This window comes from Capra hircus, chromosome 5 (genome assembly GCF_001704415.2).
Source record: "Capra hircus breed San Clemente chromosome 5, ASM170441v1, whole genome shotgun sequence".
Lineage (NCBI taxonomy): Eukaryota > Metazoa > Chordata > Mammalia > Artiodactyla > Bovidae > Capra > Capra hircus.
This window is the reverse complement of record NC_030812.1, coordinates 21,024,577-21,096,665: the sequence shown is the minus strand read 5'-3', so window position 1 is coordinate 21,096,665 and position 72,089 is coordinate 21,024,577.

Below are 72,089 nucleotides of genomic sequence, written 5' to 3'. Positions count from 1 at the left end.
TCTTAAGTTGGATTTTGTTGTCACTGTTCTTAGTTTGTGTGTTTGTGTGCTTGCTGGCACTTTTTAACCACCATTATCACTGCAGATGGTGACTGCAGCCATGAAATTAAAAGACGCTTACTCCTTGGAAGAAAAGTTATGACCAACCTAGATAGCATATTCAAAAGCAGAGACGTTACTTTGCCGACTAAGGTCCATCTAGTCAAACCTATGGTTTTTCCAGTGGTCATGTATGGATGTGAGAGTTGGACTGTGAAGAAAGCTGAGCGCTGAAGAATTGATGCTTTTGAACTGTGGTGTTGGAGAAGACTCTTGAGAGTCCCTTGGACTGCAAGGAGATCCAACCAGTCCATTCTAAAGGAGAACAGTCCTGGGTGTTCTTTGGAAGGAATGATGCTAAAGGTGAAACTCCAATACTTTGGCCACCTCATGTGAAGAGTTGATTCATTGGAAAAGACTCTGATGCTGGGAGGGATTGGGGGCAGGAGGAGAAGGGGACGACAGAGGATGAGATGGCTGGATGGCATCACTGACTCGATGGACGTGAGTCTGAGTGTACTCGGGGAGTTGGTGATGAACAGGGAGGCCTGGCGTGCTGCGATTCATGGGGTCATAGAGTTGGACACAACTGAGTGACAGAACTGAACTGAACTGAACTGAAGCATCATTTTGTTACAATTGCTACACCAGTCAGTGGAGAACAAAGAGAATTTCTGGTCCAATTTTAGTAAAATTGAGAGGAGGACTTAGAAAGGCAGTCCCCAGAGAGAGGGATATATTTAAGTCTCATCTTTACATAGATGAATACTTCAAACATCCCTGTGTCCTGATAAAAAAACATTCCTGGAGTTATTTTATGCCAAGGGATATCCATTTTTTGTCCTCAGAGTATGACAATTTTGAATAAAAATCAAAGGTTTTTAATCAGACTACTTAGTTCCACTATACCAATCTGATATAAAATAATGTCCAGAGACCATTTAAATCCAAATAAACAAGAAGTTCAGGCCACCTGCCCAGTCTTGGAAAATTCTGTTTTGCATTGCAATGACCTCAAGGTTAATTGGTTTTAATCTCAGTTTGGATCCCATCACTCGGAATCACCAAAAACAAAATATCAAAATGAATGGATGTGAAGAAAACTTTTAGCACTGGGCATGCTGAAAGATCTTTGACTATATAAAGAAATGGAAGACCACAGATTTATGGCATTTTATTTGTTTAGCTTAAGACTGGAATGGGAGAGGGTGATAACAATGTTTGGTTCCAAATACAAATTTCAATCCCCTCCCAAGAAATAGCTGAAAAAATAAGTAATCATATACAATAAGTTAATTTATATTTGTACTTAACAAACTAAAAGTAAAATATCTACAGGAATCCCACAATGATACGGGCTTGGGAGAAAAATATTTTTTAATAAAGCCTTGTAAAATCACTAAAGGAACTCAAAGATTTATGTATAAAAAATATTTTCTTGTCTTAGAGTCCTTTGTTCCTCCACAGAATATTATCGTTATTGTTGCTGTTCCACACTATAAGTGGCTGAGAATACACAAAATCCTCCCTGCCAGCTAGTTTTTCACCTCACCTGGAGCTCTTCTGAACTCTTTTGAGGACAAAATGGGGTAGCAGGTAAATAATTGCTTTGTGAATAGTCATGGGCTAGGAGTATGTCACTTGTTTTGCTTCATGGTATGTAGGTCACTGCTAGGTATTTCCTGAAAGCCATCTTGAAGCAAGTTCTGTTTATACCATGATTTTGCCTCCAGACAGCTCTTGTGACGATTTTAAGAATTTCAGTTTTACAGTCAAGTAAATATCCCTTTAAGCACATAATTATTTTAATAGTCAGTTTGTATTTGTTTCCATTTTTTTTTTTGCCTTATTGAATTGGTCAGTTTTGCAAATGCTGTCCTAGATGTAGATACACCATAATTTTGAATATAGGTAAAAGTAAATTCTTTGGTTGGATGTCCAGAAACCTTATTGTGGATGTCTAACACTTAATTGTCAGCAGCATTGAAAACTCATTTCATGGGGGAAACTCCCATTATAGCAACCTCTCCACTCTGTTTTGTGAGGGGTTGCTTAGAAGAATCATTTCTTGGACATCCTATGGTGCATGTTTTTCCCTTTCAACAGGTTACCTTTTTCCCTGGAACTCATCCAAACTCTTTTCACCCACTCACAGTAATACTATGCATCCCCCTCCACCCCACTGTCTGGCATTTCACTACTCAGAGAAAGCTTAATGCCATCTGCAAACTGGGAAATTCAATTTAGAGAAGTTGAGAAAATGTGAAATATAATTGATCTTAGGATATTTCCAGCAGAACCAAGCTCTTAACCATTTTATATCTATTTGAATAAATGCTGTGCAAAACCAAACTAATACAGCTTTTGTGTTTGCTTTTTTTTTTTTCACATTACAGCATCAAGCTTTATGCATTTTGAATTGCTTAGTTTTTCAAAATAATTTCAGTGCATTTAATTCTTTCATTCCATATGTTAAAGACTTATTATGAGCTAGGAACAATGTTAAATGTTCTATTTTAACCCTACAACAACCACAGAGGTAGCTATTATTAACTATATTTTACTATTGAGGAAGTAGCTAAGAAATACTCCTGTTTTTTCCCCCGGTACACAAAGCTAATGAAAGAGATACAACAGCAATATAAATCAGTTGCCTGAATATTTATCAATTACAAATTGGCATGGCTGTAAGTACATTTTAAAATCAGTTCATCTAAAGTAATCTTTTCAAAGGTTTTAGCAGTGAAATATTAAAAAAATAAATCTAATGCAAAAGAGACTGCATTTTATCATGTAATATTTATTCTTCTTTTGACAGTAATAATGCATATATATTGTAAACATTCAAATAGCATGAAAACATACAACATAGAAACCAGTGGAGATTCTCTTTGACAACCATAAAACTTTTTGATAGTAATTTAGGTGATTGCTGAAGTCCGATCAGCCTTGACATTAAACTTATTTTTGAAATTTACTCAGTTGTTTAGGAATAGAACATCTTGACTCTTACAGACCAGGAGGGTATGACCTTGTATTTGTGTGTGTGTGTGTATGTATGTACATGTGTGTGTATCCAGGCATACATATATATCACTTACAAAAAAAAAAAAAAAAAAACAGCACCAGTATAACCATCTTAAGTTCAAATATAGTTCCAGAGACAATAAGCAAGAAGCATGCACGAACATGAACTCACCTGGCAGCAAAAGTCAGTATGCTGGTGGTCTGCAATGTGTTGAAATTCAGTATATGACACATTTAATGTGTGTCTTAACAATTTATTACAGTCAAAATGTTAAATTGGAATCAAATGTCAATAAACCTTTCAAGACACCTTTAAGAACTAAGGTTCGATAGAAAACAGTGTGAAAATCACCTCTCAAAACAGCACATCCACAGCTAACCCCCTTTATTTAAGAACTGTAATCCTTTTGAAACTCTGCCTAAGCTGTAGATCTTCACATCAGATAGCTGGCAAGCATCAGGGAGTTAAATACACAAAAACACACTCTCACACTCACACTTCTCTAAGCAATCTGTAGCCAATACATACCCTAAAGAATGTCTATGTGGCACACATCAAAAATATTTTGATCCTGGAGTTGTAGAGGAATAATGAAAATTCCTAAGCCAATGGCTCATAATGGTTCATACCAAAGGTAAAAATATCATTTGGAACAGACAATTTATATGAAAAAAAAAAGAATATTGTTAAAACTGGAAGTAAATAACACATAAAACTTGTGGTGAGGTTATAGTTGGTGTTCAACATTTTAATCCTTGGTTATGGTACCTAAGGATGTCAATCTTTTAACTTTTCCTTGAATATATTTTCTTAGCGGAAGAGAATGCTCAATTAGCGATATTATCTTCAAACTTCATCCATGTGCAAATTAGTCATTTTAAGGGGGGCCCAGTCATGAAAATCATAAACTTAGATTCAGTGGCAAGAAGATTTTCCTGTAAATTTGATTGTTTGTTTTATTCTTCATGTGGCTTGAATTCAAAACTATGACTAAGCCCTTGAACTAAGCCTCTAAGTCTTCTGCCATTTGATTAAGTAAGTTCTGGCTAAGAAGCTACATTTGTGCAGATGATAGAAGACGCATGCTAAAATATAAAAGAGAGACCAATTTCTTCATATTTTTTAATATTGGCCTTACAGCAGTTGAGGGATTTAATTATCTTCTCTTGAATCCTGTTGTGTGTGTGTGTGTTTTTCTTGTTAGACTTAGCTTTTATTATAAATCTCTATGACTGCACAAGATGAACTAAAAAACTAAAAAACACCAGGCACATAAGGAAATAATTTAACATGGGTCCCAGTTGAGAGTGAAGGAAGGTCTTGGTTCTGTGCCACATACAAAATTGAGGGGCAGCAACACAAAATTGCTTTTGTACTATTTAATATACCATCTAAAATAGTCCCTTCCAATGGTGGTTTTTAATGTGGGTCCTCTGACTCCATAAAAGTCCTCCATAGCAATCTGCATAACAATACCCAGTACAAGTAACAAAGGGAAAAAAATGGGTGAAAAGAGGACTCTCACTATAGAAAAAGTAACATTAAAAAAAATCAAACATTTTAAAACACTATAATGAGGTTTTCTTTTTTCTGTGTATTTCTTGTAGCATTATTAAGTTAGCTGTGTAGGAAGTCTGTAGATTCTTTACTGTTTAAAATTGTCTATAAAACAAAAGATTTGGGGTAAATGCTAGTAGTTTTATTTACACAGCTCATTTTGCATCCCAAACTGTTTAATAACATTGGAAGAGGGAAATATAGATCCATAAACACTTAGATAAAATTTTCAATTTCAGATTGTTTCAGAATTGAGAATTTTTCATATTTTGATGAGGTAATAACAACAAGACATGTGACATATATCATGTCAATCACTAGGAGTCTTATCTGGGTTAATGCCCAGTAATTAAACATGCTAGCATCTACACAGCAAAATGTATGAACTTTCCTGTTAAATAGAATGAGATCATAAATAACTTCATTTCCATCATTTCAAGGCAAGTCTTGGCAGCAAATCTGTTTTTCGGTGTTATCTGCATTTCAGAATTGTAGTTGAGGGATTATGCATCTCTATTGCCTAAATAGAGTTAGAACTGGACATGGAACAACAGACTGGTTCCAAATAGGAAAAAGAGTATGTCAAGGCTGTATATTGTTACGCTGCTTATTTCACTTATATGCAAAGTACATCATGAGAAATGCTGGACTGGATGAAACGCAAGCTGGAATCAAGATTGCAGGAGAAATATCAATAACCTCAGATAAGCAGAGGACACCACCCTTATGACAGAAAGTGGAAAGGAATTAAAGACCCTCTTGATGAAAGTGAAAGAGGAAAGCGAAAAGTTGGCTTAAAACTCAACATCCAGAAAACTAAGATCATGGCATCTGGTCCCATCACTTCATGGCAAATAGATGGGGAAATAATGGAAACAGCAAGAGACTTTATTTTGGGTGATTCCAAAATCACTGCAGATGGTGACTGCAGCAGTGAAATTAAAAGATACTTGCTCCTTGGGAGATAAGTTATGACCAACCTAGACAGCATATTAAAAAGCAAAGACATTAATTTGCCAACAAAAGTCCATCTAGTCAAAGCTATTGCTTTCCAGTAGTCATGTATGGATGTGAGAATTGGACCATAAAGACAGCTGAGCACCAAAGAATAGATGCTTTTGGACTGTGGTATTGGAGAAGATTCTTGAGAGTCCCATGGACAGCAAGGAGATCCAACCTGTCTATCCTAAAAGAAATCAGTCCTGAATATTCATTGGAAGGACTGATGCTGAAGCTGAAACTCCAATACTTTGGCCCCCTGATGGGAAGAACTGACTCTTCGGAAAAGACCCTGATGCTGGGAAAGATTGAAGGCGGGAGGAGAAGGGGATGACAGAGGATGAGATGGTTGGATGGCATCATTGCCTCGATGGACATGAGGTTGAGTAAGCTCCAGGAGTTGGTGCTGGACAGGGAGGTACACTGCAGTCCATGGGATCGCAAAGAGTTGGACATGACTGAGTGACTGAACTGAACTGAACTGAAGATGACACGGCAGTTCACTCCCCCATCAACATTTATTGATGATTTCTTGGCAGGTCTTAATCATCCTTGGATTAGTGTCCAGCATGACATCTAACTCATAGTGAGTATTAATTTTTTAATTGAATTATTTAAGCAAAATATCACCTTCAAGAAATAGAAAAAACAATCTCTGGAGAATGTTCAGTGAGCAATCATTTGGAAATAAATTGAAAAAATAAAAATATGAGGTTCCCTCACATGCTGTAATTTGGTTTTGGTTTGAGTAGAAGGCTGAACTTAAGTGAGATCTGCATTTCCCAAGGCATTGGGACCCCCAAATATTTAAATATTTAAATGACCAAGCTCTCTGCAATGAGTTATAGGTTAATCATAAAGTTAGTCCAATTTAGGAGTTTAAAGAGCTAAAAAGAAAGCATTTTTCCTACCTTTACAGTGACCATGCTGGGAGCTTAGTGACAGTTCAGGATACAGGATTCTTCTAGCAGAGAGCTTTGCAAAGTTTCACCATAAATATAAATCTCATCAGCTGAAATCTGGTTATTATTATTTTTCCTAAAGAATACCACGGTGTTTTTCCTATCCCATATCATCATTATACAACAGCACCCCTTTCTAATTAGCTTTTAAAGGTATTTATCCAAACAGTATCAAATCTGAAACATGCCAAAAGTTATCATAATATATAATACAGTTCCACCCAGAAAAAGTAATTCTTGGAACGCATCTCAGAGAGGAAGTCTTTCTTGGTCCAACACAAAACAGTTCAGACGTCTAGAATATTCACCAGTTACTTGTGAAAACGATTATGTTGCCCTGCTCTTTGACTGACTCGAAAGATGCCACTTTTGTTGGTCCTTGGCTACCAGCACTCCTCAAACCCAAAAGCTGCCAGAATTATTCCTTTAGAAAGTGATATTCCAGAAGCATTTATCAGCAGTTCTGGATCTAGAAAATGCTTCATGAATTTCCTCCAAACATCAAACCTCTTATATTTTAGAAATTATAAATATTTGGGAGAGAAAATGTCAATTCAGAGATTTGTTTTTTTTTTGTCTCCTGCTGTTTACCACTCCTCCCAGGCCACCTGTCACTCTACTGTCGTAATGTCTACGTTCTTCATCTGTTTAATCATGTTCGTCTTTTCCTTAGAAGCCACCTTTAGTTCCCTTTTACCTTTAATGTGGAGAAGGAAATGGCAATTCACTTCAGTGCTCTTGCCTGGAAAATCCCATAGACAGAGGAGAGTGGTAGGCTACAGTCCATGGGGTTGCAAAGAGTCGGACATGACTGAGTGACTTCACTTTCACTTTTCACCTTTAATGTAAAGATAGTTCTTTTGTCTGTTTTTCACTATTATTCTGAGGCTATCTTTCTGGCTTCATGTGTCTTTCTTCCCCACCTGCCCCAGTATACCATTGGTAAACTTTAGTTTCAACTTTTGTTTTACTTTAGTAAAATCCATGCTGTTTTAAAAACACCAAAACCATGATCATGTATTGTTCCATTGAATATTTCTTGTCTTTTTGTTTTCGATCCATGACATTATTCAGGTGAATTTGTATTTATCCTCCAGGAAGTAGTTTAAATGTCATTTGGGGGAAACTTCCTAAGGATCTGTTCTGTGCTCTTATAATACTCTTTACATCCTTCTATTATAGAACTTCTTTGTCAATATCATTTTAAATATTCTGTGATATTTCTGTCTCTTCTTAACCTCTCTGTGTCTTTTCCAGAACATCTCATATTGCCATGCATAGTTTTGGTGCTCTATAAATGTACCTTGATTAAATAAAAATGGGTGAATATTTCATGGATTCGTTAACAAATTTCTCTTGAGGAGGGGTCAGTTCACGACATACCTAACCTGAAAACTCCACTCCAATAATACAGAACTTGATGGAATTTTTAACTGAAAGACTAAATACTTTTTGTTTTCCACCCAACTTATGCTATGAATGATGCAAAACATCATGCAACCCCTGTGAAAATAATATCATCTGTCTTTATGAGAATATTTGCAGATCTTTGTCAGCAGTAAAGATCCTAAAAATCCTGATACATGATAAAGAATGGTGATGAAGAGTGATCAAAGTTGCAGTGAATGTCAATGATTAGGATTATGAGAATACCAAGCACGGGTGCTAAGTTGAGTTCCTCCAATATTGCACACAATTTTTAGAACACATGATGTCTTAAAAACCAGTGACAAAGAAGCCACCCAGGCCTTGTTTCCATAGAAGGGCTGAGCCTAATTTTTTTATGGTACATTGATACTGGAGCCAAGGCTCTCTCTAGGCTATTTTCTGTTCTCAAGACAGTAGAATGCAAGATTTCCCTGAACTGCCATCCCTCCCTGTCCAGTTTCACTGCTCTCTGCCAATATCACCAAGCAAAGCCCAAGGGAATCCAGCACCTAAAAACAAACCATTTATTTGTTTGCATTTCCTTACAAGGTGATAAGAAGTATTCATCTAACTTAGGCTTTACAACAGCTGAGCAAAATAGGGTGTCACAAATGAAACACATGGTGGCTAATCCAAGTAACTGGAGGAACTGATTTGTCTCTCTTCCCATGATGACATTACCAGAAGATATCCTTTCTCTAAATTTCCATGTTAATATTCTTTCTTAAAACTGGGAACATTATACTCTTCTACTGAAATTGATATCACCCAGCATGAAATCCTCTATTATATCTCCCCCTTTTTGCTTGGAGAAATGGGGTACATAGCACATCCCCGTTTCTCTATGTCATTAACCCTTTATTTTTTTCTTCTGAAACCCTGAAAGCAATGGAGTTTTTATAATTTTTGGACTTCTGTTTTTATTTTGAATAACCCTACTTCCTGATAGGATTTATAGAAAAAATATAGGAAATTTTAGAACACCAAGATTATTGACAAATAGGAATTAAGATCTGGATGTTGTGCTCAGTTATTAGGAATTGGGGTTGAAATATTCTAAAATTTTGCAATTTTTAAATAGGTGTAGATTGTGCTGAATATTCAGGGAGATTTCTCAATATAAAGACTCAAATTCCTTACTATCTCTGAAATAGTGAGATATTGACTTAATTCCTTATTATGATACCAGATCAATATTGTCTTGCTCCCTGTACCTTTATAGTAAGTCCAGAAATCCAGTGAAGTGAAGCAGTGAGGTCAGTCAGTCGTGTCTGACTCTTTGCGACCCCATGGGGTGTAGCCTATCTGGCTCCTCTGTCCATGGGATTTTCCAGGCAAGAGTGCTGGAGTGGATTGCCATTTCCTTCTCCAGGGGACCTTCCTGACCCAGGAATCAAACCCAGGTCTCCCGCATTGCAGGCAGACGCTTTACAGTCTGAGCCACCAGGGAAGCCCAGAAATCCAACTTTTTCATTTTTCAAAATTTTCTACACCATTCTAGGTTCTCTGCATTTCCATAGGAATTTTAAAGTCAGCCTGCCAATTTCTATAAAATTGCCCACTGGAATTTTGATGAGGATTGCTTTGAATCTATAGACCAGTCTGAGAATAACTGACACCTCAACAATAATGAATCTCCCAAGCCCAATCTTAGTGATATTGGGTTTTGGAAGAGAAAGAAGAGGAACTCATGTGCTTTTATCTGATCTCTTTACTGGAAGCTTTGTTTCTGATCTTTAATTTTTATTTTCCCACAATCAGTCTGATCTCCAATAGCATATTGGGCATCTCCCAACCTGGAGAGTTCATCTTTCAGTGTCCTATATTTTGCCTTTTCATACTGTTCATGGGGTTCTTAAGGCAAGAATATTGAAGTGTTTTGCCATTCCCTTCTCCTGTGGAACATGTTTTATGAGAACTCTCCACCATGACCTGTCCGTCTTGGGTGGCCCTACATGGCATGGCTCATAGTTTCATTGAGTTACACAAGGCTGTGGTCCATGTGATCAGATTGGTCAGTTTTCTGTGATTGTGGTTTTCATTCTGTTTGCCCTCTGATGGAGAAGGATAAGAGGCTTATGGAAGCTTCCTGATGGGAGAGACTGACTGAGGGGGAAACTGGGTCTTGTTCTGGTGGTCAGGACATTGCTCAGTAAATCTTTAATCCAATATTCTGTTGATGGGCAGGGTTGTGTGCCCTCTTTGTTGTTTGACCTGAGGCCAAACTATGGTGGAGGTGATGAAGATAATGGCAACCTCCTTGAAAAGGTTCCATGCAGACACTGCTGCATTCAGTGCCCCCAACCCAGCAGCAGGCCACTGCTGACCCACGCCTCTGCCAGAGACTCCTGGACACTCATGGGTAAGTCGGTGTCAGTCTCTTGTGGGGTCACTGCTCCTTTCTCCTGGGTCCTGGTGCACACAAGAGTCTGTTTCCCCAGTCCTGTGTAAGTTCTAGAGGCTTTATGGTGGGGTTAATGGCAACTTCCTCTAAGAGGGCTTATGCCATGCCCAGATCTACTGCACCCAGAGCCCCTGCCCATGCAGCAGTCCACTACTCACCCATACCACTGCAGGAGACACTCAAACACCATTCTGGCTCAGTCTTTGTGGGGTTCTGGGTCCTGGTGTGCACAAGGATTGTTTGAGTCCTTCGAGCATCCCTGACACTTTATTGACTACACCAAAACCTTTGACTAAGTGCATCACAACAAACTGTGGAAAATTCTTAAAGAGAGGAATACCAAACCACCTGACCTGCCTCCTGAGAAATCTTTACTCAGGTCAACAAACAACAGTTAGAACTGGACATGGAGCAATAGACTAGTTCCAAATCGGAAAAGGAGTATGTCAAGACTGTATATTGTCACCCTGCTTATTTAGTTTACATGTAGAGCATGTCATGAGAAATGTTGGACTGGATGAAGCGCAAGCTGGAATCAAGATTGCCAGGAGAAATATCAATAACCTCAGATATACAGATGATACTACCCTTATGGCAGAAAGCAAAGAACTAAAGAGCCTTTTGATGAAAGTGAAAGAGGAGAGTGAACAAGTTGGCTTAAAACTCGGCATCCAGAAAACTAAGATCATGGTGTCTGGTCCCATCACTTCATGGCAAATTGACAGGGAAACAGTGGAAACAGTGACAGACTTTATTTTGGGGGCTACAAAATCACTGTAGATGGTGACTGCAGCCATTAAAAGACACCTGCTCCTTGGAAGAAAAGTAATGACCAACCTAGACAGCATATTAAAAAGCAGAGGCATTAATTTGCCAACAAAAGTTCATCTAATCAAAGCTATGGCTTTTCCAGTAGTCATGTATGGATGTGAGAGTTGGACTATAAAGGAATCTGAGTGCCAAAGAATTGATGCCTTTGAATTGTGGTGTTGGAGAAGACTCTTGAGAGTTCCTTGGATTGCAAGGAAACCCAATCAGTCCATCCTAAAGGAAATCAGTCCTGAATATTCATTGGAAGGACAATGCTGAAACTGAAACTCCAATAGTTTGGCCACCTGATGAGAAGAACTGACTCATTTGAAAAGCCCCTGATGCTGGGAAAGATTGAAGGCAGGAGGAGAAGGGGATGACAGAGGATGAGATGTCCATCACTGACTTGATGGACATGAGTTTGAGTAAGTTCTGGGAGTTGGTTATGGACAGGGAAGCCTGGCATGCTGCAGTCCATGGGGTCACAAAGAGTCAGACACAACTGAATGACTGAACTGAACAATCAGCCTTCCCTTTCTAACTTCTAACATAGCAAGCTTCAACTGTTGCTAAATAAGCAATACTTAATACACTTAGCACACTTAGTTTTTCTAACTAGTTCTTTATTTTCTTTCACAACTAAATCAATGGAGTTGAATTGTTCTTAACACATTTTGTCATTTAACATTTCTGAGATCTAGTTTGGCCTGCAACTTAACACCACTAGTCACTAGTGTTCCCATCCTGATCAAAACCTAATGTTCTTTTCCTTGGTTCTTTTCTTCTTGATCTTTTGATTGTTTTTATTTTTCCATTGCTTCTCTCTCTCTAACCTCTGTTTCCTCATTGAATCCTGGGGACAAATATTTCTGGTTCTAATTCCTAAATCTTTGACTATATTTTACACCACCCATGAGATCTAACATAATATCTTCTAAAACATATTCCAGAAAGCCACAGCACCTCAGGAAAGAAAAAGAAAAAAAAAAGAAAAATATTATTAGATACAATCAGCCATCCATATACAATGGCTCCGCATCTGTGGATTCAGACAATCACAGATAGAAAATATTTTTTAAAAACTCCAGATATTTTTTAAAAAACTCCAAATATTTTTTAAGTTCCAAAAAGCAAAAATTGAACTTGTCTCTTGCATGGAACAACTTATACAGCATTTACCTTGCATTAGGTATTATAAGTAATCTAGAAATTATTTAAAGTATATGGAAGGATATGTGTAAGTTATACACAAATGCTATGTCTCATTATACAAGGGACTTGAGCATCTACCAATTTTGGTTATCGGTGGAGTGGAAGCAATCCCCCAGGGATACCAAGGAAAAGTTGTAAATTTAGGCAACACACGCTCAGAGTTCTTCACTTTGAAGTCTTTAATATGCTAATATGCATCATATATAACAGGGAAGAGATTACAACATATGGCATTTACCAGACCTGCAAGTCTCATGGTATAAGCGCTGAGCAGGTAATAAGGCATTAAAAATTGGCGTGCCTAGCATGGGGACTCCAGTAATTCAGATATCTTCCCCTTACTTAGTTTCCTCATCTGTTTTATTTCTGTATAGTTTTCCACTCTCATCTTTGAAATTTAGCACAGATTTTGCTACTCTATAAAATATCAATTCATTTCATATCCATCATTATAACAGTTACACAAGTGCGGGCTCAGTCGCTCAGTGGTGTCCGACTCTCTGCAGCCCCATAAACTGCAGTCAATCAGGTTACTGTGTCCTTGGAATTTCCCGGGCGAGGATTTTGAGGTGTATAGCCACGTCAATATCCTACTCCAGGGGATCTTCCCTACCCAGGGACTGAACCCGCAACTCTGGCTTCTCCTGCACTAGCAGGTATATTCATTACCACTCAGTTCAGTTCAGCACCACCAAAATTTCAACACGATATGCCTTAACTTGAGAGACAGCTTTCTCCTAGAAGCAAGAGGAATTACTTTTAGTGTAACATGTATTTTAACAATAATTTTGAGAGAGAACAGGGGTGAAAATAGTGTTAAAAAAACAAAACAAAACAAAATCATCTTGGAGGGGAGCATAGCTCTGAGTTATAGAAATATTCCAATCTTCCATTCTGTGGTCAGAGGGGAAAACTGGATCTCAAAGTACCAATTATGGGTTATAGCTAGTATGTTCAAGATGACTAGAAGTACTCTGCATTAGATACAGAACACTGTGGTCAGACTAGGAGGAAGGTAGGCACTTTAAAAAGTTTCAACAGTTAGATTAAACCAAGCTCCCTTCCTACCCAAAGGAAGAATGTCTTCAAACTCTAGTGAAAGCATAAATTTCCAGTCAATGTGACAGAATGGCATAATCAATAACAAATTGCAATGAGTCTAGGAGCTATTTTATTAATTCTTTCTTTAGTTAATTTGGTTATCTATCATCTTTCTGGAGCTATGCCAAAAGTGATGTTCCCTGATTTCCAGGGGAGAAGTTGGCAAGAAGCACCAAGGTCTGTCCACATTTATGAAACCAAGAACTTAAGACTATACTGTTTGCAATTCAAGAACCAAGAAAGGAAAAAAGGTAAACAAGCATCCATTACTTTAAAATTACTTTTTCATGTAAAGAAAAGAAAACACACACACAAGAGCATTCATGCCTGATAAATGAAGAGGTATAAGGGTATACATATTTCTAGTTCATTTTACATGTGATTTATTTTAACAAACTTTCTATACCGATTTTTAACTTGGATTTTCCAACTCATATGTTGTATAATATCAACTTGCAAAATAAATGTGCTTTCAATTTTGTTTTAATATGAAAGTCATGGGTATTTGATCAATACTAAATGAATATTAAAAACATATTTCTCTAGAATCAAAAATATGAAGTACCATAAGGAAGGAAGCATAGCTTTTTTGCCATTAATCATTTAAAGATATTTGATAGTTGTACTGCCTGCTGGATCTTTTGGAGCAGTGAGATCTTTCTACTATTTTTTTCGTATTTAAAAATAATGAGCAAATTGGAATTCAACCTGTTCAGCTGTCATGGTATAGAATCTTACAACAGGGAAGATGTTGTTTCAGTTCATTAAATGAAACATATGTCTTTTCAAAATCCTTATTTATGGTGATTTGATACGAGAGATGGTTGAAAAGCCTTGGGAGAATGATTTTCATTGGAAAGGTGACTATACATCCAGGTCCTCCAAAGTATACTTTAAGTCATTTGTGGCAAAAAAAAAAAAAAAATTAGAATCTTAGATCATGTGATGAATTAATTTCATAAAAGCTTAGATAACCTAGAGTACCCAGCTATTCCAATAAACAAACATTAATTTTGGTGATGGTGTGAAGATTTTTTGGTAAGTGTGATTAACTCTACAATCAACTGATTTTAAGTAAAGGATGTTATCTTTGATAATTTAGATGGGTCTGATCCAATCAGTTGAAAATCTCAGAAAAAAAAAAATAACTAAAATTTCATTGAAAAAGAAGAAATTCCACCTGTGACTGCAGGATCAGCTTCTGCTCTAGAGTTTCCAGCCTGAAATAATGGGTTTTGGATTTGCCATGCTAGCCAATCTCATAAGCTAGATCCTTGCAATAAATCATCTAGACTACATATGAATATACATATATTCATATAAGCATACTTTCATACACTTACACAGTATATATGTATGTTTTCAGTTAGAGTATTTTGTGTCTAATTATAAATAATGTATATTTCTTTTTTGGTGAGTCTAATTGCACAATATAATTGTGTGCATGTATGTGTCTTCCACTGGTTAACCCTGATTGATTCAGAGCACATACTATGCACTGTTCAGTTGTTCCCCCAAAGACATGTTTTCTGGTCACCTTAAATATCATATGTCATTTCCCATCATCATCTAGCACAATACCATGTCTATTTTCTTCATAAAATTTATAACAATCTATAAAATTTTAATTGTTTAATTTTTTATTGCCTTTCTGCACTAATGTAAAATTTTCTGAGGTTAGGCACCCTCTCTCTTCCAATGTGGTATCCTTTAGACTAAACACAGTGTTTGACTCATACATAGCAAGTGCTCATTTTGTTGGATGAATGAAAATAAATGAATTAGCTCATTTAATCCTATAAAGCCTCTATAATGTGTAGTCTATTATGCTCATCTTACAAATCTCAGAGAAACTAAGTGATTTACCTCAAGTCATACAACTACTAAGTGAGGGAACTAAGATATAAATCCAAATTGTTCATTTCCAAATCCATGCTGTTTCTTTTACACAAGTTTTTATCGTGAATGGGTGCTGGATTTTGTCAAATGCTTTTTCTATGTCTATTAATATAACCATGAGATTTTTCTTTTTTTAGCCCTTTGATGTGATAGACTATATGAAGTGATTCTCTTCTTTTAAGTCCAGTGCTTTTTGAGCTCATATGCTTTAACTTGTAAATTCCTACACTAACAATCACTTTTTGCTCTATTTTTTGCCCCATGATTTCATACAGATACTGTTTTCAGGGTTAATGTTATAGCCATAGGGAAAAAGAAGATAACTGGGAAGACCTTAAGGTCAATTACATGAGTTTAAAAATATAAATTTGAGGAACAAACAAACAGAAACTTGTCAAAGTTTTGTTCTCAAAACATTTTGGTCTCAAAAAGCCAAGGGTCTCTAGCTTTCATATTTTGCAATGTATCTCTAAAAAATAAGATCTCATTAAAGAATATAACCATTATATCATTATCACTCTCAAAAATAAATATAGTAGTTCTGATTAGTGTTAGTTGCTAATCCTATGCAACTTGTTGCGACCCCACAGGCTATATCCTGCCTGGCTTCTCTGTCCATGGAATTTTCCAGGTAAGGATACTGGAGTGGGTTGCCATTCCCTTCTCCAGGGGATCTTTCTGACCCAGGGATCGAACCCAGGTCTCCTGCATTGCAGGCAGATTCTCTACTGTCTGAGCCAGCAGGGAAGCCCTTAATATCATCGAATATCCGGTCTGCATTCACATGTCTTTGATATTATCATATTATTAAATACATTATTTACTGAATCTTTCTCCAACATTTTATTATAAACATTTTCATACAGCAAAGTCAGAATTATTTTATAGTGAACACTTATTTACAGATGCTCTGTCTGAAATTAATATAGTAACTCCTGTTTTCTTTTGATTAGTGCTGGCCTGGCATGTTTTCTTCCATCCATTTACTTTTAATCTATACTTGTGTATCTATTGGAAGTGGGGTTTCTTGTACACAGTATATAGTTGGGTATTTTTATTTTTTAAATTTATTCATTTTTTTACTGAAGGATAACTGCTTTACAGATTTTTTTGGTTTTCTGTCAAACCACAGCATGAATCAGTCATAGGTTTTGAACCAACAATTTCTGTCATTTAATTGGAACTTTTACACCATTGACATTCAACATGATTTTTGACATAGATTCAGTTCAGTTCAGTTCAGTCGCTTAGTCGTGTCCGACTCTTTGCAACCCCATGAATCACAGCACGCCAGGCCTCCTTGTCCATCACCATCTCCTGGAGTTCACTGAAACTCACGTCCATCGAGTCGGTGATGCCATCCAGCCATCTCATCCTCTGCCATCCCCTTTTCCTCCTGCCCCAAATCCCTCGTCACCATATTTGTTGCCCTCATTTTTTGTTTTTATTTCTACTTTCTCTACTTTTGTGGTTTTATATATTTTCTTTTCTTTTCTTTTTTTTGGCGGGGGGGCGGTGCAGGGAAGAGTGGATGGGAAAGGAGGCCAGGAAATTGTTGCCAGCTATAAAAGTCTTAGCAATTGTTTTTAGATGTTTGTTTATAGACTGACATTATTCTTACTCTGTCTTTAAATAAGTTTGGGTGTGAGTTCTTGCTTTCTCAGAACAAAACCATAAAAAGATGTGGAGGAAAGTAAAAAGAAGCCCCGTCTGCCCCTCAAGCATGCTAACTTCTTTTGTGACTTCAATTGAGAATTTTATGATTCCATTTTGTTCTTTCTTAGCATATTAATTGTACTTGTTATTATTTGAGGTTACACTGGCAACTCAGCTGGTAAACAGTCCATCTGCAATGCAGGAAACCCTGGTTCAATTCCTGGGCCTGGAAGATCCACTGGAGAAGGGATAGGCCACCTACTCCAGTATTGGTTCCTGGAGAATCCCCATGAACAGAGAAGCCTGCCAGGCTACAGTTCATGGGGTTGCAAAGAGTTCAAAAAGACTGAGCGACTAAGCTTAGCACATTATTATTTTACTGTTTTTAGAGGCTAGTCTAAAGTGTGCACTAGACATTTGCCAACCAGTTAATCCTAAAGGAAGTCAACACTGAATATTCAGTGGAAGGACTGATGCTGAAGCTGAAGCTCCAATACTTTGGCAAACTGAAGCAAAGAGATAACTCATTGGAAAAGACCCTGATTCTGGAAAAGATTGAAGGTGAAAGAGACGGGGACAGCAGAGGATGACATGGTTAGATAGCATTAACAACTCAATGTACATGAATCTGAGCAAATTCCAGGAGACAGTGAAGGATAGGGAAGCCAGGTGTGCTGCAGTCCATGGGTCACAAAGAACTGAACGTGACTTAGTGACTGAACACACAGATATTTACATCTAATCTAATTTCACTTTAAAATAACACTATACCACTTAGCACGGGCAGCTGCAACAGAGCACTTAGCACGGCCGAGAGGAGCTACCCCAGTCCGAGGTCAGGGGCAGCTGCCAGGAGGAGCTACCCCACGAAGCGGTGGCTGCGTGGGTGCAGGAGGGCCTAGAGGAGCCATCCCACATTCAAAGTCAGGAGGGGCGATGGTGATGAGATACCCCTCCAAGGTAAGGAGAAGCGGCTGTGCTTTGCTGGAACAGCCGTGAAGAGATACCCCACGTCCAAGGAAAGAGAAACCTAAGTAAGACTGTAGGTGTTGCAAGAGGGCATCAGAGGGCAGACACACTGAAACAATATTCACAGAAAACTAGTCAATCTAATCACACTGGGACCACAGCCTTGTCTAACTGAATGAAACTAAGCCATGCCCGCGGGGCAACCCAAAACAGGCGGGTCATGGTGGAAAGGTCTGACAGAATGTGGTCCACTGGAGAAGGGAACGGCAAATCACTTCAGTATTCTTTCCTTGAGAACCCCATGAACAGTATGAAAAGGCAAAATGATAGGATACTGAAAGAGGAACTCCCCAGGTCAGTAGGTGCCCTATATGCTACTGGAAATCAGTGGAGAAATAACTCCAGAAAGAATGAAGGGATGGAACCAAAGCAAAAACAATACCCAGCTGTGGATGTGACTGGTGATAGAAGCAAGGTCTGATGCTGTAAAGAGCAATATTGCATAGGAACCTGGATGTCAGGTTCATGAATCAAGGCAAATTGGAAGTGGTCAAACAAGAGATGGCAAGAGTGAATGTCAACATTGTAGGAATCAGTGAACTAAAATGGACTGAAATAGGTGAATTTAACTTAGATGACCATTATATCTACTGCTGCAGGCAGTAATCCCTCAGAAGAAATGGAGTAGCCATCATGGTCAACAAAACAGTCTGAAATGCAACCTCAAAAATGACAGAATGATCTCTGTTCATTTCCAAGGAAAACCATTCAGTATCACAGTCATCCAAGTATATGCCCCAACCAGTAACACGGAAGAAGCTGAAGTTGAACGGTTCTATGAAGACCTCCAAGACCTTTTAGAACTAACACCCCAAAAGATGTCCTTTTCATTCTAGGGGACTGGAATACAAAAGTAGGAAGTCAAGAAACACCTGGAGTAACAGGCAAATTTGGCTTTGGAATACAGAAGGAAGCAGGGCAAAAACTAATAGAGTTTTGCCAAGAAAATGCACTGGTCATAGCAAACACCCTCTTCCAACAACACAAGAAAAGACTCTACACATGGACATCACCAGATGGTCAACATCGAAATCAGATTGATTATATTCTTTGCAGCCAAAGATGGAAAAGCTCTATACAGTCAACAACAACAACAAAAAAAGACCAGGAGCTGACTGTGGCTCAGATCATGAACTCCTTGTTGCCAAATTCAGACTTAAATTGAAGAAAGTAGGGAAAACCACTAGACCATTCAGGTATGACCTAAATTAAATCCCTTATGATTATACAGTAGAAGTGAGAAATAGATTTAAGGGACTGGATCTGATAGATAGAGTGCCTGATGGACTATAGAGTGGCTGATGAACTATAGAGTGCCTGATGAACTATGGACGGAGGTTCGTGACATTGTACAGGAGACAGGGATCAAGACCATCCCCTTGGAAAAGAAATGCAAAAAAGCAAAATGGCTGTCTGGGGAGGCCTTACAAATAGCTGTGAAAAGAGAAGCGAAAAGCAAAGGAGCAAAGGAAAAATATAAGGATCTGAATGCAGAGTTCCAAAGAACAGCAAGAAGAGATAAGAAAGCCTTCTTCAACAATCAATGCAAAGAAATAGAGGAAAACAACAGAATGGGAAAGACTAGAGATCTCTTCAAGAAAATTAGAGATACCAAGGGAATATTTCATGCAAAGATGGGCTCGATAAAGGACAGAAATGGTATAGACCTAACAGAAGCAGAAGATATTAAGAAGAGGTGGCAAGAATACATGGAAGAACTGTACAAAAAAGATCTTCATGACCCAGATAATCACGATGGTGTGATCACTCACCTAGAGCCAAACAGCCTGGAATGTGAAGTGAAGTGGGCCTTAGAAAGCACCACTACGAACAAAGTTAGTGCAGGTGATGGAATTCCAGTTGAGTGATTTCAAATACTGAAAGATGATGCTGTGAAAGTGTTGCACTCAATATGCCAGGAAATTTGGAAGACTCAGCAGTGGCCACAGGACTGGAAAAGGTCAGTTTTCATTCCAATCCCAAAGAAAGGCAATGCCAAAGAATGCTCAAACTACCACACAATTACACTCATCTCACAAATTAGTAAAGTAATGCTCAAAATTCTCCAAGCCAGGCTTCGGCAGTACGTGAACCGTGAACTCCCTGATGTTCAAGCTGGTTTTAGAAAAGGCAGAGGAACCAGAGATCAAGTTGCCAACATCCACTGGATCACCGAAAAAGCAAGAGAGTTCCAGAAAAACATCTATTTCTGCTTTATTGATTATGCCAAAGCCTTTGACTGTATGGATCACAATAAACTGTGGAAAATTCTGAAAGAGATGGGAATACCAGAGCACCTGACCTGCCTCTTGAGAAATTTGTATGCAGGTCAGGAAGCAACAGTTAGAACTGGACATGGAACAACAGGCTGGTTCCAAATAGGAAAAGGAGTACGTCAAGGCTGTACCCTGCTTAATTTATATGCAGGGTACATCATGAGAAACGCTGAGGTGGAAGCCCAAGCTGGAATTGAGATTGCTGGGAGAAATATAAAGAACCTCAGATATGCAGATGAAACCACCCTTATGGCAGAAAGTGAAGAGGAGCTAAAAAGCCTCTTGATGAAAGTGAAAGAGGAGAGTGAAAAGGTTGGCTTAAAGCTCAACATTCAGAAAACGAATATCATGGCTTCTGGTCCCATCACTTCATGGGAAATAAATGGGGAAACAGTGGAAAGAGTGTCAGACTTTATTTTCTTGGGTTCCAAAATCACTGCAGATGGTGACTGCAGCCATAAAATTAAAGGACGCTTACTCCTTGGAAGAAAAGTTATGACCAACCTAGACAGCATATTGAAAAGTAGAGACATTACTTTGCCAACTAAGGTCCATCTAGTCAAGGCTATGGTTTTTCCAGTGGTCATGTATGGATGTGAGAGTTGGGCGGTGAAGAAAGCTGAGCCCCGAAGAATTGATGCTTTTGAACTGTGGTGTTGGAGAAGACTCTTGAGAGTCCCTTGGACTGCAAGGAGATCCAACCAGTCCATTCTAAAGGAGATCAGCCCTGGGATTTCTTTGGAAGGAATGATGCTAAAGCTGAAACTCCAGTACTTTGGACACCTCATGCGAAGAGTTGACTCATTGGAAAAGACTCTGATGCTGGGAGGGATTGGGGGCAGGAGGAGAAGGGGACGACAGAGGATGAGATGGCTGGATGGCATCACTGACTCAATGGACGTGAGTCTGAGTGAACTCCGGGAGTTGGTGATGGACAGGGAGGCCTGGTGTGCTGTGATTCATGGGGTCGCAAAGAGTCAGACACGACTGAGCGACTGAACTGACTGACTGATACCTCTTTATGGGTAATGTGAATACCTTATAATTACAAAATTATTTTATTTCCTCCTCCTGTACCTTTTATCATTGCTGTTATTCATTTCACTTGTGTATAAGCATATATGTGTATGTGCATGCTCAGTCACTTAGTCGCGTCTGATTCTTTGCCTTCCTGTGGTCTGTAGCCCCTAGGCTCCTCTTATCCATGCGATCTTCCAGGCAAGAATACTGAAGCGCGTTGCCATTTCTTGCTGCAGGAGGTCTTCCCAACCCAGGGATCAAACCCTTGTCTGTTACATCTCTCACATTCGAGGTGGATTCTTTACCACTGTGCCACCTGTGAAACTATAAGCATGCATAAGCATGTGTTTATATATAAAATGTATGCACAAGCATTCATAATCAAAGGTATTGTTGGTATTTTACTTTTAACAAACAAGTACCTTCATGCACTCTCAGTCACATAACACGTCTTAATCTTTGTGACCCTATGGACAGTAGCCCACTTGGTTTCTTTCTCCATAGGATTCTGCAGGCAATACTGGAGTGGCTTGCTGTGCCCGCCTCCAGGGGATATTCCCGATCTAGGAATGGCACCCCACTCCAGTACTCTTGCCTGGAAAATCCCATGGGCGGAGGAGCCTGGTGGGCTGCAGTCCATGGGGTCAGGAAGAGCCGGATACGACTGAGCGACTTCACTTTCACTTTTCACTCTCATGGATTGGAGAAGGAAATGGCAACCCACTCCAGTGTTCTTGCCTGGAGAATCCCAGGGAAGGGGCAGCCTGGTGGGCTGCCGTCTATGGGGTCGCACAGAGTCGGACACGACTGAAGCGACTTAGCAGTAGCAACAGCTCCTGTGTCTCCTGCATTGCAGGTGGATTCTTTACTCACTTAGCCACCTGGGAAACCTCGACAAACTAGTTCAGTTCAGTTCAGTCATTCAGTTGAGTCTGACTCTGCAACCCCATAGACTGCAGTACCCCTGGTTTTCCTGTGCATCACCAACTCTGGGAGTTTAATCAAACCCATGTCAATCAAGTCTGTGATGCCATCTAACCATCGCATCCTCTGTCGACCCCTTCTCTTCCTGCCTTCAGTCTTTCCCAGCATCAAGGTCTTTTCCAGTGGGTCATTTCTTCTCAATCGGTGGCCAAAGTATTGGAGTTTCAGCTTCTGCATCAGTCCTTCCAATGAATATTCAGGACTGATTTCCTTAGGATGAATGGGTTGGATCTCCTTGCAGTCCAGGGGACTCTGAAGAGTCTTCTCCAACACCGCAGTTCAAACAAATCAATTCTTTGGTACTCAGCTTTCTTCATAGTCCAACTTTCACATCCATACACGACCACTGGAAAAACCATAGGTTTGACTAGACGGGCCTTTGTTGGCAAAGTAATGTCTCTGCCTTTTAATATGCTGTCTAGGTTAGTCATAACTTTTCTTCCAAGGAGCAAGTGTCTTTTAATTTCATGGCTTCAGTCACCATCTGCAGTGATTTTGGAGCCCAAGAAAATAAAGTCTGTCACTCTTTCCATTATTTTCCCATCTATTTGCCATGAAGTGATGGGACCGGATACCATGATCTTAGTTTTCTGAATGTTGAGCTTTAAGCCAGCTTTTTCACTCTCCTCTTTCACTTGCATCAAGAGGCTCTTTAGTTCCTCTTCACTTTCTGCCATAAGGGTGGTGTCATCTGAGAAGTTACTGATATTTCTGAGATTATTCAATATTTGGGGTTATTGATATTTCTCCTGGCAATCTTGATTCCAGCTTGTGCTTCATCCAGTCCAGCATTTTTATGATGTACTCTGCATAGAAATTAAATAAGCAGAATGACAATATACAGCCTTGACGTACTCCTTTTCCTATTTAGAACCAGTCTGTTGTTCCATGTCCTGTTCTAACTGTTGCTTCTTCATCTGAGCAAAGATTTCTCAGGAGGCAGGTCAGGTGATCTGGTATTCTCATCTCTTTCAGAATTTTCCACAGTTTATTGTGATCCACACAGTCAAAGGCTTTGGCATAGTCAATAAAGCAGAAATAGATGTTTTTCTGGAACTCTCTTGCTTTTTCCATGATCCAGTGGATGTTGGCAATTTGATCTCTGGTTCCTCTGCCTTTTCTGAAACCAGCTTGAACATCTGTAAGTTCACAGTTCACGTATTGCTGAAGCCTGGCTTTGAGAATTTTGAGCATTACTTTACTAGAGCATGATTTGAGTGCAATTGTGAGTTAGTTTGAGCATTCTTTGGCATTGCCTTTCTTTGGGATTGGAATGAAAACTGACCTTTCCAGTCCTGTGGCCACTGCTGAGTTTTCCAAATTTGCTGGCATATTGAGTGCAGCACTTTCACAGCATCATCTAGGATTTGAAATAGCTCCACTGGAATTCCATCACCTCCACTAGCTTTGTTTGTAGTGATGCTTTCTAAGGCCCACTTGACTTCACATTCCAGGCTGTTTGGCTCTAGGTGAGTGATCACACCATCATGATTATCTGGGTCGTGAAGATCTTTTTTGTGCAGTTCTTCCGTGTATTCTTGCCACCTCTTAGTATCTTCTGCTTCTGTTAGGTCCATACCATCTGTCCTTTATCGAGCCCATCTTCACATGAAATGTTCCCTTGGTATCTCTAATTCTCTTGAAGAGATTTCTAACCTTTCCCATTCTATTGTTTCCCTCTATTTCTTTGCATTGATCACTGAGGAAGGCTTTCTTATCTCTCCTTGCTATTCTTTGGAACTCTGCATTCAGATGCTTATATCCTTCTTTTCTCCTTTGTCTTTCACTTCTCTTCTTTTCACAGCTATTTGTAAGGGCTCCCCAGACACCCATTTTGTCTTTTTGCATTTCTTTTTCTTGGGGATGGTCTTGATCCCTGTCTCCTGTACAATGTCAAGAATCTCCGTCCATAGTTCTTCAGGCACTCTATCAGATCTAATCCCTTGAATCCATTCATCACTTCCACTGTATAATTGAAAGGGATTTGATTTAGGTCATACCTGAATGGTCTAATGATTTCCCCTACTTTCTTCAATTTAAGTCTGAACTTGGCAATAAAGAGTTCATGATCTGAGCCACAGTCAGCTCCTGGTCTTATTTTTGCTGACTATATAGAGCTTCTCCATCTTTGGCTGCAAAGACTATAATCAACCTGATTTTGGTGTTGACCATCTGGTGATGTCCATGTGTAGAGTCTTCTCTTGTGTTATTGGACAAAGGTGTTTGCTATGACCAGTGCATTCTCTTGATAAAACTCTATTTGCGTTTGCCCTGCTTCATTCTGTACTCCAAGGCCAAATTTGCCTGTTACTCCAGGTATTTCTTGACTTCCTACTTTTGCATTCCATTCCCCTATAATGAAAAAGACATATTTTTGGGGTGTTAGTTCTAGAAGGTCTTATAGGTTTTCATAGAACCATTCAACTTCAACTTCTTCAGCATTACTGGTTGGGGCATAGACTTGGATTACCGTGATATCAAATGGTTTGCCTTGGAAAAGAACAGAGATCATTCTGTCATTTTTGAGATTGCATCCAACAAACTAGTACGTGGTATCAATTAAGAAAAAGAAAAATTTCACCTCATTTTTCACTTATTCTTTCTCTAATGCTCTTTCTTACTTTTTTAGACTTGAGTTCTGACTGATATTATTTTCCACCTTGCCAGAAAAACCTCTTTCATCATGTCTTCCAGTTCAGATCAACTGACAAAAAAAATTCTCTCAGTTTTTGTTTGCTTGAAAAAGTCTTTATCTCTCCTTCACTTAGAAGGATAAATTTGCAAGGTACAGAATTCTACATTGATATCTTTTTCTCCTGAACACTTTAAATATTTCACTTGATTCTCTTCTTGCTTGAATCATTTCTCAAGATAAGTCAGATGTAATCTTATCTTTGTTTCTCTATAGATAAGGTGTCCCCTGCCTGACCCCAGCTTCTTTCAGAATTGTTTCTGTATTTTTTATGTAATTTGAAAATGAATGCCTACATGCAGTTCTTTTTCTCCTATATTTATAATGCTTGGTGTTCTCTGAACTCTCTGGATCTGCTTTTTGGTAACAGCCATTAATTTGAAGAAAATTTCAGTGATTTTTTTTTTTCCAAATATTTCTTCTGTTCCTTTCTGTCTTTCTTTGCTTTCTGGTGTCAGCCTTATACACGTTATACCTTTTGTAGTTGTCCCAGTTCTTAAATATTGTGTTCTTCCTTCTTTTTTTTTTTTTCATTTTGTGTGTTTTCTTTTTTTCCAGTTTTTGCGATTTCTATTGGTGTGTCCCCAGAGATTCTCTCCTCAGGTGGGTTCAACACACAAATAAGCCCATCAAAGGAATTCTCCACTTCTCTTGCCGTGTTTATCTCTAGCATTTCTTTTTGCTTCCTTCTTAGGATTTCCATCTCTGATTACATTCCTCATCCATTTGTGCATGTTGTTTATACATTAAATCCCTTAGAAGAATTGTTTTACATTCCTAGTCTGATACTTCCAGCATCCCTGCTATGTCTGACATTATGCTTGCTTTGTGTCTTCAGACTGGTTACTGGACATGATGCACTGCTGTGAATGCATCATACATGCATCACACAATGCATGATGGACTGCTCTAAATAAGTCTTTAGTGATATACTAGTGATACGTGGCATGGGAGAAAAATTCTGTAGTCCTATGATGAAATTTCAGTCTTATAGTCAGTCTTCGCTACTGATCTATGAACTTCACAAGAGTTTCTCAGGTATTTTTCCTCTCTTTGCTAAGTGAGCAGGGTGGTGAGAGTGAGCACCTGTCTTTCCATTTGCCACTTATTCACTGGACAGGTTCTTACTACTAATTTCCTATGTAGCAGGTATTATGCTGGTGGCTGGGAATACTGCAGTAAGTAGGCCAGATATAGCCCCTACCTTCACAGACTCTGCTTCTAAGTTGTACTTGCAAATGTTGTAGTAGCCTGTATGCATGTTCAGAGAATCCTAACAAGATCCCCAGTTACTGAACAGGGTCTCCCATCTCTCCTGACTGTTACATGGCTGTGGTAAAGAAACTGCCTGCCAATGCAGAACACACAAGAGACACAGGTCCAATCCCTGGGTCAGGAAGATGCCCTGGAAGAGAGCATAGCAACCCACTCCAGTATTCTTGACTGGAGAGTCCCATGGACAGAGGAGCCTGGTGGGCTGCAGTCTACAGGGTTGCAAAGAGTTGGACACAAGTGAAGCGACTTAGCATTAAAAATTATCCCCCACCTATCAGAATTCTTTCTCACTGCATCTGGCCTTAGAAATAGTACATAACTGCCCATTAATTCCAAATTCCATAGCATGACATAGTAAGTAAATACATGAAAGTCACTTAGTCATGTCCAACTCTTTGCCACCCCGTGGACTATACAGTCCATGGAATTCTCCAGGCCACAATACTGGAGTGGGTAGCCTTTCCCTTCTCCAGGGGATCTTCCCAAGCCAGGGATTGAACCCAGGTCTCTCGCATTGAGGGAGGATTCTTTACCAGCCGAGCCACCAGGGAAGCCCAAGAATACTGGAGTGGGTAGCCTATCCCTTCTCCAGCAGATCTTCCTGACCCAAGAATCGAACTGAGGTCTCCTGTATTGAAGGCAGATTCTTTACCAGCTGAGCTACTAGGGAAGCCATAGCCTGACATACATAGTCTTTTTCTATGTGGTTTAGCCGTGACATTCCAGCTTTATCTCCGACCATTCCCCACCCACCTGTGCAGGTATCTTGTTTTATAGCACTTGGCACAGATACCATGTTGTTTTCTTTTGTTTTACAAATTGGACATTTGTGGCCGTCCTAGCAAATCTGTTTACACAATTTTCCCCATGACATTTGCTCATTTTGTGTCTCTGTGTCACATTTTGATAATTCTTGCAGTGTTTCAAACTTTTTCATCATTATATTTCTTATGGTGACCTGTGATTAGTGATCTTTGATATTGCCATTGCAAAAAGATAACAATTTGCTGAAGACCCAGATGATGTTAGCATTTGTAGCAGTAAGGTATTTTTAATTAAGGTATGTACATTGTTTTTCTAGACACAGTGCTATCACACACTTGCTAGACTACAGAATAGTGTTAGCATAATTTTTATATACCCTGGGAAACCCAAACAATTTGTGTGACTCACTTTCTTATGATACACACTTTACTGTGGTGATCAGGAACCAAATCCACAATATCTCTGTTATGCCTGTATTCCAACCACACAGAGTTGCTCCAGGTTCTCCCAAAGTATCTTACTTTCTGTATGTTCTGCTTCCTGTACACGGAATGTTTTACTTCCTTTTTTTCCATCAGGCAAACTCTTATTGACCTGTCATTGCCCATTTAAATGTCCCTTCATGTTAGATGTCTTTACCTTTTTTCTCTCCAGTAAACTGGTCAACTCTCCTCTGGAGTCATAATAATTTATATTTACATGTGTAACAAAGAATATCACATTGTCTTGTAATAATTTGCCTGACTACATTTCACCTTTTGTTTCTCTGATATACTATGTCTTCCTGTTTTGGAACCTTCAGTGCATAGCAAAGGTCCTGCAACATAGAAAGGAATAAACTGATGGTTATTTGAATTGATTTCATTGGAACTAAAACTGTGGTTGAGAAAACTCAGTTTTGGTTGTTTGTGATGCGCACTAATTCCTATCCAGAAATGTCATTTAATTAAGAGTACCAGGTTCTCATTTTTTGATGACTAAATATCTAGGCATATAGATTTAATCAGAGTAAGTGACCTTATGAGAATCAAGTGTAGGTCTTTCTCAACATTTTATTAATTCTGATTTAGAGCAAAGGCTGGACATTTGAAAATAAAATATGATGAGTCACAAGTGCTTAACATTTTAGCTTTTCAAATACTATAATGTGATTTACCTCAAATCCAGGATTTGGGCAGAGGTTACTCTAGAGATATATGAAAATCCCCATACTCTTCTGAAATAACTGAATGTGGGCCACTCCTGAGGCTGTTTATTTTTACATGATATACAATGAAAACACTATAATTCAGAATGGGTAAACCCAGCTGTGCTTTGGGTTTATCAAATTTCTCGATGTTGTTTTTGAATATTTGGAGTCTGTGAAGACTAAAGCCTACTTTTTCCAAGAATTTTTCCTCAATTTTTAAATCAGTGTTTATTTTTAAAGAAGTACAATCCATATGGTTTTGATTCCTTTACACTTAACTCATCCAAATGTAGTTTTGCAAGAACTATTTGAAGCGAAAAGCCTTTTGAAATTTTTATGAGCCTTTTTGTCCTTTTTCTCCCCTCAGAAAAGGAAGCAATACTTTGCCAAGTGTAAACAAAGCTAATCACCATACACTTTTATATTCTAAAATAATGGAACCAGATTGGGTGCTGAATTTCACAAAATGGTTCGTTTATCCCTAGTGAAGTTGTCTAAGCTCCCACAGAGACTGCTTTCTCTAAAGCCTAGCCTGGGTGACGCCAGTGTCGTACTATTCAGCCTTTCAGATCTCACATAAAACGGCAGCCAACTGCGTTGTTTCTCAGCCAGGGTTTACTTATGATATCTTTATTTTGTCACAGAAGCCATCAAAGTATAATATGAAATGTCATGACAACCCAGAAAAGTTAGTGATAAAGTATGTGAACAGAGAACTAATGCTGTATCCCTGAATGCGTGCTTTCCAGGGTTGCCAGACAGGAGGGGGAAATCAAGGAAACCAAATAGCACAGGGCTTCACTTGTTTGTTTGCAGAGTTGCTTCAGTTGTGTCTGACTCTGTGATCCATGGACTGTAGCCTGCCAGGCTCCTCCATCCCTGGGATTCTCCAGGCAAGAATAATGGATTGAGTTGCCATGCCCTCCTCCAGGGGATCTTCCCTACCCAAGGATGGAACCTGCGTCTCTAACATCTCCCGCACTGGCAGGCGAGTTCTTTACCACGAGTGCCGCCTGGGAAGCCCCATGCTTTCAAAGTCCCACCAGAAGAGTGGTAGACAAGCATGGTCCACAGACTAAAAAGAGCCCGCTGTTTTCTTAAATAAAGTTTTATTAGAACACACCCACACCCATTCCTCCATATAAAACTAAGGCTTGCTTTTGTGCTACTGTGGCAACTTTGAGTAATTGTGACAGAGACCAGAGGGAGGGCAATTTACTACCTGGATTTTTACAGAAAAAAACATTGCTGACTCCTGATCTAGATGGTATGTAGCTAATAACCATTAGTTTCTCAGCTCTGGCCATAAAACAAAAGCTTGCTGAGTGTCACCTTTTCTCTCTAGATCAAGGATTAGGAGAATATTTTTTTAAAAAAGAAGATATTATTAGCAAACAAACATATATTATGAATATGTGTTATTTTTCCTATGACAGTCAAAAATGAACACTTGATGAAAAATTCCCAGCTTCTAGCTTCACTGTGACCAAACATTTGGGGTATTTGAAAAATGTATACAATTCTCCCAACACTAAAGTATTCATGGTAGAGATCTCTTGGCTGACTTGCTTATTTTTTTCTTTTATATTATTAATATAACAGAAAAATAATATTTATATTTCATAAACCTTACTTTGTGCTAGTACTTATGCTGTACATTTTTCTGCATTTTTATATTTAATCCTCAAAAGGTACTTACCTAAGTTGTTTAAACTGTAGAGATCTGTTTCTTAATTTGAAAAATGTGGATAAAAATCCTATTATTACCTTTCTCATAGGGCTATTTTGAAGATTAAAGAATTTAATACATATATGGTATTTAGGAGAAGGCCTAAGCTATCTGTCAGCCCCAATAAGGAGCCCCCAAAAGCCAGCTGAGCCAGCAGAACTCAATTTATTAAACCTACTGTAGTGAAGCTATGACAAACCTAGACAGAGTATTAAAAAGCAGAGACATCACTTTGCTGACAAAGGCATGCATAGTCAAAGCTATGATTTTTCCAGTAGTCATGTATGGACGTGAGAACTGGACCATAAAGAAACCTGAGTGCTGAGGAACTGATGCTTTAAAATTGTGGTGCAGAAGACTTTTGAGAGTCCCTTGGACTGCCAGGAGATCAAACTAGTCAATCCTAAAAGAAAGCAACCGTGAATATTCTTTGGAAGGACTGATGTTAAAGCTGAAGCTCTGATATTTTGGTCACCTGATGGGAAGAACCGACTGTTTGGAAAAGACCCTGGTGCTGGAAAAGATTGAAGGCAAAAGGAGAAGGGGGTGGCAGAGGATGAGATGGTTGGATAGCATCACCAACTCAATGGACATGAATCTGAGCAAACTGTGGGAGGCAATAAAGGACAGGGAAGCCTGGCTTGCAGTCCATGGGGTCACAAAGAGTCAGACACTACTTAGCAACTGAACAACTGCAGTAAAAGGGAGTGCCATAGTCTTAGGAGAGTCTCAGAGGAAGTCAAGAGGAAGAAAAAATATACATATAGCATATAAATATATATATATATATATTACCATATGTGTGTATTTTATGTGTATAGATATATGTTTATGTGTGTATCATATTAGAATTTGGACTGGTGATTTTGGGAGGAGTCTTTAGGAGCAGGTGACTGATAGGGATTAGGCCATATTTGTTGTGAGAGTTATGGACTGGTGGGCACAGTGAGGCAAGGGGCTTGGTATGAGTATCGATCCAGAAGCAGTTAGTCTTGCTAAATGAGTTGCTTTAGTTGTTGTGTCTTCCAGGAACAATTGTAGTTGTTCAACAACATGTAGTTGTTAATTGTTTACCCAGCCCAAGAATTATTTAGCACAACAGGAAAGTGTGTTGAGTTCATTTTCATATCAGACATCGTAAGGGCTAAATCAGTTCAGTTCAGTTCACTTGCTCAGTCGTGTCCGACTCTTTGCGACTCCATGAACCGCAGCACGCCAGGCCTCCCTGTCCATCGCCAGCTCCTGGAGTCCACCCAAACCCATGTCTATTGAGTTGGTGATGCCATCCAACCATCTCATCCTCTGTCATCCCCTTCTCCTCCTGCCCTCAATCTTTCCCAGCATCAGGGTCTTTTCCAATGAAAAGATGTTCTTTGCATCAGGTAACCAAAGTATATATGTATTAGCAATTTCCACTATTATTTTGAAATTATCATTATTTTACAGATGATACTTAGGTCAGATAACTTTTCCAAGGTCACATAGTCCAGTCATCATTATTGCCCACATTTTGTTCATATCCAAACACGTTCATATTTGTTCATATCCAAACACATTCTAACTGTAGAATTAGCAAGATATGTATACTTTAAGCATCTCCTTGCCTAAATCAGCCTCATTCTCTTATAGAATAATTTTCCTTTGCTTAATTTTCATGTGTGTGCTTCTGTATTTTGTATGTTTTGTATTAGTTCAACTGAAATCAGTTAATTTTGATTGAGTTGATGGTGGTACATGAATGGTGTTGGTAGCAGTGGAGGAAAGGGAAGGGGTGATAGGTTAATTTCATCAACTCCCCCTCAAAACTCACAAAAAACATGTCAGTTAGACAGAGGTGCATATCAGACCTATTGCAGTAAGAAGGAACACTACCTGGACAGTTTTAGTTAGGTCTCTGAAAGGCAAAGTCAGAGAGGGATAGCTATCAGGTTTGAGATCCGGTCACAGTTGGCTTAAAGTGGCTCTTTCAAGATGGAAAACTGATTGAGATTGGACACAGTCGGTGGCATAAAACTGGTGGATGCAGTTTTATACAAGAGCTTTGAAGCAGCTCTAGTAAGTAAAATATTGTTTGATAAGTGATTAGCTGGCCAGCTGAGCAATCTATTGTCCTGATAGGAGAGCTGTTTACCTACTTGAGCAAACTATTTGCCCAAATTGGTTTGCACAAATTTCCCAAAGCCAAGAGTGAAGTTATTTATTGTTGTATTCTTATCTTCCTAGGTGAGAACTTTTCTGGAACAAACACTTAAGTCATGTTGACATAGGTGGGCTCAGTTCTCATTCCTAATAATTAAGCTACAAGGATATAGGTGGGTTCAATTCTCACATCAGACACTGATGGATTATACTTGTGCTTATTCTCATTCCCAAGACTATTTCTTTTCTCTTTTTTTTTTTAAAAAGCTTCTTTTGTATGTTAATTTTCTAATCAAGTGAGTTGTCTGCAGATTGAAAATATTTTTTTAAATTATTAAACAATGTTACTTGAGCCAACAAATTGACTTATCATTGATTAACTTTATGTGCAGTATTTGTATAGGATAGTTAATTTGTGACAAATTTATTAACACCTCTATCTCATAAAGTGCAAGTGTTTATGCACCTATTCACCAAGATTTTACTGTCATATAACATTGTGTCAACTGGGCTACAACACTTTCCAAAGCTAAATGTCCCCTAGTCTTCTTCAGTTTGGATATATCTGTGCCTTTTATTTACTAATTATTTTTTTCAGTTTTCTACCTCTTCATGCTAAATTAGTGCGAGATAATCCTGTTTCTCTTATGCTCCTGATGCTCTACTTCTTAGGGTTTCACTTTTATTTACTAAATAAAGAAAATGAGAAGAAAACACTTAATTATATCATTGTATCTGAGCAAGGAGATAAAGCTCTGAGATGAATGGCTGTAAGGCTCCACTGAGCTACATGTCAAAGAAAAAAGAACAGAAGCATTCTAGGCAGAAGCTCAATAAATATTGATGGGAGGGAGGAAGGGAAGGAAGGCAGGAGATAAGTAAATTTTAAAAACTATTAAAAAAGAAACTCATTCTTTAAGCAGATGTGTTGAAACATGATCAAAAAATACTTTAAATAAAAGTGGGATATCCCACTTTGGGGATATTTAGGATATCCCAAATTTTAAAGATAGATATCGAGGTTCATAAACTGTGTGTCACAGGTCAGATTTGCTAAGATACCATAGTCATTTTAAAATAAGAAACAACTGGGAAATGGTCAATAGTCAACATTGAATAGAAGTCTAATATAACCAGTATGCAAAGGGACAGAGTATATATCAGGTCTATGAGGAGTCTAAGCAAAATGCAGAAATATTTCTCTCCAAATTATTATTTTTGTTAATTTCATCTCCTTTGATTAATCAATGAAGTTCTACAGGTGAAAGTTACAACTAAATGTGCATTTTTTGTCCATTACAGAGTGTACGAAAAGAACTATAAAATGAAATGCAAATGAATTATTCTTTCTTGGGGTGGGGGGAAACATTAACAAGGAAGCTGCATGCTAACATGAATCATAGACGTCTGACAAGCCACTACCAATTATGTTTTGCTAAGTTTGCTAAGTCGCTTCAGTCGTGTCCAACTCTGTGCAACCCCATAGATGGCAGCCCACCAGGCTCCCCCGTCCCTGGGATTCTCCAGGCAAGAACGCTGGAGTGGGTTGCCATTTCCTTCTCCAATGCATGGAAGTGAAAAGTGAAAGTGAAGTCACTCAGTCGTGTCCGACCCTTTGCGACCCTAGGGACTGCAGCCTACCAGGCTCCTCCGTCCATGGGGTTTTCCAGGCAAGAGTACTGGAGTGGGGTGCCATCGCCTTCTCCAACCAATTATGTTAAGCCACTACTAATTCATGTTGATGATAGATTAGCCTGTTTTTCCAAATTTACATGTATTCACTGCACTTTATATCAAGTAGAGAGAAAACAAAGCCAGTGACCAGCAGCTAAGGCAGGTACTACCCACATGGCAGCCAGTGACGGTTAATTGCACCCTTGTGACAAGTGCTTCCTTGAAGGCAAGTCTGACCGGAGCTCTTCCATAGCTATCACAGCCTCACCCTGTGCCACTTCTCCCCATATCTGGGGGAGGAGCTCCTTGATGGTCTTTGTGGGCCTCTCTTCCTGAGAGAAAAATTAAAACAAAGCTAATGGAAGGATGCAAGTCCATCGCCACCGTTGTTCTCAGCCAGTGGATACTCATCCAGTCTCTCCTTCACCATCCATTCCAGATTCTAGCCGTTCTAGGTATCTTACCTGACGGCTTGAGCTAAACCCTCATTCCTGCTGGATCGGAGCCCTAGGCTACCATTCTTAGCAGGATTTGTTGCTCCTATCCAACCATAACTAGAGGGGAACAAGGGAGTGTAAGAAAGCGCCCAAGTTCCACACATGCTCCTCTTCCTACCATTGAGGGTCAGTTTCTACTGTATGACGGCAACTGTTTTTCTTGACACAAGGAATCCTAAGTGCCCTGGTAACACAGCAGTGTGTAGTTCATTACTGCGCTTGCTGTTTCCCTAATAAATGTACATCCTTAAGGCAGGCTTTCTCAGCTTCAGCACTTTTACCATTTGGGGCTGGATAAAACTTTGTAGTAGGAGGATTGTCCTTCACCTTGAAGGATGTTTAGCAGCGTCACTGGCTTCTACACAGTAGATGCCAGGCTTCCCCTTCCCAAATGTGATGGTAAGTGGGACCAGCCCTTGTTTCCATCCCTTGGATTTCGTATCCCATACAGTCTTCCTCTTTGGGACACAAAGCAGTATACAGACCTCTGATTTAAGGTCTATACCACATTACGAAGAGTGGCACACTTTTCTTTCAGATTGCTTATGCTGAGCCGGTACTTCAACTGGTCTTTAGAAGCATTTTCCAGCTCTCTGTTCCTAGTTACTTTTAGATCTTGTGATATAGGATGCCGTCCATTGCTACACCTTCTTTGTGGTAAAGTGGGCTCATTGGTTGGGTGTTTATTGTTTGGGATTTAGTATTTGTGGGTCAGGCATTCCTGGCAGTCGAACTGACAGCTGGACAGTTGAGCTGACTGAAGCACAAAAGGTAATCAATACATGTAATAGGTATCTATCCCTATCAAGATCAGCCATAAAAAAAGGTGTGATGTAGTCAACTTGCAACTAGCAGATAGGTTAGAAGATTGAAGAGCCGGATCCTGCGCTCAGAGTTGGTCTCTGCTGGCCACAGAAAGGCGGTAGTCGGTAGAATGGGCTTCGTAGGTTGAAGTCCACGCCTTTGGTACCATGTATAGTCTCCATCTCTCCCACCATGTTTGTTGCATTCTTTTGTCCATCATGCCAGTTCCAGGGAAGCCAACGATGAAGACCATCTAATGCCAACTGTCTGAATCACTATGGTTACGTGATATTCAGGGCCTTTTCCATGTTGGATGTTTTCTAGTAGCCATTACCGTCTGATACAAAATTCTTCACATTTAGTTTCCACTCCAGTATGTCCAGCCACTTGCTTCTGTGCCAGACGTCCTTGATTTCAATCGTCTAACCCCTTTCCTTCCAGGACCTTGACCAGATGGCTAGGTAACTGGCCGCTGCACAAATCTCTCTCTCTCTATCTCTCTCTTCCTAAATATAGTGTTGTCACCAAAACCCTAATAGGTCTCTCAGACACGGTGCTATGTTCTTTGCTGTAGGAGATGCAAAATTCAACAATATTTCTTTCAATTTTGAGGTACTATCCCAGCACACCCATGACCAATTAACCCCTAAATCAATACTTAAGTAGCAGATTCAAGATTCTTCTTAGGTTTTATCTCCTATTCTATGACATGCACATTGTTTTGCCAAGATTTCCAGTATGGTAGCCACATCTCTCTTCCTGTCCAAATGTCCCTGTGGTTCAGAGCTCTTCACTCTATATTATGTCAGGGTAGGGAGTGTGGTTCATATAGCCCTGATGCAAAACTGTGAATGAATACTGTTGCATGTGAAAGCAAACTGTTCGTGATCCTCGTTTCCAATGCGAATATAAGAGAACACACTTGACAAATCAGTGACTTTATGCCATAAACCTGAGGCCTTATTAATTTGCTCTAGCAATGATCCCACGTTACACACCCCAACTGTGATCAGTACGAGTAATTGGTTGAGCTTGGGTATCTCTAGCATCCATCTTCTTTCTGCTGGGACCAGCAGCAGAAAAGGAAATATGATAGTGATCATTGTTCTAGCTATCTGTGTTTTGTTATGACCTGTTTCTTTAACAAAAATGCCAATTTCTGTTCGATAAAGCTTAGACAATTATAATGCCTTTTATAAGACTTCCATAAAATAATAACAAATAAAAAACAGTTTGGGTATTGAAGACATATCATCATACTCTGTCTGAGAAATAAAAGATTACATGATATTTATGTATTCATCTATGCTTTCCCCTGAGAGAAAAATCATATAAGCTTGGGGAAAATCTGTCTTGAAAGCCATGTACTTTATGGCTTCAGTGTCTTTTTAGTGACTTTATGGCTTCAGTGTCTTTTTAGTGACTTTATGACTTCAGTGTCTTCAGATTCACTGGCAAGTGGTAATCTCCAGCAAATGCTTCCTTTAGGTCATTAGTTAACTAGGATAGTTCTTGGAAGTTGCTCAGCCGTGAATCCTTGGCAATTGTTAGGAATTTAAACTGGTCACCATGGTTAAAGAAAGACTCTGACACACTGAGTCGAGTTCCCATAATAGCAAGTTACTGTCCCAAATGCCAGGGACACAAAGACTGATAAAACAAGGTCAGTCTCCAGGATTTCCCCTTTGACCCAAAAAAGCATGTCAGCAAATACGTGTCATTCAAAGCTATAACTTTTTACCGGTGGCACTAATCTTCACTACCTTATCCTTATTCCACAATGTGATTTGGTTTTTAATTTCCTATCTGGACCAGTGGAGTCAGTTTCAGAAGTTTCCAATTGGCTTTTACCATAATAATAGCTTTACCCTATCAGTCAAGAACCCAGTATGGTGTTTACTCTAATACCCACTGGCTCAGTTCCAATTCTATCCTCAGAATCTGAGGAAATGATGATGATGTTGATCCACAGGCCCAGCGGTCCACTGTGAGCTGAGCTTTAGTCAGGACTTCTCATCTGGCTTCCGCAAGATCCTGCTCTAACAGAAGGGCCATGGGAATGATTAGAACCTCTGGCTATCCGCGTCAGCTCAGACCCTGTGTCCAGTACTCCTTGATTATCTTCCCCACTTGAGTAGGTGGTCATGAGTCCTTTTAGGAGAGGACTGAGGGGACCATTACATTATTTAGTTGTTTTCATGTCACCGAGTCCTTCATGCTAGAGACCTAGTTATGTTTTCAGTCAGAAGATTCTAGATCTGAAAATCAGTTTAGCATCTAAACAAGGAATTGTTACTTTTTATTTGGAAGACTATTGTCAACTTCCTAGTTCTCCATTCTTGACTATTTCTGGTTGTAGATATTAATCAGCCATCTTTTGGCTGCCTGTGTATTCTGCTTTTAGGGATACCATGCTCAGTTAACCATACCCATTACCCACTAGAGATCCCATCCCCTTCACTGCCCTTCTGACCTTGCTGGTATTAAGGATGATTGTGGTCCCCAGGCTTCTAGTGGTTAAGAACTGTTGTTTGACCTCCATTTCTTTGCAGTCCCATTGGTCCCAATGACATTACATGCTCAGAGCTGGTCTGCAGAGAAGAACCTATACTGACCTTATAAGTCTCGCTGGAGCCAAAATCACTGACAATCATGGCACATGGTATTCTCTGGGACCTTCCATAAAATATAATCTTCTGGCTAGCCTTCTGACCTCACAGCAGGCCCACTTTCCTCAGTCTCTTTATCCCTTCCTCTACTCTCTGTGAAGGCATCAAGAAATCCACTTGGCTCAGTGTTGGCCATCATTTTCCATGTTTCTTACCTCAGGGTTCATTGGCAAGGTTTCCCACTCCTTGTCCTAAAGAGAGAGTCTCTACATCAATGAATTCTTGCCCTGCTTGGTCAAACACCCTCAAAATGCAAAGTTAAGTCCAAGCCCAGATGGATTCACTATGATATCTACCAAACACTTAGGGGAAAAAAAAAAAAGATAAATCTTAATTCTACATAAAATCTTCAGGACAATTAAAGATTAAAGAATACTTAATAACACATTACTGTGATGAAGTAATTCTAAAATCCATAGAGAAATGAAAAAAAAATTAAATAGTTTAAAAGAACCTTATAAAATAGTAATAGGATAGAAAAATGTATACTGTATGACTTTAAGACTTACCATAGATCTGTAGTTATTGAAACAGTGTGAGATTTACAAAAAGGTAGACACATAGATCAATATAATAATAGAAAATAATCTAGAAATGGCTCTACACACATATTCTCAATTTATCTTTAGCCAAAGTTCAAAAGCAATTCAGTGAAGAAAAGATAATCTTTTCAACAAATGGTGCTAGGGCAACAGATATCCATAAGCATAGTAAAATTGTCTATACCTTGCAACTTACACAAAAATTAACACAAAATAAACCATAGATCTAAGTATAAAATCTAGAACCATAAAAGTTCTATTAGGTAAAGGATACAATGTGTGATTAATTTAAACAGACCATATTTTGGACTTTATACCAAAATTTGAAAAAAAAAAAAAAAAAGTAAACACGTTTTGCTCTATGAAAGTCACAGAAGTAACTTTTTTTTTCCGTGCAGATGACACCCAAGGAATTGAGGTCCAGTCTCTTAAGAAAATGAAAAGACAAACTGTGCACTGGAAGAAAGTACTTGTGAATCACATACTTAATAAAGTACTTGTATCCATAATATATAAAGAGCTTTCAAAATTCAATGATTAGAGAACAATTTGGTTTTTTTTAAAGCAAAAGGTTTGAACAGACTCTTCTCTGAAAATAGATGTTAGACAAATAAGCAGCAGAAGAAAATTATAATTATGATAAAGATAAAATAATGAACTTAGAAAACAAAGCCTGTAAGGCAATTCTTACTGAGTAAGGATTAGTTAACTTGGCAATTTGAACTGGCTCTTCTAAGCTGGAACAGAACTAAACTGTGGGCCTCTGTCAAATTAATATAGATGAGCCCTTTCTGCTACCATCTTTGGTTGTCTTTATTCATGGTTTTGTGTTGGTAGTAGCAAAATGAAAAGTCAGGAAGTATTTGGTTTAGCTAAGCATTAAGACTGATTTAATATTTGCTCTGAGAAGTTATAAATTTTCTCTGCTGCTGTTGTAGGGTTTGTTTATAATGCTTCTAAGTTGTAAAACTTCAAAGGCCATTCCCATGGTAGAGATGGAGGCAATGGGATGGAGAGGAGTGTTTCTTGAATAACAGATTAGAGGGAAGGTCGAGAAATAAGTTGAGCTGTTAAACTCAAATGGAAACTGTCTGATTATACATTGAGACCATTTACCTTGGAAGTGTCAAGCAGCCCAGGGCTTAAAAGGAACTGACCAAGGATTAGATCCAGAGAGAAACCTGTGAATTGGTTTCCACAATATTCTGAAAGCCCCATCAGTAAAAGCAAAGGGCCCAACTGGCATCCAGCTGAGTTGAAAACTTAATACCTTGATTAGGCATAAAATCCAACCAGAAAAGGGCCAAGGTCCATTTATTCATTCAAAGCCTCCTCTGTCCTTGGCATCAGCAGACAGGGAAGTACAGTCCTCTACAGAACAGACATGGTCTGTGAACTCTGAATTTATATTCTGTAGTCAGCATTTGGACTGACTGATAGAAGGCTAAGGCTTGTATCCTTAGACACTTTCTTACTCTAAATCAGGTCAGCTTGCAGGATCTTAAGTTCACATAAACCACTATTAACATTAGGCCATGTCATAAAAATTGAAACCGATCCTGCAAGTGATTCAGATACACTGAGGGATCATCCTGATCTTCAGGGACAAAAACTTTGTAAGCAGATAATAAGGCCTAGTTCTTTCCCAGAGTTCTTCTCTAGGCCCCAAACAAGACCCCTTGGTATCAAGTAAATAAGCATGTTTTTTTGTTGTTGTCTAGTTGCTAAGTTGTGGCCGTCTCTTCGGACCCCATGGACTGTAGATCGCCAGGCTCCTCTGTCCATGGGATTTCCCAGGCAAGAATACTGGAGTCGGTTGCCATTTCCTTCTCCAGAGGATCTTCCTGACCCAGGGATCAAACTGTGTCTCCCATTTTGGAAGGGAATTCTTTACCACTGAGTCATCTGGGAAGCCAAGTAACTGTGTTACCAAGCAAGAATTGACTGTTTAGAGTGAGCAGACTAACTCACCCACACACCCTATATTTATCTTTTAACTGGCCTCTACTCCAAAACATTTTAAACAAAGTATGTGTGCCATGATTTTCAAACTTGTACAGTTTCTCATGTACATGTTCACATAGAAAAATTAAGAGATAAAAAGATATTCAAGTGGTTCCAGGACTTTGGGGAGTTGTCTTCTCATTTCCTTTCACTCCATGCAATAATGTAGAAACACCTTTATTCCATTTGGCTGACCTTAATGTTGTTTAATTATTATTTTATTTGTTACCAAATGGGTCCTAAGAATCTAACATAAATTTATTTGAGCAAATTTACAGTAAGTGATGTATTTTTAATAACTTGCCTATAACAGAATTTGATATATTTTGGTAGAATATTAAAAGCGAGAGTTCACTTGTTGCCAAATTATTTTGTGTTAATAAGTGTAATATTCTGGAGATGTATGTTATACTGATAATGGTTAATAACAATTTACTAAGCATTTATTGTATGCAGAGCAATTTGTCAGTGCTGACATAACTTAATTTGATCTTTAAAACAACTCCATAACAGAGGTATTATTGATACTTTGAACAGATTAGGAAGTTGAAGTTCAGAAGAGTTAAATAAACTCTACAAAGCCCCACTGTCAATATGACCCCAAAAGTCCTACATCTTAAACTCTGCTCTGTATCACCTCACCATATTTAAAATTCCTTTGTTCTCAAGAAGCCAACATTCCAAACAAATGTTATTACTTTTTCTTGCTATTTCCACTCATTGTTTGGCTTAATTTGGGGGTCATCTCTAGCTTCAGTTGTATACAAAATTGGCCAAAGAATAACACAAATAAATGGAAGAAATTCTGATGAAATTTCCACTGGCCTTATTGATCATCTCAGGGCTTTAATAGAAGTTTATTCCACATTTCAAAGGGAAGGCAAGTTCACTGTGAATAGATTTTATTAAGCAGTGTTCTAGACAGCAGTCAAACTGGAGGACCAACATAATTGCACATGTTCCCAACTAAAGCACATTAGTCACACTCTATTTTAGAAAAGAGCCAGGTTTGGGGTAGGCGAGAAAAACAAGAGGAGTAGTTAAACCACTAACTTGTTCTATGTGATATACCTAAAGCAATGGTGCAAAATGCAACCTATTAAAAAAAATGAAGTGAATGAATGTGTTTTCAAAGGAACATGTCTTCGGTTTTTGCATTTTTCATGACCAGCCATATATATGATAGCCACTGACTTAGTTCAAAATTGATTGTTCATTTGCATTCTGGAACATCAGCAATTTGAGTTGTGTTGTTATCTTCTTCTTAGAAAGGATGAATGAGTGGTATCTGCTGCATATTTTGGGAACATAGACCCAGCTTATTTTTTAATGTATAAGTTTCAGAGTATTTAGCTCACTGTTTGGCATAAATAACTAAACAAATATATAAGTACAAAAACGAATGCATTTCATGATTTAGAGTCATTGCAGGTTTGAATAAGAGCATTATTTTGTTAGGAAGCAAGTTGGGGGTCCCTAAAATAGCATCATCCACCCAGAGGTATTTTTTGGGTATTCATTTAAAAATTTTAAAAGCGTACACACTTGGAATCACTTTCTCAAAAGTGTTTAATAACTTCTGATTAAATGTGTCTCAGAATGTTATGATGTGGTCATTGAATTTTGTACTTTGAGATGAGCTATAGAGTTAAGGCTGTAGAAAAGATAAATTTCACCCAGAAAAAAAAATATTTATCACTAAAGAGAAGCAGGAAGCCAGTTAGTAATATGGATAAGAAAACTTTTCCTAATTAGGCAAGAGACTAGCTTTCATGAAGATCAACATCCTCATGTCCTAGCAAATTAATCTCTCTTAGCAGGAAGTGGAAAAAGGATACTGTCTTTATCTTCCACAAAGGGCAATGTTATTTTTATGATATGAGAGATGGAGGGGAGCAAAGATAGCATAACTCTACCCTTTGATTAGCTAACTGTGGGCTTTTGGAGTAAGACACCAAATAAGAAATTTCTTTGATTTCCTATAACTCAATGTTCTGTAGAAGTTAGAGGTGTATGTGTGTGTGTGTATGTGTGTGTGTGCATGCTAAACCTTCTTTTCATATTGGCTGTTAGGTTTTGCACCTCAAAAAGCACAGATTTTACATAAAAACATTATCACAGCTATGAGAAGAAAAGGAATATAATGACAGGTTTTACTTCAAGGAAATATAAAGATGGAAGGCACATTTTTGTCACAACAGGGGGTAAAACGAGGAGGATATTAAGAGACAATGAGTAGAGGAAGAGTGAAAAAAGTAGCAAATAGTGTGAAGGAGTTTATTGCAAAACAGGTATTCATGGTTTTCTTTAATCTCGTACTTTTTGGAGCTATTTTGTGTTGTGATGAAAGTTTTAGCTCTTTGAATAAATTGTTGAAATGACTCTGTGTTAGTCAGAAGTCTTCAGGGAAGCCATGGAGATATGATGCACAGACTTCCTTCCAAAAAGACCAAAAAGAACTGACAGACAGAAGTACAGTCAATACACAGCTTCCTGGTCCAGGTGCCTTCAGGCTATCCCAGTCCCAACAGGAGCCAGGGCTTCATGTTTCCAACACAATGTTCTGCCCTGGAAAATGGCAGTGGAAGAGAACCTTAACTTGGAGGCAGAACAGGACTCCCGCAAAAGCAGCCTTTCCAAAGAAGCTTCCCCAGAGATCAGTAGAGATGTTCTGAGCTGCGCTGCTGTGTGAGGCTCACCCTACCCAATCCTCTGGCTTTCCTTTCTCTCTGTGACCACAGCCAGAAATTCATCACAGTTGGAAGGCTTTCATTGGATGTTCTTGCCCCCTTTGCCTTTTTATGCTTTGTGGATTTTTTTTCCCAATACATTTTTTGGGTGTTTGGTTTTGTTATGCAATTTTAATGGCTTCTGCTTTCCAAAAGAACTAAACTGGCATGGCTCACACTGGAAGCATTTTATGGTTTCAGTGAATAAGGTGGAGTTTGGCAACTGGATCATTTGCCACCTATCAGAAAATGAGGATCCCTCCCCAAGAGGTATATGGATCATGAATAGTTTCTGGCTCAGAGCAGCAGTTCAGTTGATAAACATTTCGTCAGTGGTGACTTTGCAGATTGTCTCATTGAATGTGAATTGCCTAGCTGGGACAATATTCAGGGATTTGAAAAAACGTGGTGCAAAGAACCGGTATAAAGACAGTGGAATGGCTGATTATTAGTAAGTTATATTGTAGATCTATAGAGAGTTAGTAAGAAACTGAACATGGTTAAGAAGTAGCTCAAATGTCAGTGTGAAAGCATGAAGGCTTCTTGGGTAGCTTATAAACAGTTTCTTATCTTTTGCAAAAGGAGAGTACACATAGCTGAAGAGAAAATTCAGAATCTGATATTTAGGGTCACTGAACTGAAAAGATGATTCAATGTGTTCTGTTGAGGAACATTCTGATGATACGGCCAGAGGTCTGCTTAGGAAAAGTTGGAGCATGGGTACATATGATGAGTGCCTCTAGGTGAATTCCCCCAAAAGGCTACAGTCCAACTACCTGCAGAGTTGGTCCAGACACCTCTGTGAAGAGCTAGACAGTTTCCCTTGCAGGAGGATAGTTCAGAGGTTGCTCCTACAAAGGTGCGTCCCTCGGGATTTGCCTACCTTCTCTCCTGGCTTCTAGGCTGAAAAGTATGGTTAAATTCCAGTATTACCAAGCAGTGAGATGGAAATGTACTGGAACGACTACACAAGAAAAGAAATAATTACCCTGTGAATCCTCAAGAATTAGCCTGTCAGGAAAGGATCCTTGGGATTGGATTTTCAGAGTATGTGGTCAACAGCTCAGGAAGTTCACGACTGAAAAAGAAAGAATTTATTGACGTGGAGCCATTCCCTTGAAAAATGGGATTTAATGTTCTGGTAAAAATCTCAGAAAGTCTTGATAATATTAGAATTCCTGAATTGCCAAGCAAGATGGCAGAGGCGTGAAAAGGAGTGAAAGACTCTGGGAATGATCTGCTGAAGGCTGAAGCTGAAGCACCAACTTGGAGACAATGCTCTGCAAAGAATGTGTGCAGGCTGAATGGACCACCAGTGCCGCAGAGAAAGTCCAGAGACAGAAAGGCTGAGGGCCATATGTCTAGTGCGTCAGAAGTGGGCTTTGAGAAACAGAAATATATATATATATATTAGTCTCTGCCCTCAGTTCCTGGCACAATTCTTTTAATTTCCTAAGTAATAAAAATGCACCCAGGAACATCTTTTGTTTTAATATTTCACCTTTGACCATAGTTCCTAATACAGAGTTCCTATGGGGTCACAAAGAGTTGGACATGACTGAGCGACTGAACTGAACTGAACTGAAATCCCTTGAAATTTGCCAGGTGATATTTGCATCTTTTGTTCTAAACTGAAAGTGCTAGTTGCTAAGTCGTGTCCAACTCTTTGCAACCCTGTGAACTGTAGCCTGAAGGGCTCCTCTGTCCATGGCATTCTCCAGGAAAGAATACTGGAGTGGGTTGCCATTCTTCTCCAGGGCATCTTCCCAACCCAGGGATTGCCCGCATTGTGGGCAGATTCTTTACTCTCTGAGCCACCAGGGAAGCCCATGTTTTAACAGAAGACTCTTAGGAGGCTCCTGAATGGGAGCTGGTCCCCAGAAAGGCCAAATCATGATTAGAAGCTTGAAATCTTCAGACTCATTCCTCATTCTCTACAGGAGAGAGAGGGGTTAGAAATGAAGTTAATGATCAACCATGCCTATGTGATCAAGCTGCCATAAAAATCCCCAAAGTACTGTGCAGGGTCTAGAGAGCTTCAGGGAGGTTCAGGGAGCTCACTGCCTCTCCACACCTTGTCTTATGTATCTTTTCCATCTGGGTGATCGTCTGCATGTTTTGCCAAGTCCTTACATAATAAACGCAAACAGTAACTGTTTTCCTGAATTCTGCGAGCAGCTCTAGCAAAGTAACTGAATGTGAGGAGGGAGTGGTGGGAGCCTGATTTAGTGCCTATCAGTTAGAAGCGCAGGTGACAACCTGGACTTGCAATCCTCTGAAGGGGTGGGGGCAGTCTTGTGAGACGGAGCCCTTAAGCCGTGGACTCTATTCTAAAGGTAGATGCTGTCAGAACTGAGCCAAATTGTAGAACACCTAACTCAGAATCGCTTGGTGGGTGGAAACTCCCCACCCATCTGTTGTCAAAAATGTGTGAGTGTGGTAATAATGTGAGAATAAAGAATAAACTCAGGAGTTGTGTGGGTTTGTTTTTGTTTTTTTTTTTTTTTTTTACATAGGTTAGGGAGATATAATATGTGACCCCAGGTGTTTGCATCAAACTCAGTTCACACTTGGGTTCCTCCCCTCTGCCATGAAAATAGCAAGTCCCAGAGAGCAGCTGCTTTTTCAGTCTTGAATGATAAGATGTGCAGTAACAAGACCCAGTTGAGCCCTAGTACTCCCTGGTGGCTCAGAGGTTAAAGCGTCTGCCTCCAATGCAGGAGACCTAGGTTCAATCCCTGGGTGGGGGAGATCCCCTGGAAGAGGAAATGGTAACCCACTCCAGTATTCTTGCCTGGAGAATCCCATGGATGGAGAAGCCTAGTGGGCTACAGTCCACAGGGTCGCAAAGAGTTGGACACGACTGAGCAACTTCACTTCACTTCACTTCACTCATGTAACATAAACAGAAACTAAATGTTTATGTCATGTCACTAATATTTTTAAATTGTTATTTCACCCAAAATTGACTGATATATTAACCAAGGTTTGAATTGAGGGTGTTGCAAAGATTTTTTTAAATCTTATTCATTTTTTTCTTTTTAGTGACAAAAGGGAGAAAATAATAGAAGGTTCACCTTTGTTATTCAAAATGTTATAGAATTTTCATTATAAAAATCTTGAGTAATGAGCATTTTACATTTCTGTTTAACTAGACGGACGGCATTACTCTGCCATGATATTTCCAACCTAAAAAGTATTTCATGAAGAGTAGTCTAGGCAGTTTATCTATCTGAAACATGCAATCTCAAAAAAATTAAAATATATAATATGGGCCTTTGAACAATCAATAAAGCATTTCAAAGTTTATTATTTTTACAGACTTGGGAATTTCACTGTAAACCTCTTCAAAATTCATTTTCATGAAAGATAGCCCTCATTTAGGTCAAAAATGGTAAGCAATTTTCATTCATTTAATAATATTTTAAAATACTAAAAAATAAACTCTCAACCAATTATATTTTTAGGAAGATAAGAACAGTAATTCAAGTGATAGCTAATAAAGGTGTACTTTAAGGCAAACCAGAACATAGTAGATAGCATAGAATTTTACAGTTTCTTAACACGATATAACTTAATAATCATCACAGAAACTATTTATGTATGAAATTTAAGTGAATAGCAATGTTACTTATTCCTTCGATCACTAAATAAGAAAAACAACAAAAGAATGCCATTGAGTAATCTGAATATTTCTTTCCTGTAGGGACAAGGAAACTTTTAACAGAGTTGTTTTCCCAGTTGCTTTCATCAGATTAAAGTTGGTTCCCACTCTGCCCTATACTCTTTCAAAACCTTGTGACCTAAGTTGAAGCCAAATTTAACATGTCTAAATACTACTTAAGAACTTTTGCTTAATGTTCCAAATGCACTTTGAGTTTAAAACTTGAAACTCAACTGCTTGAAGTTCAGCTCATAGCAATTTCCCATGGTCACTCCTGAGGAATTCTTTTTGGTCCTTATTTTGTTCCTCCTTGTTTCTCTATAGAGTCTTCTTCCTGTCATACACACACTGTCACCAGCCTAGTCCTAGTTTGCCAGGGAATTTCCTGGTTTCAGACTAAAAATCTGGTGTCTTCAGAAACTGCTGAGGCATGGGCACACCAAAACAGGGGGTCAGCCTTATCCATCCAAATCCAATTCTGCCTTTAATAATAGATAGAATCTGCAGTAGTGTAAGAATGAAAGGAGGGAGACAATAAGCAAGGATCAGTTCAGTTCAGTCGCTCAGTCATGTCTGACTCTTTGCAACCCCATGGGTTGCAGCATGCCAGGCCTCCCTGTCCATCACCAACTCCCAGAGTTTACTCAGACTCATGTTCCCTGAGTCAGTGATGCCATCCAACCATCTCATCCTCTGTCATCCCCTTCTCCTCCTGCCTTCAGTCTTTCCCAACATCAGGGTATTTTCAAGAGTCAGTTCTTTGCATCAGTATGAAAATAATAGTAAAAATTAAAAAAGAATTAGGAATAGGAAGAATGAGGAATAGAAGAAGAATAGAAAAATTAAAAAGGAGTTAGGGATAGGAAAAAAGAATGAAGGAAAACTTCTACCCTGTTAAAAAATGAGTACCCTTCCCTAGGCAGCCAGCTGCTCTCAACTCATTGTCCCCACTGTCTTCTCCTCTCACTTACACATTTGGTCTAGCAGCTTCTTCTGCCCACCCTACCCATCTTCCAACCCTTTCTGGAAGAACTGGTTGAGAATATTAGCCCTGAAGCCAGAATACTTGGGTCTAAATCCTGCCTCTATCAACTGAGTCTATGTGTAGGTGACTTGATCTCTTTGTTCTCATAAACTCGGCATGAAAGTAAAACCTATCTATGAGTTGTTGCTAAAGGAGGTAATACATGTAGAGTTGAATAATCCACTACATTATTACTCTTCTCCAACTCAGAGATCAAGGCAGAAGGTAATCAGAAGCTTTTGCACTCACTCCATGCCAGGCTCTGATGCTAGGTGCCTCACCACCCTGTGGCACTGTTTCAATGAGGACCTGATTCTGAGTTCTAAGCAACTTACACATGAACTCTTGGGAAAGAACCTGCTCATAAGCATGAGATTGCCTATGGATCAGGAGCAATTTATACTGCACTTGTCATTCTCATGCTTTGTTGCTGAAGCTGATTATATCTGAGAGTAAAAATCTGGCATAAGCCATTTGCTCATGCATTTTTAATTTATGGACTCAAGAGTTTGGAATAACATTCAAAGTCACAGATGCTTATCTGAACCAAACCCAAAATATTTTGAGGTTTTCATATCAGTCATAACCATCAGAGCACTATAAAAAAGAAAAAAAACAACAACCTTCTACAAAAAAAAAAGACTATAATTTACTTTTAATATTTATGTTGAGAAAAACTACCTTTAAATCTACAATCTATACTATATCACATGTATAGATAGGTTTATAAATTACTGTGCGTCGATGAAACTTGGGCAGAATAATGAATAGTCCCCTTAAAGGGGTTCACTCAGTTATTTTGGGATATTTATAATCTACAAAATTTTTTACATTTCTTAAGAAGACATAATCTTTAGGTAACAAAGACAAAACCCCAGGATACTTGGGATGGAACTGAGGATGTTGGAAATAAACAGAGGTTTTCCAGGTGCTCTAAAAGATAATTTTGAGTAATTCTGGTGGTAGACCAGAGCAATGGGTAGCATAGAACCCAAAGCTAGCTGTATAGGAATGATAGATACACATTGTGACAAATATGTGTTAAAATTAGTGACAATCCAGTCCACAAAGCTAAATAAATTTTACTGGATAAAGCAAGCACAACTAGAGAGTCCAAAGAATGGAGCTTGATTAAGTATTCTGAAGATTGGTCTGGAAGGCCTGTGGGCTTACGGACAGGTTGTTGTTATTTAGTCACTAAGTCAAGTCCTACGACCCCCACTGACTGTAGCCTGCCAGGTTACATCTCCAATAATATTTGGAGGTTAGTTTTGGATACAGGTATTACTTTCCCTTAGAAGGGAACCTGAGGCTCTGAGTCTGTACAGACAGGATAGGTATGCATAAGACAATTGCTGTCTCCATCGTATCAAATACTCAGGGAGTCGGCTTTCTTCACTGATTTGATTTTACACAACCTGAAGATTACACGATCAGTCAGAAGTAGGATTTAGATGCTTTGATATTTGCCCAATAGAGGGACCATATAATTTGTAGTTCATACTGGAACACTTTTGAGGATGAATGGAATGACATTAATAAGTACACTGCAACAAGACATATAAACCAGAACCATTCTGCGAAATCTGGGATGTATAGTTACCCTACCCTTTAGAACCATGATTCTCATTCTCCAATAGGATATACTGACCTATTTGCTTTATATAGACCTAAAATTGTACTTTACAATGGATTACCTGTGGTTTCATGGGGCACTGTTGAGAAGCTTCTCAGGCTGCTTCTGGGCTTCACAGAAAAGGATGCTCAGATCCACTGGTAACCAAGATGCGTCCTGCTAACCATGTAGCCTCCCCTGTGATTCTCTGGACTTCAGATTCGTTACCTACTGCTTCCAGTTCTTAGAGGAGGAAATGGCAACCCATTCCAGTATTCTTGCCTGGAAAATCCAATGGACAGAGGACACTGGCGGGCTACTTACAGTCCATGGGGTTGCACAGAGTTGGACATGACCAAGTGACTGAGGACACACACACACACACACACACACACACACACACACACACACACACTTCCCGTTCTAGCTGTGCTTCTTAGTATCTAGATTCTTTGTCTACCCATAATGTCATAATTGTGGACTTCTCTGTTGAGTTGCTCACATGATTTTGTAGCAGCAATTCTACTAATTGCAGAGAAGGAACTTGGTTAACTGTAGAATGGCTAGGGCTTTGGTCTTGGCGACCAGGCAGTGCACAGCCACGGTTTCTTGTCTTTTACATCCTTTGACCTTCACCTCCTGATGTCCCAACCATGACCAGTTTCTCCCTGACAGCTATAACTGACTAAATCCTAAGAACTTATGTAACAATTAATCTCAAAATCTAACTTCCAAGTCAGTGCTCCCTCTAGAGCCTGTGGTTCTGTTTCCAAAAATGAACAATAAAACATAAGTGCTGTAGGTAATTCTGAAAAGAGGAGAACTTGAAAATAAAAACTACCCAGAAGAATACCTCAAATATCAATTTTGTTCTGGCATAGAAGAGAGAGCCTGAATGATCACCAAATCCCTCAACTTAGTGTTTGTAAACCTGTTAAAATGTTTATTAAATGGAGATTAAGACAATGAAAAATCCTTGTGAATGTTTTGAAGAATAGCACAAAAATGAAAATGACTTGCTTTATTAATGCTAAATGATAAACACCTAACTCCTTTATAGGACTGCACTGAAGATCAGATGAAGTAACCAGTAATATCGTTAAAAAATGTGAAGTATGGTTTCTGTATGATTTAAATCTCAGGTATGCAAGAAATGACTTTTGTGTTATTTTTCTTGAATTAACCCACTTTTAGCTCCAAGACCCAATCCAACATAATGTCAAGGATTTTTGTAGCCTTCTCAAAGTAGTATCAGAGACTGGGGAAGTTTAAATTTCCCTGAACACAGGGAAGAGACTGTCACATCCCAGCTAACATGGTCCATTTTGATTTTTCTTACTACCCAAGAGATCCCCTTGAGGTCTGGTGTCTCTCACACACTGTCTAATGTTTTCCGGTGGGACTCTCTAAAGAGGTGGGACCCAGGGTGTAGTCATAGTTCCCTGTATCCACCTTACTCTTGGGGGCTTCCAGTATCTAGTGTTGAACTCTGGAGCCATCCTGCCTCTCCAACATTCCTCCAGGGACCAGGGCTCTGGTTTCACTGCCCTGAGGCCCATCGTCAATAAGAGTCTCTTCTTAATTATTGGAATAGGCCTGGGAACCAAAGCCAGAGAGGCTTTCCATCTTCTGCTTCTTGCCTTACCACCCTCCTCTCTGAAGAGACAAACCTGAGCCACAGAATCTGTTACTCCTTAGAATGGAAGGCAGAGGTGCAAAACAGAAGGGAAACAAGGGAGGGAAATAACATTTTTAAAGCACGTTTTATGCAGACTTTCATATAAGGCTTCATATTGATAATACGTTGAGGAAAGAAAGCAGCTTTACTTTCTGTGCGGGATACTTTCGGCCTGTAAGAAGAGGAGGGAAAAGGCATTTACTCTGTGCATTTGACCCCAGCGTCAGAGTTGCAGTGGCAGACAGGAGAGGATTTTTTGCTTTCCTTCTTTTCTCTTCTCCTCTTACAGAGCACCCTGACACTGGGACAGCTGTCAGGGCTGGGGCTTGAGCAACTCAGCAGCTGATAGGCACAGGGGGACGAGGCACAGACTGCTCGCCAGCCTCTTCCACTGCAACCACCCATTCAAAACTATGTGATGGACACTCCCTCTTGGGTAGTGTAACTACACAGTTGGGGCTGAACTTCTTTAACAGGCTCTGAGCCTGTTAAAACCAAGACTATAAACCTCACAAAAGTACTGCAAGGGAACAGTACTTTCTCGACACGGAATGCTAAAAACTACATATACACAGCTCTCTGGGGATTTCGTTGTTCAGGAGCATAATTTCTAGGTTGATCTTGACCCATAGGAAACTATTTTAAAGTGACTGCAAAAATGGTATATTACCTCTCTAGTTTTTGCTTTATTTGTTAGGAGAAGAAGATATGCCTCTCTGTAAACCTCCTTTCTCCCATCCAGGTTTTCTGGCAAAAGATTTATTTAGGCTCCTAAACGCAGTTGGAACCAACAATTAGCAAATGCAATATTTTAAAACTGTGCATTTCCTTAAACAGGTAACTTTTAAAGAAATATTGCTCTCTGATTACACCTGATCACATAATAAAAGTGTAATTCCATTTCACTGTGATGTTTGATTTATTTAGGTCTTTTGTGTCACACCAAGAATAAAGGTTAAGGCTTCATTCGATAATCATTTATCAGAAAAGCTATACTGAAGACAAAAATGCACTGAACCTGTGGTTTCTTGGAAAGAGGACAAATGCACAAATAATGTGTTTGCAATCTGTGTTTCCTTGTCAACAATGTTCTGGGCTTAGTAAACTGTACAGGTTTTCTATTCAAGAAGTTAAAGCGTGCATCCTTGTGTATTTCCTACAGCTTGGAGCCTATGGAGCATCACGCTATCTTTGCATTATCTGCTCAATAAAGCCAGTTTAGAACCTTGAAATGGCTTATGGGTTTCTATATGTTATGTAACATTTCCAGTGGTTACTGTAGCAACACTTTGTCCTGTACATTTCAGTTCCATGTGAAGTAATCTGTATTGCTACAGGATACATGTCCCATGCTGATGATCATAAACCATCCTTAAGGGTTTCAAACACTAACTCCCCACTCCCTTTTGTCCGACCTGAAAGGCACTTACAAAGCCTATTTTTTCCTTTCATTTAAGATTAAACAGAGGAGACACGAAAGAGGTTCGTCAGCTGTGCAACAGCGACCCCTAGAGGCGAAATGCCTTGCCAGTGGCCAAAACCTCTCAAAGATCAGCGCTTCTGCCTCAAATCGAGTCTTGCTTTATTGGGTTTATCCCAAGAGCTATCACAGTATTAATCCAGAACTGCCTTTATTTTGAGAACAAAAGGTATTTTTGCTGCCTAGAAACCCAAGTCCAAAGTTTCGAGAGCGTTACTACCTACTGTCCATGGCATATAAATTTTTAATCTTCTCTTTGTGCGATCTAAAGGTATCACGAATGAATTACTTTCTATTTATCAGAAAATCAGCGTAATGACACGTTTGTGCATAGTCAGAACACAACGCCTTTGATTCGCTTTTTCCTTGGGCAGAAAAAAAGCTTGGAAAATAATGTAAAATATCAGAAAGAAAGAAAGGGGGGAAAAAAAAAAGAATCCTAGTACTCTTGCTTTTCTGGGTTTGCAAATGTGTGTAGCTCATGCTCCGGGATGATTCATCTCCTGAAAGCCTGAGCGCTCCATTTGTTTTGTAGATTTCACTACCCTCTTTGTTCTGCTTCAAACCTTTCAGAGTGCTGCAATGCATTATTACCTTGTTAAATCTCAACCAAAATCATTTCTGCAGGCTGAAGCTGTTTTGACGTGGGTTGAGCATCTCAAACACAAAAGAATTGCTTTTGTTCCCAGAAGCTCTCATTGGCTGAGTGGCCTTTTCACCGAGCCAATCAGAAGCTAGTTGTTAGGCTTGACTGGCTATTTTTAGCCTCACTCTCGAAAATACTTGGTCTCGGAGAGGGTAGGCTGAAGAATGAAAGTAGCATAGTTAAAGCTAACAGCTAAGTACATTTTGCCTGTCGCAACGTGTTTGGCATTTTTCCTTTAATTACTCATACGCTGTTACATTAGCATGTGTTTTGGTAAACAATAAATTTAGGAATAGAACTGCATTTTCTAATTCCAAATTATCCTTTTAGTAAAGAGGCAGGAAGTCAACGAAATAGTCACTATTCCTTTTTTTTAATCCAAAAGCATCTAACTATTTCACAAATACACAAAAATGCCAGTTATCATACACAGAACACTAACGCTTTTTTTTCCTTTGAAGAATTTCTATAAATTATCATTTCGAGTTAATAGAAAATTTAAAGGGCTTGCTCATCATGAGTTTAAAAAGGCATAAAGTCATCCTTTTCCTTTGACCTTTAGAGATGTATATAATTTTCCGAACGAGTATGCACATGGTGTGTAGCAATTAAAATCATAAATATTCAGTGTGTTTTATGCGTGGCAATTAAGCATTCTTTTGATCGTGTTCTTTCATTTGAGCCATTATTCAGTAGGCACAAGAGTATTTTTTTCCCAAATGCACTTGAAGTGATGAAGCATTAGAACACAGATCTTCCCGACCCAGAAATTGAACTGGGGTCGCCTGCATTGCAGGCAGATTCTTTACCAACTGACCTATCAGGGAAGCCCACATATGTTGTTAATTATGTAATATTATCAGGAAATGAAAATTGTCAAATGAGAAAATTCAGGTCTGAAACCGGTTTTCCATCAGCCATCTATCTAACTAGGCAAGAAGGAAGCAGAGCTAGACTGAACCAAAATTTCATAGCATAAAGTAATTTTATTAACAGGAAAGGAGACTTCCTGAGGGGAGAGGGAGAGCAAATCTATGTCTAATTCTTAAAAATATGCTGAGGTTGTAGATTTCCCAATATTTATTACTCAGGCTTGGACTGTGAACTCATTTGCTGTTGCTTGCTTGTTTTAAGAAAATCCCCTTTTACTTCTGGTTGCTAGAAATCAGAATGCCATTAAGACATAATAACAGGGAATCTGTAATATGAGTATATTTATCTGGAAAACTGGAAGACTTCAAGAAGGAGAAAAGATTTAAGATCCAACCCTGGGATTGCATAAGTGGTTTGTGATGGTCTTCTATGAGCAAGGATGGCCAAGTACACAGCAGGTATAGGCCAAGAGATGCAAAAAAAAAACAAAAAAAAATCTACCATAATGAATGGAACACAAGGAAGTTTCAAAAGTAAACTTTCCTTACTTTAAGTGGTACAGAATATGGTATTGAGGGGATATGTCTCCTGGGTTTATGAAGATGAAACTCAACTAAGGCACTTTGGGAAGGGTTATATTCTTTTTTTCAACATCAATTTGGTGCACACTGGGACAGATTTTAAGAAAGCAGATATACAATGGCTCCCAGGAGTTTAGCTAGGTTTTTGTAGACAACCAGCTGCTAATAGTTTAATATGCAGTCTTAGTAAATTAAAGCAATCTGATGAATTGAGACCCAGTGAGATCCTTATTTGTGTGTCATGGCGTAGCATGTTGAAGCCTAGCAGAAATTAAACCACTGTATTGAGAGTTGGACCATAAAGAAAGCCGAGTGCTGAAGAACTGATGCTTTTGAATTGTGTTGGAAAGGACTCTTGGGAGTTCCTTGGACAGCAAGGAGATCAAACCAGTCAATCCAAAAGGAAATCAGTCCTGAATATTCATTGGAAGGACTGATTGGTAAAGCTGAAGCTCCAATACCTTGGCCACCTGATGTGAGGAACTGACTCGTCAGAAAAGACCCTGATGCTGGGAATGATTGAAGGCAAGAGGAGAAAGGTACGACAGAGGACGAGATGGTTGGGTGGCATCACTGACTGGACAGACATGAGTTTGAGCAAACCCTGGGAGCTGTTAATGGACAGGGAAACCTGGCGTGCTGGGTCGCAAAGAGTCAGACACAACTGAGCGACTGAACTGAACTGATTTTTCCATTTAAGGCCTACATTTTATTTTCTCACTTTCTTGTGCCAGGTGTTTTGGCTCCTGACTTGGTCATCTGAGCAATTCCTTAGTTTTATACTTGTCTGCTTAAAAAATAAATACATAAATAAATGTGATAATAATGTTATAATTCTGTTTATCTCTAATTTTCTCTATGCATTTGTATTTAAACTCCTTTAAAGCAAATTAAATAAAACAAGAATTTGTTACTCCTTTTGCACCCTAACCTTCCTACCTAGCATTTGGTTAGTTGGATGGTATGCATTTTGCTTTCTGTGGGGACTGAGGCACTTGTGGGACTTCCCTCATAGCTCAGTTTGTAAAGAAGTGAAGTGAAGTCACTCAGTCGTGTCCGACTCTTTGCAACCCTGTGGACTGTAGCCCACTCAGGCTCCTCTGTCCATGGGACTCTCCAGGCAAGAATGCTAGAGTGGGTTGCCATTTCCTTCTCCAGGGGATCTTCCCAACCCAGGGATCGAACCTGGGTCTCCTGCATTGCAGGCAGACGCTTTATCCTCTGAGCCACCAAGAATCTGCCTGCAATTCAGAAGACCCGGGTTCGATTCCTGCTTCAGGAAGATCCCTTGGAGAAGGAAACGACAACCCAGTCTAGTATTTTTGCCTGGAGAATCCCAGGGACAGAAGAGTCTGGCAGGCTACAGTCCATGGGGTCTCAAGAGACAGACATAACTTAGCAGCTAAACCACCATTGTTCCTTGTGGGAGGAGAAACATGCAAGTTTGCATTTAACCGCTTCTCCATAGGAGTTGTGAGCAGAAAAGGGAAAGGGTCTTGATAGATACCTAAAGAACAGAGGAACTATGGGCTGACTGAAGGTGAAGTCCCTCAGTCGTGTCCGACTCTTTGCGACCCCATGGACTGTAGCCTACTAGGTTCCTCTGTCCATGGGATTTTTCAGGGAAGAATACTGGAGTCGGTTACCAACATGTAAAATAGTGCTGGTTTTACTTTTCTGTACCTACATGTGATCCTGTTACCTGGGACCGTAGTTGTAAGAAGTGAATGGTTACTCTGTGTGTGTGTGTGTGTGTGTGTGTGTGTGTGTGTGTGTGTGTATGCGCGCGCACACACGCACGCACGCGCTCAGTTGTGTTTGACTCTTTGTGACCCCATAGACTATAGACCACCAGGCTCCGCTGTCCATGAAATTTTCCAGGCAAGAATACTGGAGTAGGTTGCTATTTCCTACTCTAGGGCATCTTCCAGACCCAGGGATCGAAACTGTATCTAGCAATGCAACAATGCGTTCTGCATTGGCAGGAGGATTCTTTACCCCTGAGCTGCTGGGCTGCTAATTGATAGATAATTGTTGCAATGTTAATTGTGAAAAGCTGAAATAACTGGATTTTACAACTTATGGCTACAAATGTACAGATCCCATAATCCAGGCACACACAACTGTAACAGGTCAAACTCTAGGTTCACCTACAATGAAGTAGATATTTTCTTAGAGTACAGAGTTTCCTGTGTTTTGGTGAAACTGTGAAGTAAGCCAAGTTCCTCACGGGTAGTTCTGGCATCTTCTTTCTTCTCACCTCATGAATGCAGTGCTTTCAAGTCTTGTTTTAATTCCCCCTTCTGTGTAGCCTTACCACAGGCCAAGCCACCCCATGGCCCCAAACACTCCTTCCCCATCTTCCAAGTTTGCAGGTAGAAGTGAATAGAAAAGCCTTCTTTTTCTCTCGTTTAGATTCAATTGAAAATGTGGTAGCTGTTTCTAAAGTTGTTCTTTTTCAGTTGCATATGTGGGTCTGTGTATGTTACTGTGCCATTGAACACAAGTTTGTGGAACACAAATGTGTGTGTGTGTGTGTGTGTGTGCGCATGCGTGCATGCATGCCACAGAAAACATTCCTTGTGTTCCTGGGTTGTCATCCTTTCAATCTGATTAATTTGTGGTCTCACAGAAAATCTGTGTGAATTATGTTGGCTGTGTCGAGTCCATTGTGCAGGAAGCCAGTCTATATAAATATACTTTCAGGCTTAACAGTTTCACCCTAATAGGCTTAATAGTTGCCTGTCACTTGTCTCTTGATCTTGAAAAAAATCTGGTTCACTATTGGGCAGACAATTTGTGTAATATTAATATGAAATATTAATATGAAAACCATAAAACATGAGAAGAAAATTAGAATCATACGTGCGATTTAGTAGATTAATTGTGAGTGAGGTAACTTTCCACAAAATTTTGAGTATGTTATAGGAAACAGGAATCTTCAATGACATGAGGGTATCCTAGGTTGGCATCAGGGGAAGTTCGGGGAAACGGTTTAAATTAAAGTGCAAGGCTGTGCAAGGATGACTCACATTTGAAAATTTTAGAAACTGACAGTGCAACAAAGACTACAAATTGGAACAACAACAATTTTAAAACAAACTGTCTAAATCAACCTTTTAACTTGAATGAGGTAAATTCTATGGGGAAAATGAAGATTTTATTGTGACAAGTGATTTAGGAGCAAATAGATGTCACTAAAATTTTTGCAACTCTGAACTGAAGACAAAGAAAAAACGCACTAATCATGGAAACAAGCAAAATATCAAGTTTAAAGTAAAAATAGGACATGTAATTGGAATTTGCTCTGCCTTAACCTTCTGGATTTTTTAAAAAGATGCATTGTATATTGCTAACATTTACTCAAAATTATATTTCCCAAATGAAAAAATAATTGTATTTACATTACATTGCATATTAGATTTCAAAGGTGGATGTTGAAGAGGGGAAAACCAGACCTCAGAGCAACAGAAAAAAAAATCCCAATATTGCTTATGTTTTTAAAAAAACAGAGCTTATCTTTATGGCTTTTACACTAAGGAAAAATACTGGAAGAACGTAAATACAGAAGGTGAGGAAAAACTTAGGTGGGGCAAAATCATATCAACAATTTTGTTTTTGTATATGAATTTCTTTTTCTTTTTTTTGCTCTTTTTATTTTTTAATATAAATTTATTTATTTTAATTGGAGGTTAATTACTTTACAATATTATATTGGTTTTGCCGTACATCAACATGAATCTGCCACAGGTATACACGTGTTCCCCATCCAATTTTGAAGTAACAATAATTTGAAAGAATCTGTAAATAGTAGTTAAACATTCTTTTTCAACAGCATCTAGGATCCTTAATCATGTGAAGATTCATCATAGAATTAGATGTGATCAATTCAGAAGGTATGTGACTGGGTGTTGGTCACCCATAAGTATGAATTTGATGAGCCTCAAAGATTATAGAGCTCCTAGGTGAGGTCTTCCTGCCCCTTTAGACATTGTTTAGAAAGCAGCAGCATGAATTGGCACATAAATAGTCTTCCTGGTAGCTGTGAGCCTAAGAGTCTTATTTACAGCTGACCCTTCCAAGGGTAGTTCTTTCCTTTCTTACATTTTGAAAGACTGTAATTTCTAAGTGAGGTTTGTTGGTAACTACTGACAGAGCTAGCTAACAAAAGAATGCTTTTAAAAGCCTGTGCCAAACACAGACTGTTGGGAAAATGCTGTGAAAATCACTTAAACTTTTTTTCTTTTGTTTTTTTGTTTTGACTGGAACACCTCTGTCCTTCTGTGGAGTCCCTAAAAATAGAGCGACAACTGTAGCTTGTCTTGACACATAATGACTTAGGTTTGTTTAGAAAAGGGCTTCTGTTAATCTGTTTTCCATTTGGGTATGAGTACTAACGTCCATGTCAAGGTCCTGCTTTGTTCCTGTGTTTACTTACTGCAATGTCAATGGTCTGCTTCCTTTGATTAAAATAATAAAATGCATGATTGAATATTTTATAAGACCCATCACACTAGGACTGGTGCCTGTGGCGCCAGAATGCAGGCTTCAGATGAGCGCATGAGCTATTCAGCAAATTATTCCTGGAAGGAGATGTATGCATAGGCTTCTCGAAAACGTCACAGCTGTAGTGCCCAGATGTTGGCTGACATATGCCCCTGGGGTCAGCTTGGGAAAAGGAGTCATGATGCTTTGTGACGGACTCTATATTACACTTTACATCAGTAGCAAAACACAATTTAAATTGATGATGGATGAGGTGGCTTGAAAGCTGCTGAAAATCACTTTTGTCACCATTGAAAGGAGTTACTCTTTACACAATGGAGAACCCCCATTAACCTTTGGGACTAAATCTCCTTCATTAAAATCATCCCAGGCTTTGCGTAAATTTTGCTTTAACTGTACCCATTGGTATTAAAAGGCAATGAGACAGCATGGGAAACTGGACATTGAAGTGTTTAATGTTGCCTGGCAGAAAATATACAAGGTGTGGTCACTCCACATGCTAAAGGCTGAGAAGTGCAAGAAATTAATCTCTGACCTCTCACCTTATGCTGGAATTTGCTGAGCACACTTAGAACTAAGGAAGCTGAAAGAAAAATCATAAGCTTCTAATCCAACCCACTTTAGAATTCCCCTCTTGCCAGTTTATCTTTCTTCATCTAATGTAATTGCTCAGGACTCTCGGGAGTCAGGTAGTATATTCACAATTTGGATTTCGTATATTATATTCTCACCAAACAGTATAGTCATAACCCAAGGCTAACACAGTCCATACAACTTGAAGAACAAGCGAGGAAGGCTGCTCAGAGAGTTATCCCTAATACTTAGAATGAGTTTGTTTGGCAGCGGTGGGGTGGTGGTTTCTAGGAGGAAGTAAAAGGTAGGTCCATCAGACCACTGGTATGGCTCCTGATAAGGTTAAGTTAGCTAACTTGGGCAGTAAGAAAGATGGCGAATTACCAAGACCATGTAAGGAAATGATCACAGAGCTTTCCTTGCTTAGGAAGGATATCCAATTTCATGCAAGAGATGGACATATGAAGATGTTTCTAAACAGAGCCCATGGCGCATGTGTTGCTCCAGATTGGTTTAAGCACTTGAACTAAAAGGGGGACTTGGAGAACACTCAGAACTAAATATTCCTTCCAGACTATTTCTGACTTCCCTTAGCTTATTTTTGGAACATTCTTTACATTCATTCATTCATTCAACAATGAGGTATCATGTAAAGATGAAAAGGCATAACTGCTATCCTTGAGAATTACCTATGATTGGGATATAGATTATTGTGGAAATAGTTACAAAATAAAGTATCCAGTACTTTAATAAACATATGTTTGCTATACACTATGGGCATTAAACAGGAATACTTACATGAGAGAAGATCTCGCGAAGGCTTTAAACTAAGACCAGGAAGACAAGTGGGTATTTCACAGAGGATAGTTTGGTTGAATGAGGACAGAAAGGACATCCTGGCAAAGGGAACTCCTTGGGCAAAGGCATTGATGAAATATATTCAGAGAAAATGATGTATAGGAATAGCTGGTGACCTAGGCTTAGAAGTGGCTCCACATCCTAAAAAGTCCGCTGTATCGTGCTATATTTAGGGTAACCAGGTAACTTACAGTCTAAACCAGGATGCTTTTGAGACATAGAGAGGTGCCATTAGTGTTTCCCCTGATGAGAATGTAAACCAGGAATGTCTTTGTGGAACTGAGACCCATGGTTACCCTAGCTTTAGGCAAACGGTACCACTGAAGGATTCTGAAGAGGAAAACGTTGATGTGAGTTGTAATTTTTAGATTGACAACACTCTGATACCAGTGTGAAGGCTGAATTAAATATCTTGACATTGAGAACTAGCATTTAGAAGGAACTTTTTGCTAGTGACGTGAACCCAAGGGCCCACCTTTTCCTGGATGGCTAAAGAAAAACTCAGTTGGGTTAGTGAATCCATGAGGCCAGACTTTTCACCCCTTCAGATGCTCAAGAAGTGATATGACTTTGCTCTTTTACGTCCCTCAAAATATAATTTGCTGGTGAGCTAGCTAGTCAGCAAAACAAGGCTTCTTGTCATGATATTCTACTCAAAGGAAAATATTGGGGAAAGGGCTGAGGAGCTGGCAAATCACTGCTCCTTTTTCTCACTGGTCTCAGACCACTAATACTTGCACAGTTCAGCTGATTCAGCGATGTGAGGCCTGCTGAAGCCCTGCACGATGCTCTCTGCCTTACTGGGCTGGTGGGGCCACGAAAGGAGATTGAAAGGGAGGAAGGGGGGCTGCAGGGCACATTAAAATGTCCAGAAAATCACTCTTGTAAAAGTGACTAGGCCTCAAGCGAGTGCAGCTGTTTCTGCTTTGGCATACAATGTTTTCACAGTCAAACTTTCTGCTTTATTTCCTTTATCTTCTGGACTCTGATTTGAAATTTTACCAGTGGAGGAATCCTGGGTCATGGAGGCTCGTCCATTTTGTATTAGCTTATGAGCTCCATTCCATGTTCCTTAGATAATGACCTGTTTTCCTAATGACTCATTTTCACATCATCTTTCACATTTCTTTTTTTGAGCTATACATTTTACATTTCCCTGAGGCAAAATAACCCTAGTCAAAGTTCTTATAAAACAGTTTTGTGTACATACCAGACCAGTATAAATAACATTAAGCTTTTAGACCCTTAGTCCTTTCTAAATGAGTACTGATTTTCTTATTTGTGTATTTTAAATTAGCCTTGGTACAACAAGAATTTTTGAGCACACTGTTACTCTAAAACATGTGAAGAATTCTCATTTCCATTCATTTATGTATTAAAAGTTATTTGTTGAATATTTATCATGCCCTTGGCACTGTGCAAAATCCTGGGCTCACAGCTATTTGAAAGACAAAATCCTTACTCTTAAAGGGTGCACAATTTATCATAGGTAAATAGGGGAGGTTAATGGAAGGAATCATAAACACAGGCTATTTGTCTGTAACAGTCATTCTCCGAGGGTGGTCTCAGTTCCAGCAGCATCTGTATCACCAGGGAACTTGCTAAAAAATGCAGATTATTGAGCCTGTCCCAAATCTGTAAAGCCAGAAGCTCTGGGTTGGGGCCCAATGGTCCTCGCTTTAACAAGCCTATGCTTGACTCTGAGGCCCGCTCATCTGAGAATCACCAAAGTACAATATAAAAAGATACAAGTGTTGGGCAGTATGGGAGAACATGTGCAAAGGGGCTAACTCAATTGTGGAGTCATGGGAAGTTTCCCATAGAAGTCATTTCTAAATGAAGAATTGATGGATTAGTAGAAAGTGGGCAAGCAAGGGGAAGGTAGGAGAGGGCCGGAATCAAGTCCAAGGAGATATATCCTGAAATAGGCTAGAAGTGAAAAATAGCAGAGCTTATTCAGAATTCAGGAGGAATTCAGAGAGGCGGGCACTTCAAATAGTAATGGGTTAGGACTGTTTATATCTCTTATCCAAAGGCAGGCAATGCCTACAATCACATCCACAAAAAACAGTATAATGAAAACCACAGCTGCTATCAGAGGTAACGGGTTGGTTTTACACATCAGGAAAGTAAGTCAAAATAAAACCAGTGAGGAAGGAGGCACAGCTGGGAGCATCGAGTTAGGGAGCCTTTGGGATCTCTCTAGTCAGACAGGAGGAAGGTCAGAAGGACGGATGATCCAGAAAATATTCGTGAGCTCCAATTAGGACTCCTCCAATGGATGGCATCTTAGTCCCCAGCAGCTCAGTGGTGAAGAATCTGGCTGCACTGCAAGAGCCACAGGAGACATGGGTTCAGTCCCTGGGCCGGGAAGACTCCCTGGAGGAGAAAATGGCAACGCACTCCAGTACTCTTGCCTGGAGACTCCCATGGACAGAGGAGCCTGGTGCAGTATAGTCCATAGCGTCGCAGAGTCCGACAGAACTGAAGCAAGTACATGCACACACGCCGTGGCAAAACGCCGCAAGCTGGCTTAAACAACAGAAAATAATGTTCCGCAATTCCATGGGCTAGACGTCCAAGATCATGGCAGTGGCAGGGCTGATTTCTTTGAGGTCTCCCTCCTTCGCTTGCAGAAGGTCGCCTTCTTTCTATGTCCTCACAAGATCCTGCCTTGGCACAGACATCCAAGTGTCCTTTTATGCATCTTAATCACCTCTTCTTATAAGGACACCAGTCATGTTGAAAGCCCTAATGGCCTCATTTTAACTGCATTATGTCTTTAAAGACCAATATCTAAATATAGCCACATTCTGACTTACTAGAGATCCGGGCTGCAACATAAGCATCGTGGAAGAACACAGTTCAGCCTATAAGAGCCATCAATAACAAGCAAGACTCAACGTTCAGAAGAAATAGAGTCCTTTGGAAGTTAATTAAGACATGGATCCAAGAAGGCAGTATTTGCCAAGAAAATTCAGGAGCCTTGTGCCTAGAGTAACGGATCCATGTAAGAAAACATCCTGGTTTGTCACAACACACTCGAAGTTCCCGCGACTGAAAGGGATTTATTCTGTACCTGGGGCAACATAAACTCACAGGTGTGGAAAATGAAACTGTGATAATATGACATAATAAGTGTGCAGAGAGATGCAAACTGGTTGCCACAGAGGGAAATCGTATAGTAAAATGTCACCAGATTTGGAAATCAGAATAGCTGAATTTGAATATGAGATTTGCTGCTTTTCTCTTGTGTGATCTTGTTTGAGAAGATCACGTAACCACTCAATCTTAATTTTCTCAGTAGTGAAGGAGGTCTGCTAATACCTACTTCATGGAAGTCAATGAGATAATATGTATTAAAACAACAAAAAAAACAACAGTTTTACAAATGTAAGCTACTGTGATCAACTCCAAATATAACCATAGTTACTTTTTTATTGAGAGTTTTCCATAAATCATATATTTAAATGAATGTCTTCATATACATGATTTCATTTGGGAAGATCCCCTGCAGCAGGAAATGGCAACCCACTCCAGTATTCTTGCCTGGGAAACCCCATGGGCAGAGGAGCCTGGTGGGCTACAGTCCATGAGATCGCAAGAGTCAGACATGACTTAGCAACTAAACTATCAACATTTAACTGTTATCTGTAGATAAAATCATTCAAACAAACCTAAATTTGTAACTTCAAGAGAATTCACAAAAACAAGTATATTTATCCAAAATAATCCTTTCTAAGACATGGTTTATCAGTATTAGTTAGCAGGGTGTTTCCTAAGTTCAACATAAGTGATCAGAATTATCCACAGGAACCATGACTGAAGACACAGTATTTAAATGGAAAGGAGGCAATATTCCCTTTACAGAAAATTGTCTTATTTCAAATAATGCAGTGACATAGAGATTAAGTTCCAATGATGATTAGAACAAAGATGGTGGGCCAGAGGTGAAGAAGGGGTTGTAATCATTTGATACGGTTATTCAACTTTCTCTGGCTAACCCACCTACACAGTGGAGGTGACTGGATCAGGATGTCAGAGCTGGGAGCATTGGCCGGGAAGGTTGTTCTACAAGGTCCATAGTTTTCTGCACTCCCAAACCATAGTATGTGACTTCTCAGGTGGACATTTCGACAAAGAGAGAGAGAACAAACCAGCAATAAATGCTGTCTTTTTGTCAATGAAAACCAAATGCCAGTCTAATCTATCAGACCCCTCCCCTCAGTTAATTCAACCAAAAACCTGAAGGACACATTGACATAGGTGATTCAAAATATGAGAGATTCAAAAATAATTTAAGTATGGGCCTAAAATGTGATGTGAAAAGAGCAACCGTAAAACTTGGTTCTTAGACTTGCTACTGCATGTGTAGGCTAGAGGCAAAGACATTACAGAACAGAAGACATCTGAGTTGGGTTATGCAGCTAAATAGGAAGCATTTGTATGAATGAAATAAGAAACGTTTAAAGAAGAAGATTCAGATCAGATTATGCAAGTTTGAAACCACTGGGAAAGAGGGAGGTCTTCAGGCAGGTTAATCACATGCTTGTCCTGCAGCATCCCTATATATCTTGCTTTGTGTTCCCCACCAGGAGACTGGCACAAAGTAGGCATTGCCTCATCCTAGCCTTCTGTCTCCTGTTTGGCATCAGTCTACAGGGAACAGTAGACATCAAGAGCACACTGGGAGAAGGGAGGCAATTAAGCCAGGACTGCAGTCCCCTGAGCTTCCCCCTGCTACTTTTACTACAGGTTGGCTTTATCCCTCTACTAAAGGCCACACTTCTTACCAGACAACCTCAAATCTCTAGATGCTGGTAATGGTCCCTTCTCCATGCTTTACAGAGCCATTGATTTGGGGGTTCCCTTCCCGTTGCCCACATTTGAGTAGAGAGTCCTTTTGTAAAACTTCCCTCAATTATCCCACTTAAACACCACTATATTCTGATGATATCCTGATTGGTACACTTATATAACAACGTAACTGAGGAAAAATTAGAAGTTTATTGTGTCCAGAGTTGCCAGGCTTAATTGATTTTATTTTCCCTTTGTTTTCTTGTCTCTCAATTCTCATTGAGATGAGTGGCTATTTAATATTACCAAGGATATGCAGAATGATTCTGAAGTTGCCATTTGAAGAATTGGCAACCTTGAAGTGAGGAAATTATTTTACATCAGAATTTTCTTTTATCATAGAATATATTTAATATTCATAAGTCTATGAAAATCCTCATAGCTTATCTAATATTGTCCAGTGGTGCCTGAAACTAGTTCATGATCAAAGTCATCAAGGCAGCTCTCTATATTTTTATTTCTCTTTATATATATTTACTTCTATTTATTTTCCAAGCTGACCAGGGTCTCCTACATCAGAATCTCTAGGGGCAGCATCTGGATTTCTACTTTATTTTTATCTTTTTTACTATGAGCTTTCTGGGCCTATGATTTCCATGTAAGGGGTGGTAAAATTAAGGACTATTGGCATCTTATAACTTTCTCAAGCTCAGATAACGAGACAGAGGCACAACCAGAATGAGACCCACTTTTCTTCATCCTTAGTTATTAAGAGCAAGGGAATTAAGAAATGGGGAAAATCAACAGGAACTTCAGAGAGAGAATTAATGCCCTAATTTGGACAAAAGTGTAACACAGCATAAATTAAAGGAAAAAAGCTTGTTCCCCAATCTCCAAAATTTTATGTTTACTAATTATTCAGGTGAACCTCATGTGGCTTTTAGGATTCCCACCATTTTGGTATGGACCTTTCAGAAGTGGTGTATCTGATAATGACTGTGATAACCAGAAGTTCCCCCATTCTATTTACATGCTAGGATTGTAGTTCCACAGGAAGGACTCAGTGTGCTGATAAGTGATGGAAATAGTCATTTCATAAATCAGAAGATAACCCTGAGCTTTCCTTTGAAGTCTCACTGTTGTTTCCTGACTCATTTCCTAAGGATAGAAAACCTGCCAAAGTCTTTCAAAAAGATAAACAATATTTAGCCAGCAGAAATACGGAGGCTGACGACAACTGATCAGATATTTTCTACCAGAAAATCATACAAAAATCCTTCAGTTTATAAAAGAGTTTCTCCTCCCACAACTCTTTTCAGCAATAATCCAGTCTCCTCACTGAAGAAGTAAGAACAGACTGGAAAAAGAGAAGCCAACCATTCATTTCACTTTGGATGAACTTCTTTGCCCTCTGATGTCTTACAAAAGATATTTGTTGAATTCTTCAACTATCAAAAACCAGAGAAGGAAGAAGATTTTCCCACAGCAAAATTAGGAACGAGCCAATTTATCTTATCTTCTGCTGCTTTTCTCTTCATCAGTTTAGGCTGTCTGAGCACGGCTGACAATGTTGGAGACACATTCCAGGGACTTTCCAGAGCACACAGGGCGGTATGGTCACCCTTTGGCAAGTGTCTTAAGACCTGAGGTGTCCTTCATCAGTATTGACCAACCTCGCTGTGCCCACTTAGGGCTAATGTTGTTATTCACACTCACAGCCTTTTGTGAGTTTGGGGTTGGTTTCTTCTTAGACATGATTTTCAGGTTCACTGGCAACTTCACAACTTATTTGTACAAATGTCTGTCTGAATTTGTTGAAGAACTGTGACAACAGATCTTATGAGAACATTAGTTGCAGTTGCAAAATACTGTGGTTAAAAGAACATAGGAAAATAGAGCATTTTAGGTCAGTGTTTAGCAATGAGCTATTCTGAATATTTGGTTATAGGGTAGCATTTTTTTTTAACTTAGTTTTACCTACTTATGAAAGAACATAGAAGTTGGAAATCATGTACGTTAGTAAACTAAGACCTTAATTTCCTCTTATTTAATTTTCTCAATTTTTACAGTTTTGAAATCCTATACCTCTTTGGAATTATCTCAGATATTCATTCTTAAAGACTTTGGGTGGCTTTCTAAGCAATTTTTAATTTTAGTCTTTCAATAAAAGAGATATTTGAATGCTGAAATCTTATACAGTATATCAGCAGAGGCTGACATAATGTGTAAATCACATATACTCCCCAAAAAAGAAAACTTGTGTACATTAGGATGGCAGATATACCTGTCACTTTTATTTAAGAGTTTGAACAAAAGTTCCCTTGCTGGCCACTTAAAGTCACTAATGTGTTCTCAAAACTTGGGAAATTTGAGGCTTCAGTCTTTGGGATTGATAGGGAGGAGATATACAAAGTATTTTCCCTAAACCATAAAAACACTGAGAAATTTAATGGGCTATTTTAGATGGCAAATTCCAATTTTATGCCATTATGGATCCGGGATAAATGTAATGGGAATGCTTTAACATTTTGCATTCATGGTTTTTTACAACTTGTCTATTCAAACAACAAGAAGATTTTAAACTTGTTCTAGGATTCCCAGTTTTAAATGCTTTTTCTCTGGCATTGAAACTGAATCCTGATTTTTATTCTTTGAATCCATTTCTTTCAAACATAAAATTAATGATTAATAAACTCCTTTCTTCAGTGTTTTAAACTGGGTTTCCTAGGAGCAGAACTGGAGACAGGAATTCAGATGGGGGTATTTAATCAACAAACAGCCTTCAAGAGAAGGGAGTGAGAGAAGCAGGACAGGCCGGAGGAGGAGCTAAACTTGAATAGACACGCAGCTGGAGATACTCCAGCCAGATCCTACTGGATCTCTGAAGCATAAATCTTACCTCACATTGAGGCAAGCGCTCTATCATTTTTATCCCTGGTTGGTCTCCGACGCGGGTTCGATCCCTGAGTCAGGAAGTTCCCCTGGAGAAGGAAATGGCAACCCACTCCGGTATTCTTGCCTGGGAAACCCCATGGGCAGAGGAGCCTGGCAGGCTGCAATACACAGGGTCACAAAGAGGCAGACACGACTTGGCGACAAAATAACAACAGTCTGTCATTGGCCATGGGTTGTAAAAGGGTAGCGTGGGGTGGGCACAGCCTCTCAGGCTAGGCAGTACGGGATTAAAGAGAGAAATTCTCCAGAGAAGGGGACAACTGTGAGCAGCTATCATCTCAGGAACCGAGGCTGAGATAGAGGTGCCGCTGCTGGCAAGGGGATCAGGATGTGGCAACACGCCACTCAGACACACAGAACTCTTACTTGTTCTGGGCTGAACAAAAAGTAACTGTTTTATCAGTTTAATAGAGTATTAATGGCAAAGCTATTTTTCTCTTTAGTTAATTATTACTCAGATTAAAAGAAGAGCTCAGTTTTGCTTGACAGGATGGAGCTGAATTTGACTCCTAGCTCTTTCTACAATGCCCCCAAATCAGTAACTTGACTTTCCTAGGTTTCATTCATTCTAATATATGAGTAAAATGATGTCAACTTTCAAAAGTATAAGAATTAGTGGTTTGTTTCAGATGTACGGAGAAGGCAATGGCACCCCACTCCAGTACTCTTGCCTGGAAAATCCCATGGGCAGAGGAGCCTGATAGGCTGCAGTCCATGGGGCCGCGTACAACATGGTGATTTGATGTTTGTATATACTGCAAAATGGTCACCACAGTAAGTCTAATTACCATCCAATTAGCATACAAAGAGGGCTTCCCTGATAGCTCAGTTGGTAAAGAATCTGCCTGCAGTGAAGAAGACCCCAGTTCAATTCCTGGGTCAGGAAGATCCCCTGGAGAAGGGCTAGGTTACCCACTCCAGTATTCTTGGACTTCCCTTGTGGCTCAGATGGTGAAGAATCTGCCTGTAATGTGGGAGACCTGGGATCCCTGTGTTGGGAAGATCCCCTGGAGAAGGGAAAGGCTACGCACTGTAGTATTCTGGCCTAGAGCATCCCATGGACTGAAGAGTTGGTGGGGTCTCAAAGAGTTGGACACGACTTTCAATTACCATATAAAGTTAATATACAATATTATTGACTGTATTTCTCAAACTGTTCATTATATCTGTACACCTTATTTATTTTATAACTAGAATTTCGAGACCTAGAAAAAAAAGAATTAATTTGATCTCCTTAAATATTAAGAAATAATAACACGAGAAAAGACCGTGATGCTTGGAAAGCCTGAAGGCAAAAGGAGAAGAGGGTGGCAGAAGATGAGATGGTTAGATAGCATCACTGACTCAATGAACATAAATTTGAGCAAACTCCAGGAGATTGTGATGGGCATGGGAAGACTGGCCTGCTGCAGTCCATGAGGTCACAGAGTCAGACTTAACTTTGCAACTGATCAACAACAACAATTAACGTTGCAGGAATTACCAGTTCTGTAAATGGTACTGAGATAGTCTCCATTTACACCTGACTGGAATATTTGCATTTTGCAAGACACACTCTTGGCTCTTTACACTTGAAATCACTTTTTAACACTCTCAACATATCTGCTAGGTAGAGATTGTGATCCCACATTCTAAAAGGCAAATTGAGGCTCAGAAATTTTGAGTGACTCACCTGAAATTGCTCAGCTAGCAGGAAGAGCCAAGATTTGAACACAAAGCTGAAACTTTCCACTTGAATGCAGACATCTTGCTCTTTTTCAGCATTCTAATCAGTAAACTACCTTCCTAATTTAGATAAATTGTTTACAATTAGAAGACTTTCTGGGCACATTCATCTCGGTAACAAGACAGTTTGTCGCGTGCCTGAACTTACGGTCTTAGAGAAAGTGTCAAGGAGTATAATGGTAAATGTCCTTTCAGATGTTCAGAGCATACTTCTGGTTAATAATTGGGTATCATTGGCCCGAATCCTAGTACTCTCTAGAAATTCAATTCCTCTGATGTAGTGGTTTTTTTTTTTTTTTCGTAAGACTGCACAGGACCCTAAAAAATCATACTTTCAGATACATGGAGAAGGAACTTGCTTCTCTGCTCATGTCCTCCTTCATTGAATTTTTGTTTGTTTGTTTCTCGTCCTTTTATTTCCCAGGTGGTTGATGATCTCTTCACCTTCTCTCTGGGTTCTCAATGTCAGGGGCTAAAAATGAGACCTCATTTCACTTAGTGCGTGTGCCCAGCATGAATGGAAAAAGACGCAGGTACAATAGCCTAAAAAGGAAGGATTCTGCTTGAAATGCAAACAGTGCCTCATGCTGCCATTTACTTTATGACTCATTAAGAACACCAGCTCTGTTATTTTCCACATTTCATTACCAGTGTTTCTCCTACTGCTTGTCTTCTTTGTATGCATTTTTCAATTGCTATATTTTACTTCCTCATGCCTTCCTCAGGCCTCTTTAATTGCTCTTGCCAGGATTATGCTGAGGAAGACGGTTGGGGTGATGAAACGGAGTGCAGAGAGGGTTTGGCCATCTCTTTAAAGGCCCTGTCAGAGGTATTGGGCCCCACTTGTGGATACACAGTTACCTGATGTTTTCTTTTAGTGTGGGATACATAATCCTCTTGCTCCTCACCTTTGGTTTCTAGCAATCAACTCCAGAGCAACAGAAAACATCACAGAATTTTGTCATAAACATATTATCATATTTAACTTCCCCCAAATCTATTTTTCATTGGAAAACTGTAGCTCAGAAAGTGTAAGCAGTTTGTTTAAAGGCACGCAGATGGTGCTGGTAGATTTGGTATTCAGGTTTAGGCCTGACTGACTCCAGGCAACAAACACGTTCAACAACTCTGACTCCAGAGAGGCATACGATTTCCTGGGGCTGCATCTTGGGAAACCTTCTTGTGGATTTTAGTATAATTGGTTAGGTGAGACACTAGAATATAAATATGTAATGGCATCCAGGCCTGCCCCTATATTTCAGGAGACAGAACTAAGATCACATAGGGACCTTTGGCCATGCCCTGTCCCCCTTTCCTTCCAAACCTGGCTCTTGAGGTTGCACCATAAGGGATCTTATGCTAGTGATCGTGCCCTCGCACTCATGCTCAGCTGCGTCCAGCTCTTTGCAACCTCATGGACTCTACCCCCGCCAGGCTCCTCTGTCCACTGAGTTTTCTAGGCAAGAATACTGGAGTGGGTTGCCATCTCCTCCTCCAGGGGATCTTCCTGACCCAGGGATCGAACGTCTGCTGCACTGGCAGGCAGATTCTTTACCACTAAGCCACCTGGGAAGCCCTTCTTAGGTCTGGGGCCCTCTCAATAGAATGGATCTGGGAAAGGGCTTTATGCAAACCCCATAAGCAATGTCAGGGATTTCAAGCAGGGAAATTCAGGGTGTTCAGTAACTGGAGAGAAGTCTAGAAAGAGAGGGGATGTGGGTAACAGGTGTCCGATGCACCTTTGCTGCATAAACTCCCATCTGATGGAGAGAAGTGCGGCTAGCAGAGCAGCGGGACAAGCCGGGCGGGCAGCTCCAGGGCCTGGGCCCCCGGGCGGCACTGAGTCTGCAGCCACAGGCCGCCTGCCAGTGATCACAGAGCAGCGCAGTGTGTGTCCTTAGTGAGCCATCAAAAACCCAATGCGGCAACGAATTAGCTTTCATGAAGCTCACCTGACTGTACGAACTATCCTTCCTCTGTTTGCTGCTGCAGATGTGTGGCC